Raw genomic sequence first — 72,089 nt, 5'->3', positions numbered from 1 at the left:
CAGGCAGAGGGAGAAACAGGCTCCCTGACAAGCAGAGAGCCTGATGCAGGACTCGATCCCAGGACCCTGGGATCATGACCTGAGCCGAAGGCAGATGCTTAACCGACTAAGCCACCCAGGCGCCCCAATTTTTCTATATTTTTAATGATGAACATATATTACTTGTGTCGTAGAATAGCCAAAAACAATCTGATCAGGAGATTATTTCTTAAAATTTTCTCAGTAATTTTATTGACCAAATCCTTCTTAATTACTCCATCTACTCATTCACTCGGCCTCATCTACCTGGAATACAACTGAGAATGAGAGGGGAGAAAAAACGCCTCTAAACAGCCAAACAGATATGGCAAACCCAGTGTTCATGCACATTCATTACAGAGCGACCTTTTGAGCCCTTCTTATTTCACAGGGAATTCTAATAAACGTACATAGCTGGTTGCCAAATTTCTTACAGAGTCGGGGACATAAAAAAGGTTATGGAGCAGACAACATGGTTATCTCCCCAGCATCTACTCTGTCTGATCTCCAATGTGAAACAGCCATTCTACCTGGGTGGGATTGAGTCCCTCCTCCAGGAACATTCTCTGATAACCAGGGGAATATCAGAGTATCTCCACCTCCTTTTCACACTTATCGCTGCATCATGTTCCAACCAATAAGCAATTCAAATTCCTTGGGGATTGCTTCGGGAGTTTGACCAGTCAGTGCAAAGTTCAGACTTTCTACTAACAATTCTCAGCAAGGATGTGCTTCTATCCTGATGGAAAACCTCAATGCAAATGACAAAATGCAAAACCTTAAAATACTGCAATTATTTTGCACCCTGACACTGGCCAGCCCAAGGATAAACCTTCTACATGGAGCCAGGCTAATGAAGCCAGATCTCTGATCAAGCCACATCAGAGGCCAACTAAAGCCTCTGAGATTTTCAGGCACATGAGCCATTAAACCCCTCTATTGTTGAATTAAATTAGTTTGTACTGGATTTTGTGTTAGCCATAACAATCTTTGTTTTGCCTTGTAGTTTACAGCTATTGTCCTGGTATAACTATTAACAGAGTTCCTTTTCCCTTCCAAAAGTATCCTGGTTTGAAAGGCCAATTATATGGGCATCCAAATCATAACTGATGTGGGATGAGAGGAGAGTGTTAGGCAGTTAGGGGAGGTCAAAACACTCACAGTGACACCTGAAAACAGTAAAAAATAAGAATGCACATAAATGTCTTTTAAGAGAAAACATAAAAATTCAGCAGCGGTCTGGGGCCATTCGATGTAGAGTCAAATAATCCCATATATATTGATGGCCCTACTTACAGGCTATCACACTAAAACAACACTTTTCCCCAAAAGTTCTAAAGATTTTCTTCAGGAACTAAAACAAATGTAACACATAGGAGGTTTTCTGGTCCATTGTAATTGAAAAAAGCTCCATTCTACTACACCCCTTGGAGACTTAAAATACATGAGAAAGTGCTAAGGGCTCTGAGTACTCCTGAAAAAAAAAAAAAAAGAAAATTACTGATTTTGTTTACCCAGTATTTACCCAATTTATCTGATCACAGAGAATTGTTTTTCTAAGATACCTATTAATATGCAGTAAATAACTTTTCTGCTGACACCAATTTGAGAAAGGCTATAGTCAGTTATTAATGACTCCTAAGTCACCCCAAAAAATCATCAAATTACATTTACTGTTTTTGATTTCCAAAGTTGAAAAGTACTTAATATATTCTAGAAAGATTTCCTTCCAAAATGATTAAAATTTTAAGTATGAATAAATAAATAAATAGGAAAACCTCACCTCTCCTCGTGACTAATTAAATAAGAATGGGAAAAACAGAACCTCTAGCGCATTATCAAAATAGCACCTTCTGAGGTGCTAAGACTTTTTGAAGGTTACCGGTCCTATTATCTAGGAGAGACAAAAAAGCTATGAAAACACGCACACATACATCATACATATCAGTAATTATGTCTAACTAGAGAGTTCTACACTGATCAAGAAATGTATAAACTGGTATTCTCCAACATTTTAAGATGTGTATTATCCCACAGGTCATATCAACCACAATGACTTTACAAGGGACTTGAGAAATTGCAATCTTTGCTAAATACTCAGCAAGCTTCGGGGGCTCTTTCAGGCTGAAATATAAATATGTGCTCAGGAGAAATGTACCGGAGCATATTTCACTATCCCCAAGAGAGGTTCTCTTGACTCGAAGTAGAATAAAACAAAAAGCTTCAGAGTTGCCCTAAAATAAATCCTGCTTACAGCAGACATACCAGCTACCAGCATCTTCACAACAACTTGAGCCTGGTGAATTCTTTTTTTTTTTTTTTTTACTTGAGCCTGGGTGAGTTCCTGTAATTCAGGAAGTCCTCAGAGCTTTTGAGAATCACTCTAAAAAGACTTCTGACAGATATTCCATGTTGCACATCTGGAATTGAGAGACTGAAGACAGAGGGAGAATGCATGGCTTGACTGGGGCATCAAACACCCAAAGCTGTACAAGGAAGGAAACACATAATCCTCCATGAATGCTGAGTGTCAACAATCTGGCTTAAGGGCTTCAACCAAGTTGGGATGGTCAGAGAGCAATTTCCCTTTTATTTCTATGGGAGAAGGGATCATAATCTACTCTTCAAGAGAATTCTTAGCAGCTGACAATGCAACCGTTAGCATAAAAACTGGAAAATTCACTGCTGGGCCTCAGAAGCAATATCATCCTCACGTGAGAGGCAACAACAAAGTTCCATTAGGATGGGCATGAAGTAGAAATGACCCTGATTGTTAATTACAATGGGCTCGGGCCCCCAGGAATCCTGGCTGTGGTTCTCCACTGCCCCCACGACCAGCACCACGGCTGTTGTCATCTGCTTCTGCAGGCATCTCAGGAGGCTGGAGTGAGGATTTAAGGGCACACAGCTTCTTACTTCAACCCCGAACCACGTAATTCTGGGTAACCACGAGGTCTAAGGTCCCCCGCCCAACCTGTAACACAGTAGTTTTAACTGTCTGTATGTTTGTTTAAGATACACATGAGACTATCCCTTGAAAGAGAGAGGAAATAACACTGTGCTTCAGTTTGTGTTTGTGTAAATGTAAGAAATTAGGTTAAAATGGTTCCTTTCTCTAAAAAAAGATAGAAGAAATTCCAAACACTTCAGATATTAAAGCATGTAAGACACTCAAAAGTTCCAAATATCTGGTAACTCCAAATTCACAGATACACACATTAGGATGGATGGATGAGTGGATGGGTGGATGGTTGGTTGGTTGGATGGTTGGATGGCTGGATAGATAGATGATAGATAGATAGATAGAGAGACAGACAGACAGATATAGAATGATAGCTAGAGAGCTAAACAGCTAGCTAGAGAGACAGAATGATAGATGATAGATACATCGATACAGAGATAGATACATAGATAATCAAACATAAGGCAGCAAGCCATAAAACAAAGGAGTATTCTGAAACAATCACTAATACTATGATCCTTTACACTTAATTTCAGAAGGATTTAATTTGAGCCTGTCACTATCCCCTTAGACAGAGTAGGTATTATTTCATTTTAAAGATCTGGAAAAGACTCAAAGAAGCTGAGTGACTTGCTCACATGCACAACAGCAGATGGAAATGGCCGGGCTAAGACTTGTATTTGGTTACTCCTGACCTTCACCTTATTTTAACCAGAGTTAAGAATTTTGGGGGGAAAAGAAATTAGTATCTGAACTTCCACTGAAAAGAACAACTTAACAACTGATGAAGAGGTTATCTGGACCACTCAACTGGAAACAAACAAACTGGAATAAGAATACTGCCTTGTATCTACAGAGGCACTTTTACATGGAGTATTTCAAAGTGCTTTTGCATACATCATTTCCTTTGCCTTTACAATACACCCATAAAGTATGTACCACAGGTATAATTTCCCCCATTTCTGAGATGAAGAAATATAGTTACCTAGATATTACATCACTTACCCAGGGTCATATGAAAGGTTAGTGAAAAGGGTAGAATTACCAGAACTTAGAGCTGATGGTGGCTATTCAATTCTGTAAGACATTTTTAGTGACCTAAGAACATCAGTGTTGGTATTTTTCTGTCTTCCACTCTCTTCTTCATTTCACAACCAAGTACTTACTATATGCACAGCACTGTGCCAAATGCTCTGGGGAAGGCAAATAAATAAGAAAGTGAATCCGTGTTCTAGGAATTGACACTTATTTGCACTCAAAATACCAGGAAGAATGAAATGTATCCCATCAGAGATACAAACAAATTCATCAAAAGGGAAAGATCATTCATGAATGGAAAATTCAAGGAGAGGCTCATGAATAGTTATTATAAGTCCCAATTTGCCAGGGACAATCCCAGTTTATGCCTTTTAGCGGCCTCTTCCTCTCAAAGGTTCTCCTTTTAGTGGCCCCTTCCTCTCAAAGGTGCCCCAATTTGCCTGATAGATTATATGATCAGCCTTTTTAAGAAGGTAGTGAAATTTAGATTGGGCCTTAAAGGATGGGGTATGTTTTAATGGGTGGAGATCTAGGAAGAGAATATTAATAGAAAGAAGGGAACAAGAAAGCCAAAGACAGAGGCAGGAGAGGGAAAAATGGCAAATTTAATATCGTGTATAATCTACAGATAGCTGGCTGTTGATTGATTGGTTCTTTTCCCTCCTTACTTGTGCATACTGCTCTACCCATCAAGAGGTGGCCTGTCTCTCCCCTGAATCTCGGCTGCCCCCCTAACTTGCCCTCACCAGAATGCACTGGAAGTCACATGGTGTCCGCTCCAGGTCTAGCCTTTAGGAGGCTGGGCCCCTTCTGCTTTTTTCTCTTAAAAAGAGCAACCAAGAAAGCCAAAGACAGAGGCAGGGGAAAAGCACATGTTCAAACCAGCCTGCAGCAGTTCCAACAACCCCACAGAGGTGTCAGTTTAGGAATGGGGAAGCCATTGTGGCTATTTCAGTGCCAGCAAACCCCACATGGAGCAGAAGAACTGCTCGGATTGTCTGGGTTGCAGAACTTTGAGAGATAATAAATGGCTTCTGTGTTAGGCCGTTACATTCTAAGGTGTTTTTGCTATGCTGTGATAGACACCAGGAGCACTGAATGAGTAAAACATCAGGACTTGAACTTGGCTAAGGCGTGCTTGGTGAGGTAGGTGTTCTCTGTTCTCCTGTGCAACCTCGATCTTAGGAAAGCCTTGTGTCCCTGTGTCTCAGAGGTGGGCTTTCTCAGTGATTCTGATCCTCCTCCAGTGGTGGAAAACCCATCTAAGTCTTTGGCCCAAGACGGTTTCCTCTCCTCCTCCCAGGCTACACCACCAAGAGAGACTTCTCGGGTCTCTTGCCCTCTCTTCAATCTTGTTACCTACCAATTTTACCCACCACAGAATCTTTTTTTAATTGGAGTCATCCTCTCAAACCCTGCCACTGTTTTATCAACTAAATTTATATATATTCTAAATCCTTTGTTGTCATTTCACCAACAATCTTCACAGTATATTCAACAAGAGTAGATTTCATCTCAAGAAACCACCTTCTTGGCTCATCCATAAGAAGTAATTCCTCAACCAAAGTTTTATGACAAGATTGCAGCAATTCAGTCCCAATTTCAGGCTCCACCTCTAATTCTAGTTCTCTTGCTTTTTACACCACATCTGCAGTTACTTCCTCCATTGAAATCTTGAACCCCTCAAAGTCACCCGTGAGGATTGCACTCAACTTCCAGATTCCTGCTAATGTGGATATTTGGACCTCTTGCCATGAATTATGAATGTTAGTAGCATCTAGAGTGGTGAATCTTTTCCAGAAACTTTTTGATTTACTCTGCCCAGATCCACCAGAGGAACTGCTACCTACGGCAGCTACAGCCTTATGGAAGGTATTTCTTAAAACATGAAACTTGAAAGTTGAATTATTCCTTGATCCATGAGCCACAGAATGGAGTTTGTGTGAGCAGGCATGAAAATATTAACCTCATTGTACCTCTCCATCAGAGCTCTTGGGTGACCAGGTGCATTGACACTGAACAGTGATCTTTTGAAAACCATCTTTTTTCTGAGCAATAGGTCTCAAAAGTGGGCTTAAAATATTCAGTAAAACGTGTTGTAAACAGATATACTGTCATCCAGATTTGTTGTCTTATTTATAGAGCACAGGCAGAGTAGATTTGGCATAATTCTTAAGGGCCCTGGGATTTCCAGAATGGTAAATGGGCACTGGCTTCAACTGAAAGTCACCAGCTGTGTTAGCCCCTAAAAAGAGACTCAGCCTGTCCTTGGAAGCATTGAGGCCAGGCATTGACTTCTCCTACCTAGTGAAGGTCCCAGGTGGAATCTCCTTCCAACAGAAGGCTGTTTCATCTACATTGAAAATCTGTTGTTTAGTGAAGCCACCTTCACTGATTATTCTAGCTAGAGCTTCTGGATAACCTGCTGCAGCTTCTACATCAGCCCTTGTGCTTCACCTTGTACTTTTGTGTTGTACATATGGTTTCTTTCCTTAAACCTCATGAACCAACCTCTGCTATCTTCTAACTTTTCTTCTGCGGCTTCCTCACCTTTTTCAGCCTCCACTGAAGTGAGAAGTTAGGGCCTTGGTCTGGATAAGGCTTTGGCTTAAGGAAGTGTTGTGACTGGATTGATCTGCTATTCAGATCACTCAAACTTTCTCCAAACTGTCAATAAGGCTGTTTTGCTTTCTTATCACTCATGTGTCCGCTGGAGTAGCACTTTTAATTTCCTGCAGGATCTTGTCCTTTGCATTCACAACTTGCCTCCCTCTTAGGCACATGAGATGCAGCTTTCGGCCTATCTTGGCTTTCACCATGTCTCCCTCACTAAGCTGAGTCATTTCCAGCTTTTGACTGAAAGTGAGAGACGTGCAACTCTTCCTTTCACTTGAACACTTAGCGGCCATTGTAAGGTGATCACTTGGCCTGCTTTCAATTATGCTGTGTCTCAGGATTGGGAAGCCCCAGGGGAGGGAGAGAGACGGGGGAATGGCCAATCGGTGCTGTAGTCAGAACACATGCAACACATATCAGTTAAGTTTGCCATCTTATATGGGCATGGTATGTGGTGCCCCAAGATGATGACAACAGTAATATCAAAGTTCACTGATCACAGATCACCACAGTAAATGTAATAATAAGGAAGTCTGAAATATTGAGAAAATTACAAAAATGTGACACAGAGACATGAAGTAAGAAATGTTGTTTGAAAAATGGTGCCCATAGCCTTGCTCAATACAGGTTGACACAAACCTTCCATTTATAAAAAAAAAAAAAAAGGCAGTATCTGGGAAGCACAATAAAGTGAAGCACAATAAAACAAGGTATGCCTGTACACATGTTTCAATTTCTCTTGTACAAACACCTAGCAGTAGAATGGCTTGATTTGGTAGGTGAAATTTTAACTTTTTAAGTTACAGTGATTGTACCATTTTGCATTCTCATCAGCAGTGTAGGAGGGTTCCAACTCCTCTACTCCCTTGCCAACACTTGGTATGGTCAGTCTTCTCAATTTTAACAATTCTAATAGGTGTATAAGAATAAATTACTGGGGGTTTAATTTGCATTTCTCTAGTGATTATGTTGAGCATCTTTGTATGTGCTTAACTGCAACCCATATATCTTCTTTGTGTGTCTGTTCAAATCTTTTACCGATTTTTTAAAAAATTTTCCATTTTCAAAGGAATTTTAGAATCAGTTTGTCAATTTCTATTTTAAAAAATGTCTACCAGGATTTTGATTGAAATTGCATTGAATCTACAGCTCAGTCTGGGGAGAAGTAATCTAAAGTGGTGGAATCCTGAACTTCTGCTCTCATCCTTTCCTCCCTCCCTTTCAGCCTCCCATCCATGGGGGACTAGGTGCAGAGGGTGAAAAATGGAGACCCAACCAGAGGTAAGGTGTCTCCTACTAGTATGTCTCCACGGGGACCCAAAGGCTAGTTCCCTCTTCCACCTTTTCTCTCCTTTTCCTTTGCCTTCTTTTCTTTAATTTTTTCTCTTTTTCCCTTCCCTCCCTCCTCCTCCCCCCTTCCTTCCTTCCTTAGATTTGCTCCCCTTCCCATTGTTAACACTAGGACCTTCCTGTCAAGGCTGGAAACAAGCTTCACAACATTTCCCAACTCTCGGGTCCCTGAAGCAAGCAAATGGCCCTTTTGAGAAGGTCCACATTTGGGGATCTTTGGGTCCTTTCTAAATAAATCATCAAAAATAGATTTTCCTCCCATCACTCATCACTGTCCCTTTCTTTACTTTCCACGACTCTAGAACAAGATGAAATACAAAGGATGATGGCCATGATGGCCCAAAGAACTGAGGAGTCATGGAGGAAACTGTCTCAAAGGAGTTCTGGCTGGGGCAACATTGGGTCAAACACGAGAAAGAAGAGAAGGAAGAGGGACAGACCTACAGCCATAGAAACTAGAAGGGAAGAGCAACAAAACCACTGGGAAGGCAAGGAAGAGTATTTTAACCCAGAGCAATGACGGGGAAGTGAAGGAGAAAGGGAGGAAATCCTGGCAGAGGCAATATATCTGAAACAGGACTTACTGGGGCACTGTTCCTAGAGACCCTCTGGCCAATACAGGACTTATCTGTAGGTCAGGGGCTACCTCTATAATAAAACAACCATTAGAGAGAAAATCTCACCACCGTATTTATTTTGTGTTCTAAGTGCAAAATGTAAATTATAAATTGTAGAGAAGAAAAGTATTATAACCCTGATCACATCACATATGGAATTTTTAAAATCTCTGTATCACCTTTATATTTTTATTTAAATTTTAGTTAACATACAGTATAATATTGGTTTCAGGAACAGAATTCAGTGATTCATCACTTACATACAACACCCAGTGCTCATCGCAACAAGTGCCCTCTTTAATACCCATTACTCATCTAGTCCATCCCCTACCCACCTCCCTCCATCAACCCTCAGTCTATTCTGTATCATTAAGAGTCTTTTATGGTTTGTTTCTCTCTCTCCTTTTTTCCCCCTCCCTTCTCATATATTCATCTGTTTTGTTTCTTAAATTTCACACATGAGTGAAATCATACGGTATTTGTCTTTCTCTGACTGCCTTATTTCACTTAGCCTAATACACTCTAGCTCCAACTACATCATTGCAAATGGCAAGATTTCATTCTTTTTGATGGCTGAGTAATATTCCATTGCATATATATATCCCATCTTCTTTATTCATTCATTCGTCATGAACATCTGGGCTCTCTCCACAGTTTGTCTATTGTTGATAGTACTGCTATGAACATCAGGGTGCATGTACCCCTTTGAATCTGCGAAAGCCTCTATATCTCTTAGAAACGTACAGAAGATCAGAAATACAAATGGCTATTCTTTTTTTTTTTTAAAGATTTTATTTATTTATTCATTAGAGACAGAGAGAAAGAGGCAGAGGGAGAAGCAGGCTCCCAAGGAGCAGGGAGCCCGATGCGGGACTCGATCCCAGGACCCTGAGATCATGACCTGAGCCGAAGGCAGACGCTTAACCATCTGAGCCACCCAGGCGCCCCACAAATGGCTATTCTTCCACATTTAATTTGACTTCATTTCTGAGATGATCAAAGAAATAAAATAATTGATTGCTACACATGTATTTTAATCAACAGATCTTTAGAATAATATGTTTGTCATAATTATTTTTAGCTAGTGGTTCTCCTACCAAGACTATTCATAAACTCATTTCAATTTGAAGCAGTTATGACATTTTCCTCACTGCCATTTTTTTATTTTAGTCCAGGGTATTCCTCCAAAAGATGTGGTTGAGAACCTATGCCAATTTCTGATAGAGCCCATCTCTACTTGACTAGTAGAAAGCATAAAATCCCCTCTTTAAGAATAAGCAAAAAGAGCGACCACACGGCCTGTGAAAAAAGTTCTGCAATTCAAAAAACAGAAGACTACTAAGAGAAACTGAGAAAATAAGGAATTCTAAATTCCATATCTATTTGTTATAATTACTTTTTTTTTTAGGCAAGCTTACACTTTAGCCTCCTATTTCCGTAGAAATATGGGACAGAATAAATAAATGTACCTTACAAAGACAGTCCTAGAACTTTCAAATGTTCCTCACCTTTAGGTTCACTTCATGGGTTTGAATTTCTAAGGCTGGACCCCTCCCAGCTTTATTTCTCCCCAGGGCCTTACCTTGCAATTTCTACACCTGCCACCAGGTGGTATCATGGGTCATGACGACAAGGGTCAGTCCAAGAGGTTTATAACCCAGGTGTGGATAAGTGAAGGAACACATCATCCAGGCAATTATGCACATTCTATTTTTAAAAATAAATGAATTATTAAAATTACAGGCATAAATTATTAACCAGCTTCTAATTATCATGTACAGCAGTGCTTTCTCAGCACTCTAATCTGAATTCTCAAAATACTCTTAAGTAGCCAGTGCTGTGCTTTTTCCTTGTTTGTCCAGTTGGGAGAACGAGAGCTCACAGTCACGGTGCCTCCTCAGCAGCATGAAATCTCTCTAGTTTCTTTTCCCAGGTAGGAGGTTTACTTCCTACCTGGGCTGCTTCACTCTTGCCTAACTCCCTCAACACTGCCTCGAATGCAATTTAATTTTCATTGAATTACTTAAGATTATTTATTGAAAGCCTTAGATGCTTTCTGCCAACTCTGCTGTTAAAAGAACAGTGTCTTTTTTAAAGTCTCTGCTAAAAAACATTGAAAAGGAGAAAGAGGAAAAATAAAAACACCCATCCCTAATCTCACCACCCAAAGATAACACCATGAAAAGCGACTACAGATGTGCCCACACTTCTCACGTTCTACATTTCCGTCCCTTCTCCCTTTGGTTTGAAATTTTTTCTCAAGGCTGTTTTCTACCTCACTGCTTGTGATATTCTTCAGTGTCTCATTTTCTACCGATTCCCCTACAACGGTTTTCCAAATGGGCTTAATAACCGTATGTTGCCACTGAGGCTGGCTTTTACATCTTGCAACTGTCTAATCCTGCCTCTTCTTCCTTTACCTGATGGCCTGCTTAGCCGTCATTTCCCACAGGCAGTATCCTCCCAAGTGTTGTTGAAAGCAAAAAATACATATTTTCTAAGACTGTCTCATATCTCATGGTCAATCTGTTACAGAGAAAATAATTCCTCTGAAGCCTTAGGAAAACAGTGAGTACTTTCTTTTGAATAACAGAATCTCTTAAGAGAATCCATGAGAGAGCCTTATTTTCTGACAAAATAATCTTCCAATAGGAGTTCTGGCAAAGTTTGTTGTGGATTCCCACTCATATCTTTCTTAGAGATACATCTTTGTCTGGATTGAAGGAAAATGATCTGGAGCAGGTAAAGGAGGAAGCAGACAGTGTTTTATCAGTAAGGACATTCAGCAGTCCCTGCAAAGGGATAGTAAAGTGAACACCTCTGGACCTCCAATATGGATTTTATTCCTTGGGAAACACCCCATTTTCTAAAACCACTGCCTGATGTGGCAGCCACACCCAGAGCAACCAGTAGGGCTTTCGTATCACCATGCCAGGTCCTTCGCTGTGGCAGCTGTCTGTGTAGGGAGCAAAGGACAGGGGTATCCTAGATAGCTGCTGAAATCCCAATGTTGCCATCTGCAATCCACCCATCCATTCATTCATTCCATAAATATTCGCTGAATAATATGTGCCAAGTGCTGTGCTAAATGTCAGAGATACAATGGTGTAGGAAACCACATACCACCCATGCCCTCACGGAGCTCGTAGTCAAATGGGTCAAATACTACGTGAATGAGCATGAAAATGACTCTACAATTAGAATTGCGAAGTGCCATGAGAGCACAGATCTCTCAGGATCCCTAAGGGAGTAACAATGGAGCAAGGCCTGAAGGATAATTAGGAATTAACTAGGAAAGAGGAGCAAAAAGGATGTCAAAGAAGGGGAACTAGCTAAGGGTTGGTGCAAAGACCCAGGGCCAGTGGTGCCCAAGAGGTCAGTGTGGCTGCGGCAACAAAGCATGGTGGCCATGAGCCTGGGTGGCAGGAGAGATCCATGTTCCGCATGTCTGCCTTGATCCTCAAAACAGTCAAAATACCTGGACCACATGACAGACCTGCCTCTTGAAAGGATCACGTAAGTCTAGTGAGAAGAAGAAATTGGAAGAGGGCAAGATGGCTGAGGGGAGATAAGCAGAGGGAATTTCGATCTCAAGATGCTGTGGCCACCTGTTCACCAGTTGTCCATTAACCTGCCCTCACCTCGGAACACCTGCTCACACAGGTCACCTGGTGCTTTTCTCAACCCAGTGAGGGGAAGGGGCTCTGGGATACCCTTCAATCCAGAGCCACTGAGGAACCACGAACAAAAGTTCTCCTTACTTTCTGCCACAGGGACCGTGTCCTGTACTGGTTTCTCTTGCTAATGCTGATGTCTCCCTATTTCTTGATTTTTTTCAGCCATTCCACTAGAAATTTGGTGAGAACTGGGGTCTGTGCCTACACCAACCACCAAACACAGAGGTTTCAAATATTACCTTCTGAAAACTCAACATTCCATTTAAAGAACTGCATTTGAACAGAACCACTTTTAAATAGATGTATTTTTAGTAGTCTCTTCCCAAGCATATTTTGGATCAAATGGATAGTTGTAATTATATCAGCAATTTTCAGCACTCATATAAGTAGAAATTGTTGGGAAAGATTGCTGAAAAAGGAAACATCACCCATAACCCTATTATCTGCTATCATGCAGAATACAGCTAGAGCGCCTGATAGACATTTGCGAATAATTTTTAAGAACTCTTTTTATTGACTAGTTTCCACTTCTTTCACATCTTTTACCAAGAAGATTAAATGCCATGACTCACTCTTTCTTTTTCTCCATACCATGTTTTTAATGTCAATAATGTAGGAAGCAATATATCCCAAACGTAGAGAGCAAGGAGTACTCGGAGTAATCCCTGGGGTTTACTACAGTCTTAGTAAATGTACTTTTTAAGTTTTACAGTACCAGTACTTTACAAGTCCATTTTTCAAATTAATTAGTCCATGCCATTTGTGGAGAACACTGGTTACAGAATTTCTCAAATTATTGTAATTGTTATTTTCTACAGTCCCTAAGATAGCACTGTAGACTTCATCACTGGGGAGCTCACAATGAGATTCACGGGTATTCTCGTTTCTCAAACATGGAGTCCTGGGCTTACATATTAAATAGGTTTACATGAAATTTAATCAAGGCCTACTAATGAACCCTTAGCAAATCCAGAAGTAAGGCTGATGTATTTTGATTACCAAACCAAAATCCTGGCAACCACATAACATCACTTTGACTTTTCCATCTATTTTTAGAATAAAAGTTCCTCAAGAGCAGTCCCTGCCGTGCGCCGGTCATGCGGACTGAAAGCGTGACTACCTCTACAGCTGGCAGTTTCGAGCAACCATCTTTCCACTCTTGTGCTTTTCTGTAGTTTCGTACTTTAAAACATTCAAGTTCTTCGAATGTGAATTACTTACATTTTTACCCACTTGTTCCCAAGAGAAATAACAGAGAAGAAATCAGACTCTTACCTGAATTTTTACGATAAGCTCTCCTTAAGACATCAGAAGAGTATCGCTGTAGGGAGGAAGAACATGCTGCCTTCGCGAAGGCCACACACACGGCTGTAAACCTGAAGAGAAGATTCAGATTCACCCCTACCCAGCCCAGGTGGAGAAACACCCATGTCTCTGCACTACCTGAAATGACGCTCATGTAGAACAGAAGAAAATTAGCCACGTCACATGTTTTTTTTAATATTCAAATGGCAAAAAGTTCCCCGTTTGGAACTGTACTGTTATTTTCTCTCTCTGATTCATAAAAATCTGTTCGGCTATCTCCTATATCCCCCTCAGTAATAACTACTACAATGAAGCAATCAGGCCTCCATTTTCATCAAGCCTGAGAACAACAGATAAAATCAGTTCAGGTCACTTCTAACTATGAAAAGGCAGACCATGCTGGGGTAAGTTTACCTATTTTATATGCCCCCTGTCCCCCGCTCGCCACCAGCTAATCATTTCAATTTTATCTGAAACGTTCTCCTTAGCCAAAGCTGCAAAGGGCAAGTAGAATTAGACATGATCTCTTATTTAGATTGTCAACTCCGAAGACAGTCAAGAGCTTTGATAGAGAAGAAATATGGACAACTACAAAGTTCTGGGACTTAAGAGCCTAATTAACTAAAAATTTCCTTCTGTCATTTTTCTCAAGCAATGACCTTGTTCGCTCTGTTTTCTTGAGCCCAGAGGTGGAGATTATAGAGATTGTATCTTACTTTTCTTTATGTATACCTATTCCCACTCCCCATGGTAGGTAAAATAATAAATACATGCTCATTGAGTATCTGCTGAAGGCATGAATGACCCAAGAGAAAAAATGTCACAAAACTAGCATGTGCCTTTCTCCCAGCTGAGGCTCTGGGACAGCCTGTGCCCGCAGAAGCAATGAGCCCCCTCCCTCCTTCATTCCATACCTAATCTGCTTCCTGGCCCCCTGCCCCGTTACTGGAAGGCTACCGACAGCCTTCTGACGGTGAAACCCAAGTCCTAAACATGTTCTCAGCTTCATCCTCCATGCTCTGTCAGTACTGTCTAATACTGTGGAACATCCCCATTTGAAACTTCTCTTAACTTCTATGATGTTAAATTACACAAAGGCCTGCTTCTGTGTCTTCTGCCTCATCTTTTATGTCCTCCACTGACTTCTCTTCCTCATTTCATCACTTAAAGACAGTCCCACCTAAGATTGTGTCATGTCCTTTTTATGGACACTACCTTCCTCGAGGACTCTTTTTTTTTTTTTTTAAGATTTTTATTTATTGATTTGACAGAGACACAGCGCGAGAGGGAACACAAGCAGGGGGAGTGGGAGAGGGAGAAGCAGGCTTCCCGCTGAGCAGGGAGCCCGACGCAGGGCTCGATCCCAGGACCCCAGGACCATGACCTGAGCTGAAGGTAGATGCTTAACGCCTGAGCCACCCAGGCGCCCCCTCGAGTAATCTTATCCATCCTCAAAACCTCAGTGATCACTCTACTTGAGATGATTCTAAAATCTCTATTTCTAGTCCTTATTACTCTAGCAGCCTCCAGATCTGATTCTCAGGGGCTTCCTCAACTTCTCCACCATCTGGATTATGTACTATTAACTCAAACTCAACAAGGTGATTCTGAACTCATCATCATTCCATTCTTGATACACCAACCCATTCTCCTGGCCTCTATTCCAACCAAAGTCCCCAGACACCCAACCTTAAAACTCCAGGATCAGCTTTGACTCTTTCCTCTCCTTCACCTACAGCCAGTCAATTGTCTACTCCGATACATTTTGCCTCTATTTGCCTCTCTTATCTGCCTGTTTTTTCACTCCGCCAATCTGTTTACATGACCTCAGTCTCATTTGTGTTTGTTTCTTTTGTTGTGGGTTTCATTTTTTGTCTTATTTCCAACTGCTTCCCCCTGAGATTCCAAGTCAACTTGACAACGAATACTCCCCAAACACACCCCATCTGTCCCTTCCCCCTTTCCATGGACCTGCTGTTCCCTTTATTGTGTATGCCTTTCCACATCTCCATGGGTTGCTATCCTGACCACTGAGGGCACGTTTCAAATAGAACCTTTTCCATGAAGCTTTGCATGACTTCCCCAACCAAACATGGTATATCTTCCTTTGAAACCCATAATTTGTACTGTTGTTGTTCTTCCCATCTCTCTTCTGACATCATATGCTGCCTTGCAAGAGAGTGTACTTCTCATGTCATCCCCTACTAATCTAAAGTCTTTTTATTTTTTTTTAAGATTTTATTTATTTGTCAGAGAGAGAGAGCACAAGCAGGGGGAGCGGCAGGCAGAGGGAGAAGCAGTCTCCCCGCCTAGCAGGGAGCCCGATGCGGGGCTCGATCCCATGACCCTGGGATCATGACCTGAGCCGAAGGCAGGAGCCTAACTGACTGAGCCACCCAGGCATCCCTAATCTAAAGGCTTTTTAAAGGCAGGAATCATAACTTTATTTAACTTCATTTTCTCTGTAGAAGATTTGGATAAAATCAGAATACAATATTTTTATATATGTTTGTATATATGTATTTAATCTTCCCTCATCTTGTTCCCAAAACAGTATGTAGTCACTCAATAAATATTTGTTGAAATAATTAACAAAACCTGTTGCTTTTCTGCTTATACTCTAACCATTTCCAATTCCTTTCCTCTTTCCTACAATAGTAGTCCTTCTTTAATGCTGCTAAGTACTTACTCATTATAATATTTTAAATTAAATTAACCTAAAAGCAGTTTTGGTTCCCAATCTTTTTTCTCTAACTCCTTTCTGAACCATCTATACCAGAAGTTCTTAACCCCAACACTACTGATATTTTTGACCAGATAATCCCTTGTTGGAGAGTGGGAAGAGGGTCTGCCCTATATACCATAGGACATTTAGCTGCATCTCTGGGCACTACTCACTCACTAGGTACAATAGCATGCCCGGTTGTGACAACCAACAGTGTCTCTAAATATTGCTAAACATACCTTGGAGGGGGGTGGGTTTGGGTGGAGGAGGATTCTCTGTGCTTGAGAATCACCAATCTCAACCAGTACTATCATATAGAAATATAATCAAAGCTATAAATGCAAACTATATATGCAATTCCAAATATTCTAGGAGCTACATTTAAAAATGTAAACAAACCGGGCCCCTGGGTGGCTCAGTCGGTTAAGTGTCTCACTCTTGATTTCGGCTCAGGTCATGATCTCAGAGTTGGGAGATGGAGCCCCAAGTTGGGCTCTGCTCTGGGTGTGGAGCCTGCTTAAGATTCTCCCTCTCCCTTCCCCTCCCCCTGCCCACCTCTCTGTCTCTCTCTCTCTCCTGCTCTAAAAAAAATAAATAAAAATCTTTTTAAATGAAAAGAAACAGATTAAATTTGTTTTCATAATACATTTTACTTAACCCAACATATTCAAAATATTATCATTGCAACATGTAATCAATATTAAAAAGTTATTGATAAAACGTTCAATGTTCTTTTTTCTTACTAGACTTCAAGACGCAGCATGTCTTTTATATTTACAGCACATATTAGTTCAGACTAGTCATACTTCATTTACTTCACAGCCGTATGTGGCTAGTGACTACTGTGTTAGCTCAGATCTAGACAGTTTTCTCTACACTGAGAACTCATTTTTCAAGAACAAAGAAATCTTCTCTTTGTTTGCCCCCTAATTATTCATAGCTATAATTGAATATAGCATAGTTCAGGATCAGTCATAAACTCAGAATATTTCAAAGGAGATAGATGATAGGGGACCTGGAATAGGAAAGTAGATGTGAAAAAAGAAAAGGAAAATCAAGAAATGGCTGTAAGAGAATTCTACTCCACAAGTTCAGCATTCGATCATTAGGTCACAGAGAGATGCCAGTTTCTTTGTGCCTTCCACACCCCAAATTCCCAACCCAGAAATAATATCTTTATTATTATAGAATATATAGCTATGTGCCCTACACAAGGTGCTCTCACCGTGCTCGCAAGAACCTGTTCATTGAGTATTGATCTCTCTAGTTTCCCCCAGGTCATACATTACAGAAGTGGGAGAGAAACTTATTCCAAATCTTCTCATCCCAACCCTTTCACCCTACAAATAAAGAAACTGGGGTCTATACAGGCCTAGAAATTGGCTTGCGATCTCAGAGCTCATTAATGGAAGTCTAAGATAGAACCCAAGTTCACAGCCCTGGTTCCAAGCCCTGCCCCAACCCTTTCCTAGATGTGCAATTTTTAATGAGTGACTTCACCTCTTAGACCAGTGGTTTCTTTGTAACTACAAAGGAAACAGTGATACCTACTTTGCATGTTTTTGTGAGCACTGCCTCAAATGAATTAATATATGTGCAAATATCAGGCATAGTGTTCCTGCAATCCTAAATACTTGCTGAATCTGAAAAGGATAGCACATAATAGAATCAGAAGGTAAGAAGCCACTTGGAGATTTATTTTAATCCATTCTTACCCGTCAGGAGTATTATGCCTAATCTATCAAGGCTGATGAAAATTTAAATTGTTATTTAACAGCTTTAAGAAAAGATTTTAAGACCTCTCTCAACAATACATTCCAATGAGGGATAACTCTTACAATCCAAAAGTTTTCCTATAGGCCTACATTTTTCAGTCAACGTTTCAAGAACCAAAAAAGAGCTTAATTATTAGCTTCAATCCACCCGGGCAAACGAAACTTGCCAAAGGACACAAGTCGACCTGAAGGAAGAATTCCCTACTACTTAACGGGGTTAGGGTCATAACCTGCTTCCTGTGCTGAAACGTACCATGGAAGAAGGATTGATCTCTATCTCCTAAACTCTCTGTCTTTACTTGGTTTGGCTAACAGGAAGGTTTACTGTGCCAGTAAGATAAAAACAATATTACCAAATTTCCTCTCTCTCAATACAAACATAAACCCAAGCACTCATAAACCAAGCTTGCCGTGGTTTCTACGGGATAACAGCACGACTCCTTCAAATATCTGAAAAGCGTGATTAAATTGTCCCTCAGGCTTCTTTCCTTGGAAATTTTAAATAGTAACTTTCCGGGTCTGCAGAAAGGTGGGCATGTGAATAACACCTTTATACCGACATTCCGTTGTGTTTTGGTCCAGTTTGAATTTGGTTGCAGGCCTCATCTGGGTAAAAGGAAAGAAAGCCCCTTTTTCCCTACATGCAGTTCCAGAAAGCTCAGGTTTCGTGCAGGCTCTTTTATCTAAGGACATCCCTTTGAATTAGATACCTCCTGCCTAAGCCTTCCCTCAGGAGTGTGTTGCGAAGGAGGGCGCTTGCAGTTTGGAATTCAGGCCCCTCAGTTAGGGAACAAAGTCTGAATGCGCCTGTCCTTCAGGACACAATGGAACAGCCAGCTGTTTGCTTAGACATTTGTCTGAGTAGTATTTTATCAGGCTATTATTAGTTTTAATGTTGTAATTAGATGTGCAAATGTACCCTGAGGTATGTTTGGATGGGAACATCATACAAATCTGAATGGACAATGATGAACACAGCTGCATCGCTGCCAGTGATTAGGCATCTAAATAAGTGCTCATGGGGTGTTTGCTGGAAAATGTGATCCCATGGAGTGGAGAGGTTAGCAATGACGCGAGGCTGCCGAGGGGACATCAAAATATCATAAAAACAAGAGAGAGTAAATAAACTGGATTCCACTTGGAAACTGGAAACTAACTTCTCTAACCACCTGGTCTGAAACAGCTCACTTCTCTCACCCTGACACGTTATATATACAAGTAGGTTGTTTCACTTGCCAGTAGAAGGTAAGTTCTAAGACAGCAGGGACAATGTTAGATCCTCAACAACTAGAACAGGGCCCCCATTTTCCACATAGTAGATCCTCAAAAAATAGTTGCTGAAGTTGCGTGCCAACTATACTTCAATTAAAAAAAAAACTAAATAAATAAAGATGAAGTATTTGCTGAAGAAATAAATGGATAGAAATAAATAAATGACAACATATACTGGCAAAAGCTGGTATAAATGACTTTTCTTCATGTTAAATTTTCATAAAAATCATTTAATATTTAAATATGTATGAATGATATCAAATTCAACTCCAGCACTAGAACTGAACTGGAGGCTTGGGTTGGCCAAGTGACTTGCCCAAAGGCTTATAATTAATTAGCCTGGACTCAGACTAAAAATTGAGAAGCCAACTTTGCACTTAAACTTTACAGTTCTACCACAAGAATAGATGAGTGTTCTCTCCTTATATTCTACTAAATGATTATAATCACAATAATAGAGAATAAAGATGTCAACACTTTTGTACCTTCACAGCACTCAGCTGTGGCAACATAATTAAATCTCTTTCATAAACTGCTGGCCTCTAAACCCATCGCTCCCAATCTAAGGCTCCCAATATCTTTTCTACTTATCATTTCAAGTCCTAAAGCCTTGACTTCTTTCAACAAGATATCCAAGTTATCTCCCTACCACCTCCTGCCCTATTCTTCCTAGCCCCACAAAAATATGAATCCAAAGATATAAACACACAAAATAAACACTATATCTATTTCTGGAGGCATGAAAACCCTGCAGTCTTTGACAAGCGTGTAAGCCAGGATGATTTGGAGGATATGAACACACAGTTAAATACCATACCAATGTTCTATGAATAAGAATAAAATACCCTAATGCTGATGCTATACCAAATAATGTGATCTTCCTTTGGAGATCTGGAAGCCAATTCTTGCAGTGCCTGCAGAGCACTATTTTGAACATCAGTTCTCTCTATACATCGCTGTAGAAAGAAAATATGATTATTTGAGCTCTTTGATGTTGAATAAATGGAACTTTATAGCATTTTGACAAAGAGGAATTATGATGTTCTTCAAACGAAGCAAAAGCAGATACAAAGAAAATGAGCTAGATTTCAAACAAAAACAGTCAAAATAGATATTTATCATTTCTTTACATGTAAAAGACTAAATCTAGGTCCTAAATCATTAAAGTATAATTGTATTTACTATGGGTTATGACCAGAAAATTTTACTCAAACTTTTGTCCTCAAGCAAAATGTTAAAATTATAAATTCTATTTCATATGATATTTCTGCCTGGTGGGTGGGATTTTGACCTACACTCTAGCATATTTGATCTAGATTGCTAAACATTGGGTCATCTACAACTTCAAACAGGTTTTTCTTTAAATAACTTTTAAAGGGGGCACCTGGGTGGCTCAGTCGCTAAGCGTCTGCCTTCGGCTCTGGTCATGATCCCAGGGTCCTGGGATCGAGTCCCGCATCGGGCTCCCTGCTCAGCGGGGAGGCTGCTTCTCCCCCTGCCCCTCACCCCACTGTGCTCTCTCACTCTCACTGTCTCTCTCTCAAATAAATAAATAAAATCTTTTTAAAAAATGATGTATACATTAGTATAAACTTATACAATGTGTTTTCTCAACTAAGGCTTTTCAAATTTAACCTCAAACTATGGTTGTGAAAGGGAAGGTTTGAGGAAGAAATCCCAGAAATACTATCACACAGGCATCTGCCCATTCCATCTCAGCAAAGACAAATTCTGTACAAATCAAAAAGGCATTTCCCCCCTCAGAATTAGTTCAATTACCACAAGCACATATTTTAACTTAGATGATCCACCACTGACTTTTAAAAACATGATCAATCAATACTTTAACATAGCATGACTCTATACTTGCTACAAATCAATACTACACATATATCCTGAAGTCCTGGGCAAGGCCTTAATATGCACAACAGTAATATGATCAAACTCATCCCCAAATCTCTATAAATACGTAACAAGAGAAAACCATAAACCACATACACATACATACGCTCTTGGCATTTATCCCCCAAACAATTTTACAATGAAAAATCGAGGTCTTGAAAACTTCAAGTCATAAACAACCTTACTGAAAATCAAGAGTTAGATAAGATTTACATCTGGGCCAGGTGGGACATTATATATTTAACTGTTTGGGAAGCTCCCCCAAAGCACAACTGGTAAACACCACTGCAATTCAATTACTGCTTAAACACCACGCTTATTCTCAGACGTCTGAGAAACATGTTCAGATAAAAGGAAGCAGGCCCTGGGTCTTTTTTATATGCCAAATTCTACCAGACATGGGCAGAAAAAAAATAAATCCTAAATAGTGACTCTTGTAAGCATATAAAACGAAAATAAATTTGTTTCAGACAGGATAAAAGGCAGTGAGGCTAAACAGTCAGTAGGAATTCTAGTTCTAACACTGGAAAAGAATTCTGCACAGCTGGGCTCTCTAACTCTATTTAAACTACAGCCAACACGGGTATTAGTCAAAAGTCAATTAAGGCCGATAGCTCCATGTCCAAAAAAGCACTGCAATCCTGGTTCTGGACCAGTAGGAGGAATTCAAAGGAGTCTCATAAAAATGATTATCATTTCATAAAGATATCTATCCAGAACCCTAGGAGCATGAAATATTATGGAGAAACTTCTTTCTAGATAATTTTTTTTTAAAGATTTTATTTATTTATTTGAGAGAGAGAGAATGAGAGACAGAGAGCACGAGAGGGAAGAGGGTCAGAGGGAGAAGCAGACTCCCGGCCGAGCAGGGAGCCCGATGCGGGACTCGATCCCGGGACTCCAGGATCATGACCTGAGCCGAAGGCAGTCGCTTAACCAGCTGAGCCACCCAGGCGCCCTTCTTTCTAGATAATTGAAGGCTTGTTCCTTTAAGCACTAAAACATCTTACCAGTTCTCCAAAGGATCCTTCTAGAATGTTCTGCACACCTTGAGGCCTTCTAAACTAGAGTGTTGAAAACCTGATTTGAACTCCTAGCGACTCACTATGAATGACAATATCAATGGCCTCTGGTGTAAAAGGATATTTTAATTTATGCTACCTGGCCCCTGGTTGTGGTATATTTCAGGTTTATGTTCGCTTTCTTTTTTTTTTTAAGATTTATTTTATTTATTTGAGAGAGAGAGCGGTGGTGTGGGGGCGTAAGTAGTGGGAGGTACAGAGGGAGAGAGACAGACTCCAAGCAGACTCCCTGCTGTGCACGGAGCCCAATGTGGGGCTAGATCCCACCACCCTGAGATCATGACCTGAGCCGAAATTAAGAGCCAGACGCCTAACGGGCTGAGCCACCCAAGTGCCCCTATTTGCTTTCATTAAGCTTTTCTCGTCCACTCAGTTTAGTCATCCAGCTATTTGTTTCTTCCTACTCTCAAGCTGTTTGCCCACTGCAAGGCCCCTCCTCCCTCCTTTCTGACAGACAGCCTCTTGCACCGCTCTAACTTTAGAAACCAGTAAGAGAAAACAGGTAAGAGCAAGCAGGCTAACTCGAGGCCCAGGTTACAATTCATGATTTTTAGGGCATCTATGGGCCTTTTTCACATGCTCTCTGGTTATCAGCCAAGTTCCAGATAATTGCAAAGTAATTACAGCCAAGGTGGATTCTAGCCCACACATTGCCCCTCTCCAGCAAGGTGTAATGCATGAGCTCTAACAGTGCATGGCCAGTCCCTACTTCAGCAAGCTGAAATAATCCTTGATTCAATATAACTAAAGAAAGCACCTGCCTCAACCTCAGACATAAAATACACTGTCAAAATACAGCTGTCTAACTTGTGCTCCTTAGTCTGTCAATAACATTTTCAAATGACCTTTCTGGGTTTTGCCCTAGACTCCATTCCACAAAGTCATAAATCCCTATTTCAATCGCTCTTGTGGAAACAAGTCACAATCGCAGTAACTGAACAATTTGAACACAGAGCTCTTCGTACCTCCATTCAGATGTCCCTTCACAGGACCCCCCCCCCCCAAAAGTTCTCAGCCCACCTGTCATTTTCATGTTGAAACTGAGATAAAAACATGGGCTCTAACTCCATCACTACCACCTACATGACCTTGAGCAGGTAATTGACCCACTTCATCCCTAAGGCTATCTCAGCTGTGAAATGGAGACACCAAATTGATAGAGTTAATAAAAGACTTGAATGAGATAATGTTCAGAAAGAGGTGGCACTCAAAATGCGTTCAATAAAGATTAGTTATTGTGATGGTTAATTTTACGTGTCAGCTTGGCTTGGCCATGGTGCCCAGATATGTGGTCAAACATTATTCTGGATGTTTCTATGAAGTTGTTTTTTGACTGAGAAAATAATAAATTGGTGGACTTCGAGTAAAGCAGATTACCCTCCATAATGTGTGTGGGCCTCATCCAATCAGTTGAAGATCATAAGAGAACAAAGACTGACCTCTCCCAAGCAAGAGGAAATTCTGCCAGCAGACTTCCTTTGGACTCGAACTGCAGCTCTTCCCTGTCTCTAGCCTGCCAGACAACACTGGACTCACCACACCTCCAAAATTTCACAACCCAATTCCTTAACGTCTCTCCCTCCCCCACCAATCAATCAATCCCTCTCTCCTTCTCTCTCTCCATACATATATGGAAAACCCTGACTAATACAGTTGCTATTATAATATTTGTAATCACCATCATTATTATGTTATTAAACCAAATACACTGGACATCCTTTAATTTCAACTATAAAGGAGATGGAAAGAAAAGTGTAATGTCCTCAAACGTCTTCAAATCAAAAAAGAATGGGATAATCCTCAGCAAAACCAGACCTCTAAGTGTCCCAAAGTAGTTCACCTAGTATACAAGCATGCCTTGGTATCAAAATAACACTTTAAACCCATTTGCAAATAAATCTAACAACTTTAATATTTCTGTCTCTTTTTTACAAGAAATTTTAAAGAGGAAAAGCCACAGCAAAAGATCTTCAATTAGTAAATTAATTATTTTATGTTTTACTGCTGTATTTATGTTCCACTCTAAGCCACTAAAGAGCACATACAATGCCTGTATCTTTCTAGCAAGACCACAGTAATGTTAACATGACTATTCACTTAGTGCCTACTGATTTTGTAGGCATATGCTTCTATGACCTAGGTTTTGTTCAAGAAACTATCATAAAATGAAACCCCTTTGTCTATGAAAGGTAATAAAATAAACTGGCTTCGTGTCTTTGAAGTATGAAATGTTTCACAATCTCTTTTCATATTTTTTATTTAGCAGAGGGTCAGAGGATATCCCAAAACCCTGTAATTTGATTCTATTTCAACTCACAGGATATAAATATCTTTATTTCTCTGCCAGGCATTTTATTTCTTTACTTGTTCATTTCTCATAGCTGTGTGTCCTAAATTTCTAGTCTCCTACTTGGTTTTTGGCTTTAAATACCTTTACTTCTTTAATCATCAAACACAACTCTGTGAGAGAGCCAGCTGCAAGTGCTCGGGAGTCCAGGACTGAGGCTAAGTTAATGGTCAAAGCAGTTAGGAAGGTACCAGGCTGGAAGGCCGAAGGGACAGTTCTGCTGGGCAGAGGTGTGTCATGACTATGAACCATGGGAATGAGTGAAGTCAGAGCAATGGGAGCTGAGACAGAATGAAGGCAGGGTTAGACTCTAAGTATGAGTGAGAAGGAAAGAGTCAGTGTCCAGGGGACAACCTGGACAAGAAGAGAATACATCTTTCAGGCAAGTTGCAAGGAAAGAGGCAGAGAAGAGCCTCATGTGGGACAAATGGACTTGTCCATATGACAGCACAATTTGGAATGACAAAGGATCCCAGGGCAGAGCCATCTGCCTGCTGTCATGGCTTTAAATGGCCTCACTAGTGTGGGGAGATTAAAGGCTAGCAGGTGTGTGCTGTTCCCCGGACAGAGGCCAAGCCTGCCTCGGCAGGTACCAGCGACTGCGGCTCAGAGGGAGGTCCTCTGGGGAGCCCTTGCAGTTCCATTGCCATCACTGAACTTGATAAAGCATAGATTCTTCCTTTGGTTTTCGTCCTCCTAAAAGCCAAGAATTATGTATTCATTTTTATTACATAGAGTTATTTTCTGGAGCCTGCAGAAAGGAGGAATGGCTCACCTCTGGATAAAGTTCCAAAAGCTGCAAGGAGAACTTGGAAAGAATCTGAAAATCTTCCCACTGTTCCTAAAACCGTTATTGTTCAGTACCCAAAACATCTTCTTTCCTTTCAGAGAACAAGAGACTGGTCCCAAGCTCTTCATCAAAAGCAAATTATATCAGCCCCTCTTAAAGACACAACTAAAAGTACTGAGACATAAAGTTAGAGATTTTCATTTGTTTACTCAAAAATCAAAAAAGAAGGCCTAGCCCAGAGCAAAAGGAGGGAGCAGGTGACATTTGGCTTCCTGTCACCTAACTTTTCTTTTATGTGCCCCATCACCCATTTTCACAGTGGGAGCATCACCCTCTTACTCTCCCACACCTTTGCCCAACAACCAAGAATCATGATGCTCTCTCCCTACTCCCTACTAGTTAAGGCCAAACAAAATCCCCAGAATCCAGAAAAGAGGTTTTTGTTTGTTTGTTTGTTTGTTTTTGTATTGTTTTGGTTTTTTTGACGGGGAGAGGGGAGAGGGACAGAGGGAGAGAAAGAATCTTAAGCAGCCTCCACCCCCGGCACTGAGCGATCTCACAATCCCGAGGATCATGACCTGAGCCAAAATCAAGAGTCACACGCTTCACCACCTGAGCCACCCAAGCACCCCAGAAGTGCCTGAGTGGCTCAGTCGTTAGGCGTCTGCCTTCGGCTCAGGTCATGAGCCCGGGGTCCTGGGATCGAGCCCCGCATCCGGCTCCCTGCTCCGTGAGGAGCCTGCTTCTCCCTCTGCCTGCCGTTGCCCCGCTTGTGCTGTCTGTCTGCCTGTCTCTCTCTCTCTCTGTCAAATAAATAAATAAAATCTTTAAAAAAAAAAGTCTCTAAAGTCATAAGCATGTTACTGTAAGACTGAGCATGTTATTACTTAGATATGCCTGCAATATCTGCATTTCCAGAAGATATAAAATGAAGTTTGAAAAAAAAAAAAAAGCAAAGATAGAAGCATCTCTAATGTGGAATTTCAAACAGTGAATAGATAAGCTATTTGGAGGGAATTCAAAGGCATTTCTCAGCCTGAAATGAAACAACTTATTTCGGGCCCACTCCACCCATGGGTAAGACTGACCCTGCGAGAACCCTTTATAATAGAGCAATGAGTTTTAATCTTAAGGGATTTGCCCATAATTCTGAATATTCAACTCTAAAAGAACTGGAAATTTCCCCAAGAGCTATTTCTGTCCATGCGTTCCTGAGGGGTAGTGGTTTGGGGGTGTGGAGGGGGGTAGAGCATTTCTTCCACCAGTTAAATATCTCTGCTGAAGCAAACCGTGTTACATTCTTTTAAGAAATTCAATCCAAAGAACTCTTCTCCTAAATTTCACATGCAAATTGCTCCCATCTTGAGAGAACTAGGATTTGTAGATACTAAAGAAGTAAATCAGAAATTAAGCTGCTTGGATTTACCCCTGATCGATCTGGTATTATTCCCCAGGGAAACCACTCAACCATTTTCTTGTTTGAATTCACCTTCTATAGAAAATTAAAGTGATTAAAAATTTTTTTCATACACATTTTTCTAAGTGGCTGTACATTTCCCTTGAAAATCTCTGAAATAAAAAGCTACTGTGAAAATCTAGTAAAACTGTTGTCATAATCATAATGACTGTAAAATTCCCGTTGATTCCCAGGATGTGTTATGTATCACGACTGCTTTTTATCTCATTCTGCTGTGTGCAAGCTGACTCTAGCTACTTCTAATTCTCCTCTAGTGACTGTCATAATGTTTCTGTTTTAGAATTTAAACAGATTCCAATCCAGAGTCATGTAATATACTATTCTGCAGAAAATAAAAAAAAAAAAAACCCTCAAAGAATTCAACAACAAAATCTATGCCCTAAGGACATATTTTTAAACACATTTTGCATTGTATTAATCCAGAAGGAGACATTGAGTTGGTCAGCACCATAATAATTCTGGGTACTTACTATGTGCTAAGTGTTTTATGTATGTTAGTTCATTTAGTCCTCATAATAACCAGCTGAGAAAGATATCCTAATTATCTCCATTTTAAACCATTCATAAAACTGAGGCACGGAGGCATTAAAAGACTTGCCTATGATCATCCAGCTAATAAATGGCAGAGCCAGGATTTGGACGGAAGCAGACTGTCTCCAGGGTCCGTGCTCTCAACTCTACCGTAGCTCTGCCAATGGAGAACATCAAACAGCACAGAGGAGACAGAATTTAAAATCTTGTTTCAGGGGGAAAAAAAAATCAAGATTGTGTCTAACTACACTGGCAAGAGTGGGCCATTGCATTCTCAGATTTTTTTTTAATTAGCAAGCAAAATACTGTTGATTCTGTGTCAGGGGACGGAGAGAGGAATATGGATAATAAGGATGGGGAGGAAGAAAGTGAGCGACAGAGAAAGACAGAAAACCTACATCAACTTTTGCACGGTTTTGAGGAAGCAGGAAAACCCGATCACTCTCCTGTTTAGATCCCAAATAAGACACGCGGAAAGGCTATCTTCCTTGAGAACATTTTCTTTCAGCTGTGCTGCCCTTCCAACCGCACAGCAAGTCTGTGGCAGGCTGCAGCTTTCCAGTACGGGCCAGTCTGAATGGCATCCTTTTATTGTAGTTCCCTGAAGGGTAAGGGAGGCACCTGCGCCCGTCTGGGTCTGGGACGGCAAACCCCACACTTCAAGTGGGCAGCTGAGGAAACCAATGTGAGACCTACCAGGATTCTGAGCACAGTAAGCAATCAGTCTCACATTTCAAGGCAGAGTTGTAGCTACATTAAGAAAAAGGGTAAGAGGATGTCTCTAGGGCCGGTGGGGTTGGTCTCGACCACTGTGTTTGGAGGCTGGGCTCGCACATGTGAACCTCACACTAGGTGAGAGTTTGACCGTGGTCACCGGCACCGTCAAAGGCTGGTAGCTGTCAACACTTCAATCACAGCCAAGACAGCCATCAGACCTGCACCAATGAGCAGAGTGACTGTGCTCACACTGGCCAGGCGTGAGTAGGTGGACATTAACCCAAAACACAGACAGCAAACTTTCCAATTCTAGGACACACATCTCCATGTCTGAAGCGCAGCCCTGTGGGGTGGCTGTCTTTACATGCCCTTCAGGGAGAAAAGCGGTGCACAGAGAAGACATGGAGGTGGGGGCAGCTGCCATTTTATTTTCTGATAAGACTGGGGGAAAAAAAACAACTTGAGCCCTCTCTAGTTGACCTCCCCCTCCCAAATGAGGTCAGCCTCATAGTCAAAGCCAGGAACTGTTCACCTCTGTCGCACGAGAAGGGGATACGAAGGTGATCAGGATGGTGGTGTGAAGAGCAGGGGCTGTGGAGAGGGGCTGTCTCCTCCAGGGCCACATGACCTTCCGAAAATCCAAGGATGGAATCTCCATGATGGAATCTCATGTGAAGAAACCATGTTGTTATACCCAATTCATAGGACTCTCGTCTACCCCAGATTCTGAATACTGCTTAACCCTCTAGCAAGGGCTTTTGCTTTACCACTCACTCTTACCCGACTGAAGTTCATGCTAATTTTAATAATTTTGAGCCCTGAATTTTATTTTTTAATTAATTTTTACTTAAATTCAATTTAATTAACATATAGCATATTATTAGCTTCAGAGGTAGAATTTAGTGATTCATCAGTTGCATACAATACCCAGTGCTCATTACATCATGTGCTCTCCTTAATGACCATCACCCAGTGACCCCATCGCCCCCCCTCCCCTCCAGCAGCCCTGTTTGTTCCCTAGAGTCAAGAGTCCCTTACGGTTTGTCTCCCTCTCTGTTTTCATCTTATTTTTCCTGTCCCTCCCCTATGTTCATCTGTTTTGTTTCTTAAATTCCACATAGGAGTGAAATCATATGGTGTTTGTCTTTCTCTGACTGACTTATTTCGCTTGGCGTAATACCCTCTAGTTCCATCCATGTCGTTGCAAATGTGAGCCCTGAATTTTAAATCTCACTGTACATTTATATAAGACATAACAAATTCTGATACAACCGAAATACAGAGTTTTCTGACCTATGTTCAACATCTTACACTGTTAGGAAATTCTTTTATCACTTTAAATTAAATTTAAAATATCTTTATTTTTAATTCAAAGCAATTTTCTTTTTTTTTTTTTTAAAGATTTTATTTATTTATTTGAGAGAGAGAATGAGAGACAGAGAGCATGAGAGGGAGGACGGTCAGAGGGAGAAGCAGACTCCCTGCCGAGCAGGGAGCCCGATGCGGGACTCGATCCCGGGACTCCAGGATCACGACCTGAGCCAAAGGCAGTCGCTTAACCAACTGAGCCACCCAGGCGCCCCATCAAAGCAATTTTCAAACACAAAATATAAAAACAATTCCTAAACCTAAGGGAATCTATCTAAAGCATTTCAAAACACAAACCAATTACACAAAATAAATTTACACATAAGTATGGAATATAATTAAAGTTTACTTAGAACCACAGTAACGGGATCCTTCACTATAGGAAATAATGCTTGAGTGGAAATGTAAATTCCCTCATCTTACTTTAAAAGAGGAAAAGGGGAAAACACACCATTATCCTAAACAGCCATTTTCAGAATTTTAATTATATTATCCCACTCTTCATGGCATGTAAGATAAGAAGAGTAAAGAATTACTAGGCTGTTAAATTTGCATTTACCTAATCAAATTGACATTGCGTTGGACTTTTTGATCTGTTGAATATAAGTTTTTATCTATTCAATACACAATTACCGTTTACTACAGAAGTGTTTTAATGAAAGTAGCATCTTAAAGGCTTTAAACATATCAGTAAAACCAAAGATGTTTTAGGAGCTCAATAAAATCACAAGTTCTGGTAGTTTTAATTAGATCTATTAAATTCCCATCATTGCTCAGATACAAGTTCCTATTTCCCTATTTAAAAAGGATATTACAACCATATAATAAATAACGGCAATTAAGTTTTATGTTTATTTTGTTAACTTAAAAAATATGTTTTTATTGTAGAAATATTGGGACATGCGGAAAAATGTTTTTAAAAAATATTCATCCACAATCCAATTACAAAATAACTGTAAATATTTTCAAGCACCTCCTTTCAGACCTTTTTTTCTGTTTGTTTTTCACACCATTGAGGTCAATACAGTTACAGTTTAATCTTATTTTTTATACCTCACATTAAAAAATGATATGGAAAACCTCTTTTTTAAAGATTATTTGGGGGTGAGATTTTGTTCATGGCTGTGTCCTTGGCATATTGTGTCTTGGAGACAGTGCCTATACTGTGTCTTGGCACAGTATAGGCAATCAACAGTTATTTGTTGAACAAATTAATCAATAAACTATTTAGCCTATCCTTTATTACCCCCTGACCATAGTGCTACACACTTGTTGTTTCCCACTTTTCCCTATTCTGGGTAATGCCATGTATCTTGGTGCACAAAGATTTCTCAGTATTTAGGATTATTTACTTAAGACCAAATTCCAAGAGTTGATCACTGACTGGGTCAAGATTTGTATAAACAATTTTAAGACTTCTTCTTTCATCAGATTGCTTTCTCCAACGCGGTACCTTTAGAGTAGCTGTTTAGGCACTCTTTGAAAAAGCTGTCCTGCTCTCACAGTGAAAATAGTGAGCTCATGATGGTTTTACTTGTAGGTCTTTAATTACTAATACTGACAATTTCTCCAAATACGTAGCAGACATTTGTGTTTCCTATTCTCTGAGTTGTTTCATCATACATTTATCAATTTACTCATTCACACTCTGTATGCACAAAGAGCACATACTCCTCCATTCCCTGGGTATGCTTTCTCTTTATTCTAATTTTGGGGAAAAAATTGGGTCTGTTAACTCTTATAAACTTCAAAAATATATTGTCATGTTCACACACACACACACACACACACACACACAAATTTGGTAAGGCTTTTAAAATATTGTTGCTTATAACAATATATACACATGGTAGAAAAATTAGAAAGTATAAGCAAAAAGAAAATAAAAGTCACAGATAAGCACTATTCACATTTTAGTATATACCTTTCCAAATTTTGCTTCATGCTATACCATTTTTAAAAGAACATTTGTGGGATCATAGGTACAAACTGTTTTATAATTATTTTTTTACTTAACTCTTTCATAAACAACTTTCTACATCATCAAATACCCTTGATGATATTATTAATGCTAACAGAATGCTATGGTAAATAAGAGCATGGACTTTAGACACATACAGGAATGAGTTCAAATGTTGCTTCCAAAATCCTAACTATACTACAAGATTTAACTTCTTTAAGCCCTTCACTCACTGGTACAATGAGGATAACAATACCTATTTCAGATGAACTGTTGTTTAAATCAAATGAAATCACACAACTTACAAAGCAATTTAACAGTATGGTAATAACAGGTGCTTAATAAGCATTTATCAAATTAATTAGAGAGAGATTAAAAGGTTACTTTGTTTTACATTTCTTTATTTTTGCTATTTGGATTTGTACTTCTGTGTGTGTATATGCATGTGTGCCTTATGAGTGTGCGTGTGTGTGTGTGTGTGTGTCTGTGTGTGAACATGACAGAGAGAAAGACGTGCTATGACAACCCTTCCCAACTTTTTCCTATTTCTATTAGGGTGATTTTTTTTTTCCTTACTGCTTTGAATTCATTCATTCACTCAGTCATTCATTCCTTCATTCAACAATGACTTTTTAAAAGGTATTATGTGCTCATTTTATTAAGTATAGTAAACTTTTGTCTTTTATGTTGCAAATGTCTTCCTAGTTTACTCTTTGCCTCTTAACTTTGTTTATGGTAGGTTCTGACCTATAGAAATACTAAATTTTCATGCAACTTATTCTCCTTTCCATTTTTTGTAACATGCTCAGAAACTCCTTTCCTGCCCTAAGGGGATCCTTTATCATCTGGAGTAGAAAGAGAATAAAGCCCTGTTAAATAAGTCTTAGGCCTGAAAGAAAGAAAAATAAAATAACTGGCTTAATGTAGAACCAGCTTTACAAAATGTTCATTTTACCCTATAATTTGTTTTTTGAGGGCAGACCTAACTTAATATATTTGTGTTTCCGGCAACTAGCACAACATATGACACAGAGTAGGTTCTCAACAAATGCTGAACTTGCTCAATTAGAGAGAAAAGAGCAATCAGTAAGAGCAGACTCAGTAACCAAACATTAAAATTGAGAAGAAAGCTTTTAATCAGAGCGACACTGCAGTACTGCACAGAAAACATCAAGAAAGTTCAAAATCAAATATTCTACAGCACTGATATTCTTCTGGTGTTGAGGGAATAACACCTGCTCTTAACATGTTTTTCAAGCCCCAGATATCTCTAACTACTGTGTCTGGCAGACTTTTTCTAAGTGTGTTCGGAACTATATCCACCAAGATGCTCCAACAGCAAGTGTCCCACAGTCAAACAAATTCGGCAACCACTGCACACAGTTTTACCCCTTCTCCTCAACTCACCCCCACACCAGAAGCACAATGACTTTTGCAGAAATAAGCACTCTGAGAAATTCTGCAGGTACTAGTTTTCAAAGGATACAAAGAGGAAACTACGTTCAGACTTAGACTGGGGTGCTCAAACAGAAAGGAGGGAACTAGGGAAACACTGGGTCCTACTTAGTAAAAAGCTAAATTCTGGGATTCGGGAAGATCCTGGACAAAGCACAAATTGGGACCCAGGAAAAGACCGATGACTGGAGGAGATACAGACCAGGCAGGAGTCGTTCAGGGATATTGGCAGGACTCAGGTCATGTGGTGGTGTGGGCAAGAAGGAAGCATCATGCAACAGGGACCCTGGCAGAGCTTGAAGATGGAATGAAGGGATTTGGCAGTAACGTCAAGCCCAACCACCAAGAGCTGGGCTGGACCACAACATGCGGTGGGATTCCTACGGACGCCAATCATTTGCTTCCCAGGCAGGCCGGTTATTCAAAATCCATTTACTAGGGGCAAGGCCAATGCCCTCTACAGAGAGATTTTTAAAAATTTCCACTCTAGGGTCTGTCTACTATGGTAGGAGTTATGTGTGAAGGCTTGAGCTAACTTGCACCATGCTCCTGATTTATTTCAGTGATGTCCAGCACCCATTTAGACTGGTACCCCTGCAGCAGATGCCTTACACCTCGTGTCCCTGGGACTGAGTACCAAGTGGGAGGAGCCATTAGCACTGATTTCAATAACAAACCAAGTTCCCCAGGCAGGGGTTCCCCTGGAAGACTTGAACTGAGCTAGACAATGAACAAGGCTGAGTCAGAGGTCTATCTAGTCATCAGTGGGAAGCCAGGCAGCTCTGAGTAGCTACAAATAATGCATGGTTCCATGGGCAGAAGAGGCCTGAGCTGGCAAAAGGAATCCCTCAGTTCCCAGGTTAGGCTTGACACAACCTCAAGTCAGAGGGCATCTCTGCAGGGGTTTTTTGCTTGGTTTTGTCCTGTATTTATCTGTAAGTCATTAACTGAAGTGTTGAAACAAAATCCAAATCATCATATCTTTGTAGGTTCCCTACACTGAAAGATAATAGTTTGGTTGGTATGTTTTTTATCATCTTGGTTTAACATATACTGAAAGCCTTATATTGAACAAAGCTACTGTTCAAATGAAGTCACTGACAGGAAGAGAACTGAAAAATTGTGATTCAAGAGCTTGATGTCTCTGAACCACATAGCAGCCACAGAATAAATGGAGGCAGGTGGTTTTATAATCAATCCTTTTATCCAGATATGTATAATTCCACAATGACTCTGGGGCCCTTAAATCTGATGCAAATTAGCCTAGGTAAGTTTCTAGGCTATGTTGATAATTACTTTTTTCAAATATTTGTAACCAATTGTTAACATTACCAAATATTTATTTATTTATTTATTTATTTTGATTTTATTTATTTATTTGTCAGAGAGCAAGCACAAGCAGGGGGAGATGCAGGCAGAGGGAGAAGCAGGTTCCCTGTCAATCAAGGAGCCTGATGTGGGACTCAATCCCAGGACCCTAGGATCATGACCTGAGCCGAAGGTAGACGCTTAACCGACTGAGCCACCCAGGCATCCCACCAAATATTTATTTTTAGCATGAGAAATTTGTTAACATCCCCTCTTCTCATGAGATACAGGGATCTCCAAACATCCTAGAACTCACCTCAGGTAACTGCATCTCCCACAATACCCTGAAGAGCTCAACTTCTCTTGTATGTGATCTTGTAATTAGTACACTCATCTAGATTTCACAGTTCTAAATATAGCTGCCATCACAGTTCTATATATAGCTGACAGTTACTTTTATAGATACTCTTAAAATCTACTATCACCATGCCAAGTAGGTGTTATTATGGGTCCTTTTACAAAGGAAGAAACTGAGAGGTCAAATAGTTTGCCTATAGCCAAAGAGCCAGTTAAGGTGGGAGTTAGCATTTAAATCCATTTCTGATTCTAAAAGCTCACATCTCTAATTATCCTGCAGTAAAATCAAGTTGCCCAAATCGCTTTTCCATAATAGAAAGTATTATTTTGATCACCGAGTATTTTTCCCACACCTACTGCACACATTCCAAACCTAACTGACAAGATAAGGAATCCACGGGAGGCGGCGGGGGGGGGGGGGGGGGCTTTGATTCATTCAGAGTCTTACTTAGGTTAAACTCCAGGAGGAGTAGGGGTTTAGATCAATCAATCAACAAGTGTTTATTGAACGTCCGAGATTTTTCATGCCAGGCATTACAAAAAAAAACATACTGGAGTATCAGAATTTATTGTTATTCTGATATTCCAACCTTGGGGGAGAAGGGAGGAAACCAAGCAGATACCTTGGGAATTTAGGAAGAAATAGAGAATGGATCTTAGGAGGACAGAGAAGCACTGATAAACAGTCAAATGACAGTTTACATGAAATAGGATCCTGGGAAAATTAGTTGTTAAAGAGATGCTTTCGGGGGGAAAAACTACTGCATTAAACCAATGGCCTTAATCTAAGTATGATTAATGATTATGCTGAAATTTGAGATTATCTACCATGCAATCAACCATATCTAAAGAAAAAAATGATGTAGTTAAGAATGCATGTATATATGAAATCCAGCCTTAGAACAAAGAACAATGCTATATAATAACATTATAAATGTTTTCCTAAAAAATATATAAGCATTCCCTAATAGGCTTGCCATCTAACTCTGCAGCCCTTTGGTTTCAGTAATAAGCGGGGAAATTGATTAAGTACTACTTCCTGTATTTGGTATTAAGAAAAAACAAATGGCATAATAAATTATTCAATTAAAGGCCATTTTTTATTTCATTCCATTAGAGTGCAATGAATTGGCTTAGAAAGAAAAATAGGGCAAAATATAGTAATCTTCGTTTTACTGGCATGTTATTACACACTAGTAAAACCAATTGGACTCATCTAGGACCAGAAAGAGGCTGTTTAAAGGATGTTGCCTTCAGTACTTTTTGAAGACTCAAGAATGAAAAGAAAAAAAAAACAGTACAGATAATGAAGTGCGTAAACTATTCATATTTATTTTTTAAAAAAACACCTTGTCTTTGGCACAACTTCTTCAAATGCCGTAAGTAACAAAAACAAAAGTTTTTGTTTTGTTTCGTTTTGTTTACTTAAAGCAATTATATTAAAGCAATGTAATTTGGTGGTATGTCCTGGTACTAAGTGCTAATACACTCTACCCTTGACTTTGAATAGCTTTAGCCTCTAGATAGAGGGGAGGAGATAGGCCCATCTCTTTCCCACCATGGTTCTTCATAATGCCAACCCACCTGTTCCCTTTATTCATTTAGCAAACAGTAAGTATCCGCCCAGTGCCTGGCACCATTGGTAGGCAGCGTGAACACAAACAAGAAGGCTGTCACACAGGTGATGATAAAACAACCATCATATTTCAAAATATCAAGAAAAAGGTTTTCACTGTAAAACATTCCTCTATCATCTCTGCTTTAAAACCATCTGACATATCATCAACAGAGGTATATTTTAGTAGAAAGTATTTGTAGCCTTAGACATGAAAGAGCACTTTTCAAGGGCCAGTCCACAGATTGCCAATGATAGAAGAGAAACTCCCTGGTCACCTGCCAGTTACCTTTCTCAGGGTGGGAGGAGTCTATTAGGTCCCCAATTCTTCTTTAACCCCATAGGGGAGACCAGGAATGATATGGTATCAAAATGATTCCTGGTTCTTCTTCCCTAGAATCAAAATCCTTAAATTCAAACATAAGCCCCAAAAAGCAATGGAAAACCTGCATGTGAACATAACTACTCTATCATCTGAAAATCATTTCTCTTGCTCTCTTAGTAACATTGCCTCAGAACCTCAATTCATGAGAACCTACTATGAGCCAAGCACTCTTCTGTGTGTTAGAGGTACAGCAGTAACCAAACAGACAAAAATCTTTGCCCTCTGGGAGCTTCCATTAATAATAAACAATAGGAATATACAGTATACAAATAAATAAGTAAATAGTATGTCATATCATCCTATGGAAAAAATTAAAGCAAGAAAAAGAAGGAGTGTTGAGGGGCACCTGGGTGGCTCAGTCGTTAAGCGTCTGCCTTCGGCTCAGGTCATGATCCCAGGGTCTTGGGATCGAGCCCCACATCGGGCTCCCTGCTCCGCGGGGAAGCCTGCTTCTCCCCTCCTTCTCCCCCTGCTTGTGTTCCCTCTCTCGCTGTGTCTCTCTCTGTCAATAAATAAATAAAAATCTTCTTTAAAAAAAAAAAAAAGAAGAAGGAGTGTTGAGAAGGTTGCAATTTCAAATAAGGTAGTAAGGGAAGGCCTCACTAGGGAACTGACATTATGCAAAGACTTGAAGAAGGTGAGAGAGGAAGTCGTACAAGCAGAGGGAGGAGCAGGTACAAAGAAAGACCCTGAAACAGGAACAAATTGGGTGTTTCTAAGGCCAACGTGACTGCAGTAGATTAAAGGAGGGAGCTGGGGCGCCTGGGTGGCTCAGTCATTAAGCGTCTGCCTTCGGCTCAGGTCATGGTCCCCGGGTCCTGGGATCAAGCCCCGCATCGGGCTCCCCGCTATGCAGGAACCCTGCTTCTCCCTCTCCCACTCCCCCTGCTTGTGTTCCCTCTCTCGCTGTGTCTCTCTCTGTCATATAAATAAATAAGATCTTAACAAAAAAAAAAGATTAAAGGAGGGGGCTAGGACAGGAAAATAAGGATAAGTGGGTAACAGAGACTATGTAGGGCCTGGATATGTAGGGCCTTCTACTTTGGTTTTCACTCTGGGTGAGATGGGGCACCATTAAAGTGTTTTGAGCAGATCTGACATATTTTTAAAGTATCACTCTGGCTGTTCTGCAGTGACTTGTTATGAGAACAAAGGACACGGGGACAAATAGAAATCCAGTTAGGAGGAAAATGCAATAATCCAGGTAAATACAAATGATGGTGGCTAACGGAGTTGGACATGGTAGAGGTAGGTGATGATGATCAGATTCTAGATACATTTTGAAGGTGAAATCAACAGGATTTTCTCACACTAGATGTGAAGTATGAAGAAGTAGAGGAATCCAGGGAGATACCAGATGCTTTGCCATAAGCAAGCCGTAAGATGGATGTGCCACTTACAAAGTGAGCAAAACCAGAGAGGAGCAGGTTTGAAGAAGAGAGTAGGAGCTTGATTTTGGATATTTTAGGTGTAAGATGTCTGCCTGTTAGACATTCAAATGGAGACACTGAAAGTCAGGGACTTTGGGAGCCAGGGGTTAAGACAAAGGAGTAGGTTGAAGATACACATTGGTACAGAGTATCAATGAGACTAGATGAAAGCACAAAAGAACAGGAGGAACAAGGACCAAATGCTGATGCACTCCAATATTTAGACATCAAGGACCTGAGGAAAATAACACCAAAAGAGACCAAGAAGGAGTAGCTAATGAGGGAAGAGGAAAAGTAGGACAATGTGAAAGCCCAACAGCCCCATGAATGAAGTGTTTCCAGAATGGGGGTGGTTAATTATCTCCGATTCTGCCTACCGGTCAAGTCATATGTGATTGAGAACTGGCTACTAGATTTAACAATATGGAGGTCATTGGTTATCTTGGTAGAAGAAGATAGACTAGGGCACAAAAACCGGATTGGACTCGGTTCAAGAGAGAATAAAGAACTATTACAGAGTGAAAATAGGGACATCTCTCAAGGGATTTTGCTACTAAGGGGAGGAGAAAATTTTAGTGGCAACTGGAGGGATTGAGAGTGAAAAGAGGTGAAAAAGTAGGTGAAATAACATCACGGATGTATGTGGAATGGCAATAATTCAGTAGAGAGGGACACTGATAATGCTGGAGAGAGGGGAGAATATGCTGGAGCCATGTCCTCGAGTGGGCAAGAGGGAATGGGATCCTGTGCACAAGGTGAGTGCTGGTCTTGCATCGGAGCACAGAGTTCAGCCATAGTAACAGGAGTGAAGACAGAATATATGGGCAGAGACACAGACAGAAATTCTCTTCTAACTGCTTCTATTTTCTAAGTAAAATAGGAGTAGGAAGCAAAGTTGTCAGCTGAGGTGAGAATGGAAGAGGAGGTGTTGAAGACTCGAGGAAACAGGGAAGATGAGGAGGCGGGCAGAGGCATGAATGAACTGACCAAGAAAATGCAGCCTGATAAACTGGCAGCACGAAAGGCCCACTAGGGATTAGTGATCCCAAATTAAAGTGAAACCAGTCAGCCTGACGGAGTGTTTTTCTCCAACCACATTAAACGGCACAGGAAGAAACCAGAGTGGCAGCGAGTGGAGCTGAACCAGGTTTTCCAGATGAGCTCTACAAAATGAGAGAGGGATGTGGATCCACCTAAGAGACTGGTTATATGATGTAAGAGGAATTTAAGTTGGGAAGAAGGGAAATGAGGACATGAGAGGGGCGTGGCTAGTACGCATAAAGAGGGAAGAGTCAACGGATTTTAGGTCCTCCTGGGATTGACAGTAGGGGAAAGACAGGTGCCATGTGGAGAGCAGGATGCCTGAAAATGAGGTAACGGGTGGCTGGGTGGCAGTCATGGTTAATGACGTGTTTTAGGGCAGCTAGTCTCAAACATGTTGGTCTCTGGAGGGTTTTACATTCCGAGAAACGAGTGAGTGTCCCAAAAAGGTTTTGGTTATGCGAGTTATGTCCACTAGTATTTACCTATCAATATTAGAACAGGGAATTTTTAAGCACAAGAATATGCAAGCATGCATTCCATCAGCCGCCAAAATGAAGATGTTCATCGCATCGTGCAGCTTCTGGAAAATGACACTGTGCACCCCCAAGACAAGGAAATTAAAAGGCAAATAATGTCTTCGTGTTATCGTGGACCTAGTTTTGGCCTCACAGACTCTCTGGAAGTGCAACCCCAGAGGCCACTGGACCTCACTTTGAGAAGTGCCGGTCGAAGATATGGCCCCAGAAGCGAGCAGCGGTGGATATGACCACTGAAAGAGGAAAGACACAGGACAGAGAAACCAAGAAACTGCAGGGACAACGTATACGAATGCTGAACTCAGAAGAATCGGGACAGAAATGGTACGGGGCAAGTGGCAGAGAGCCAGCAGTGAAAATGGTCACCCGCCGCAGACAAGTGCTGAGAGCAGGGAGAGGTGGCTTGTAGACTGCAATGGCATGAGATTCAAAATGAGGCATTTTTAGAAAGGAGGGAAGGACAACAGATGGGAAATAGCAAAGAAGAACAAAAAAGACCTACCCCTCCTCCAGGAGAATGTGAAAGACTACAAAGGAAGAAATGCCCTGACGGAGGCCACGCATCAGTCAGACCAAGAAAGGGAAGGGGAAGTTCACGGAGGAGGCTGAGGATATAAAGGATTTTGCTGATGATAAACAATGAGTTCCAGGGAGTGCAACAGAACAGGAGGTCAGGGATCCAAAAAGGGGCCATACAGCACCTGTTCCACTTACTATTGCCAGGTCACAAACTACCCTGAAACTTAGCTGCTTTTTAAGAACCATTTAATTATGTTGATAGTGTCTGTAGGTCAGGAATTCAGACATGACACAGAGAAAATGGCTTGCATCGATTCCATGCTGCTCTGGGGCCCCAGCTAGGAATACGGGGAGGCCAGAGCACTCAACGACTGAGGGCTGAAATTACCTAAAGGCTCATTTACACACATGTCTGGCACCTAGGCTGGGAAGACTGAGACCAGGACTGCCAACCAGAGCACCTACATGTGTCCTCTCCAACGGAACTCACATCCCCTTTAGAAGCAGGAGAGCCAGGTGGTGGCTCAGAGCTCCAAACACAAGTGTTGCATCCAACAAGGGGGAAGCTGTCTCGTCTGTTGAACCCCAGCCTCAGAAGGCACACGGCATCAGGTCCAGCAGACCCTACTGGCTAAAGCAGCCACACACCTGCCCAGGGGACACAGGGGACACAGACACTCAATGGGAAAACTGTCAGAAACTTTGGAGGCTGCATTTTAAAACCATCTTCTAAGTACATCACCTTCTGTTCCAAAGGAGCAGTTTCCAGATGCTGAAAGATGAAATGTATAGGAACGTGATATAAACCATTGACTAATTTTCCATTCCTGCCTGTTATGGACTGAACGTCTATGTCCCTGTGTTGAAGCCCTTCCCCCCCCCAGCATGGCTGTACCTGGAGATGGGGCCTCTAAGGAAGTAAGGTTAAATGACATCATAAGAGTGGGGCCCCGATCACACAGGATTAGTGTCCTTATATGAAGAGACAGTAGAGAGTTCTCTCCACCCCCTCTACCTCCACCCAGTCTGTGGTATTTTATGAAATCCCAAGAAGGCTAAGACACTGTCCTCCTTCCTTTTTCAATATGATGAGTAGAGACTGAAAGGGTGGGGTTTTGAGTAAATGAAGTCATTGAATGGAGAGCCCAGATGACACCCAATAATACTATATACTGTTGAGAAAACAAGACTACTCTTTATTGGTAGGGCTTTCATACACACACACACACACACACACACACACACACAAGCATTATATATCAGTTCAAGTTCACGAACAAAGCCTGATGAGGTGCTTTCTCAGCAGATGCAGCAACTCTACAGGTGTCTGATTCTAGCCTGGCAAATTTTCATCCTCCTAACTAAAATTATAGGGGGAAAAAAGTGAAACAGTAACAAAAAAAACTAAATTTATATTGCCTTGTTCAAGGTTTTCATTTAATGAAAATGTGCTCTGCACATACTAGAAAATTATACATTTAAAAAGAAACACTTGAATTCGTCTGAAAAATCTAATTTTAGATGCCATTCGCTTTTAGTCAACAATCTTGACACTTCTGGAAAGGGCAATGTAGAAATCCATCTGACTGTCGAAGGGTGACTTCACGAGCATGTTAGCGTACTCTGCTCAATCTTTGTCACAGAATTTACGAGTATCAGTAACAGGAGATATAAATACTTGACGTCAGAAGATATCAACAAGGAAAACTATTCACAGATTATATATCAGAATAAACAAACAAATAAATACATTATTATCTGAATATTCACCTGTTATCTTCTACTGTTTTGTTGTTGTTTAATGTACTAAAAGGCAAAATCTATATACCTTAACTTTTCCTCAAATGATTAACTGTACCTAAAAAACAGACAAACTACTAATTTTATGCTGTCAAACTCTGTATCGAATTTTCATATTGTCTGCTATATTCAACAACTGTGAAAACAAACACTTAGTAAAATAATAATTCTAACATCAGTTCATACAAGAAGTCTTAAGTATATAGTGATCTCTTCCAAACATCTTTATTCAAAATACAAAATAACCTCTAAAACACATCAATATCTAATAGCTAATGCACATTGCCATTACACTCCCAGTCGTGAGAAGAAATATGTCAGTTCTCGTGTTCACACATTTGCTGATGCAATATAAAGGGCAGATTTCTAGTAAAGCTATTAAGTGAGAGAGGTGTGCATACCAGGGAGACCAACAGAAGGTACTGGTCAAAATTACTCAGCAGCTTCAAGCTACATCATCTCTGGGCTGTTTGTTTCTTTCTTCTCTGACATTCAGATCTTAGGGAAAGATGCCCATCTAAAATAGGAACAGGACTCTTCCCTGTGATCCTTCACTCACCCTTCTGACTCTTGTCCCTTCCGGTTTTAAGTTTTCAAGGCACTGAAGCCACTGCCGATAGCTGGCACAGCAGAGAATGGAAAAAAAGAGGAAGGGGCAGGGGGACAAATGATCAGACACAAGGGTCCAGTACTCTGCAAGGATTCAACACTCCTTGACAAGTGCAAAAGGAGAGAAAAACTACCACCCAGATAGCTTTGCGGGCACTGGTGCACACTTTGGCCAATGACCCTCATCACCCAGCATGATGGTTATTTGGCGCAGGCAGCATCCAACACGGTATTGGAGCAATACAATGGTGGTATCTGCCAGGCTAGAATCAGACACCTGTAGAGTTGCTGCATCTGCTGAGAAAGCACCTCATCAGGCTTTGTTCGTGAACTTGAACTGATATATAATGCTTGTGTGTGTGTGTGTGTGTGTGTGTGTGTGTACGGTATTGGAGCAATACAATGGTGGTATCTGCAGAAGGTGCTGTAGGACAGGTCCGGATGAGGGCGCCTCCCAAGATCCCACAAACTCCATCATGATTCAAAGGAAGAGTGAAGCGCTTGCTGGCTCCCAGGAGGGATGCAGAAATCCTGACAGGACTGGTACCTAGGAAAAGGCCTCGTTCTGACAAGAAGGGCACAGGCTACAAGGATCTCACAAGTAGGCACAATGGCGAGGTCCAGGAAATCCAAATCAGCTGCCAGGATGACATTCAAAGACCAAACGGGAACAGTCTCATTTCAGTGGGGACCAGGGCACAACGCCCAGTCACCAAGCATGCCAAGTCCAGAGCACTGGACGCAGTGAGGGTCAGACAATGAATAAAATGCCCTTCACCCAGTGCCATGAGGATACTAAGCTGTCCCCTTCAGAGAATGAGAGAAGAGAAAACCCCTGAGAAATGAGAGCAATGACCAAAGAGCTTTTAAACTAAAGACTAATATGCTCTTAATTAATAAGACCAGATGTTTTCCAACTTCAATATGAATGGGATCTCAAAGGCAAGGTGCGAGCAGCTACAGAAAATAAATCGTGTCATTTGTATACCTTAAAACTAGCGTGTACATTTTTACACACACACCTTTCTTCCATCCTTCTGAACCCTCCTCCCTCACCCCAGCTACATAAACATATTCAAAACCAGTACTATTCGAAGTGTGGTCTGTTGTCAGTGTCAATCAGGAAACTGTTTATTACTCGTCCATGGTTATATAAATACTGAAGATGAAGATAGGTGTTCAGAAATTCATATAGCAATCTGGCACTGCCCCAACATCCAAGTCTGGGATTAATGACCTCATCTCACTGAACGGGGTATAGACAAATACTGGTGTGGTCAGACTCAGATGACTCAGGTGAGACACAGTACACTCACGGTGCTATACTGGACCATATATCAGACTGGGATAAAAAGAGCCCTTCCTGGGCACCTGGGTGGCTCAGTTGGTTAAGCGACTGCCTTCGGCTCAGGTCATGATCCTGGAGTCCTGGGATCAAGTCCCGCATCGGGCTCCCTGCTCAGCGGGGGGTCTGCTTCTCCCTCTGACCCTCTTCCCTCTTGTGCTGTCTCTCATTCTCTCTCTCAAATAAATAAAATCTTTAAAAAAAAAAAAAAGAGCCCTTCACCAGGAATAGTGTAAGAAGCACTAATGTAGGGGGTGCCTGGATGGCTCAGGTGGTTAAGTATATGATTCTTGGCTTCGGCTCAGGTCATGATCTCAGGGTCATGAGATTAGCACTCTCTCTCTCTCTCCCTCCACCCTTCCACCCACTTGTGCGCAGGCACTGTCTCCCTCAAATAAATAAGTCTTTAAACTTATTTTTTTTTTTTAAGATTTTATTTATTTATTTGAGAGAGAGAATGAGAGAGAGAGAGCATGAGAGGGAGGAGGGTCAGAGGGAGAAGCAGACTCCCCGCCAAGCAGGGAGCCCGACGTGGGACTCGATCCCGGGACTCCAGGATCATGACCTGAGCCGAAGGCAGTCGCTTAACCAACTGAGCCACCCAGGCGCCCAATAAATAAGTCTTTAAAAAAAAAAAAAAGAAGCACTAAAGTAGATCAGCATGCAGCCTAACACTGCTACCAACTGCAATGCCAACACTGGGTTTTGTATTTAGGATCACTTTGATGCAAAACAGACCAATAAGAATGGAGGACTTCACATGTAAATGATGTGTTCATGCCTAGGAAAGACCAAGTGACAACAGATTGTTAAAACCAAGGTTCCAAAGGAGTTCAGCCAGGGGAAAAAAAAAAAAAAAAGTGATGCTATAACTTTCCAAAGCAGCATGTGACAGTTTACTTTCCACAGCAGCAAGCACCATATCCACACTCCAAGAGCGAATTTAGTTTCAGGCAAACAATATCAAGTCACATGAAATGTATGTCGTTACTTTGGAAGTTATTGATTTTTTAGTAGTTTTGTTTGTATTTCATCTGTAAAATTCATTTTGGTTCTGTGGTTGTACCAGAGCTATAAGCATCAGGAGTTTACACCTAGTTTTAGGTTAGTACATATTTAAGTAGCATAATAAAAATGAGGTCAGCAGTAGAGATTTGCAAGACATTTTTTCTCCCGTAAAAAGGTTCCATACATGATTTCAATTTGAGAAGTAATGGTCCCTTGAATACTGGGTTGAGATCAGAAGCCCGGACTGGAGAGAGGCAGAAACCCAACAACAGGGCACAGGTGGCCAGGTCTACTTGGCATCTGAGCTGGACTTTTCCAAGGGCAGTCAGGGAAGAGGTTGTCTTGACTGTGCAGCTTTGTATGTGTTGTCATTTAGTTGCATCATTTGAGTTGTTTTGAAACAAATGGGAGCCTAATGGAGAAACCTCAAAACACAGCCGAACTTCATTTTGGAAGACTGAGAATTAAAATTTTTTTAAAGATATTTTTTATTTTTAAGTAATCTCAATACCCAACTGGGGGCTCGAACTTACAAGCCTAAGATCAAGAGTCACATGCTTTACCAACCAAGCCAACAAGGTGCCCTCAGAATTGAGATTTTTACTTTTTACTTCTCCCCTTTGTAATATAACAGCTTTTACCCCCATAACTTAACCCCAGGACATGTGTATGCCAAGAACCATCCTACCTTCAGAGATGAGAAAAGGGAGGTTCAGAGGGGAGTCTGTGTCTAGGCCAAACAATCAGGAATATGGCTAAGAGAGGACCTGAACCCCAGTTTTCTAATTTTGAGTCCCATATAAGAAGCATTTTTTTCTTTTATTATGTTATGTTAATCACCATACATTACATCATTAGTTTTTGATGTAGTGTTCCATGATTCATTGTTTGCGTATAACACCCAGTGCTCCATTCAGTACGTGCCCTCCTCAATACCCATCACCAGGCTAACCCATCCCCCCACCCACCTCCCCTCTAAAACTCTCAGTTTGTTTCTCAGAGTCCATAGTCTCTCATGGTTCATCTCCCCCTCTGATTTCACCATTTTTAAACTTTATTCACAGAGCATTTAGCTGTTTTCAGAAAACAATAATATTAAAAACCCCACCCAATTCTATTACTAGGAAAGACATTTCCACAACATAGTAACTACCACTTTTCTCTTTCAATTAAAAAAAAATCACTTAAAATTCCATATTAGTTATAGAGGATTAATGCACAGAATAATAATTATTTTTCCTTTAGGATTAGACAGTATGTGAATTTTACATAATTTAAATAAAAAAAAAAAACTAGTGCGCATTAAGCTATCACCATGATCCAATCACTTTGGTAGTCCTCTATTTTCACATTGTTCTATCAGATCACGTTTACATTTTTTCCCTACTTAAACTTGGTGAAGAGGAAATAAAGGCAATATGAGGTAGAAAGAATACCAGTATCAAGGCACTGGGTTTTAAGACACGACTCGGAGTCTAATCACGATCTAAACCAGAGACCTACACCGCCCCCCACCTTGCCCCCACGGTGTTTCCCACATTTACTTGCATACCAAATCCTCCTCGGAGTATCTCTGCATGGCCTGAAACAGGGCATAGCCTCCTAGTGACCCCACCCCTTCCAGTCCCTCCCTTTTCCAGTATTTTCTCCTTGCCTCCAGGGTGATCTTTCCAAGATATAAATCTGATCCCTTCACTTCTCTATCAGAAATCCTTTACTTAACCCACACCTGATGGAGACAATCTGAACTCTTCAATCTGACATACAAAGTCCTTCCAAATCTGGCCCTCTCTAGTCTCATCTTCTCCACCCAGCTCCCCTACCTCATGGGGTAATGCATTTCATATCCTACACTCCATATGTATGGTCATATTCTACACTTAAGCCCCTTATGAAACCAATAGGGGTTCCTGGCATATTTTATTCTACAATGCTTTGGATCATGCCATGCCCGTTGCCTGAAATTTCTACCCTCACATCCCTGCCCAACCTTCTAAGTTCCACTCCTTCCTTCAAGTCTTTTAACACTTCCTCTGTACCACCTCCTCAGCACAGTCAATCCCTCTTCTCTGCTCCCTCGGCACTAATCTTTACAGAAGAGAGGCTGTACTGAGTTATTTGTCAAATCCATGACTCCCTAACTATATATAATAATCTCCTTGAACATGGAAACCATGATTTTCTCATCCCCAGTACCCATCATGGCAGTTAGTGGTTAATAAAAGTTTGCTGAATGTATGAAAAGAGTGGCCTTAAGAGTTTCTTCATCTTCATGTCAGCCAGACTAGAATATATCAACAATCTCACCTTCATAACATTCTGTGTTTTAGTGCAGATTTTCACATCACAATATGCTGGACTTTTTTTTACTAGTTTATGAAGTTTTTAGAGAATAAAAATTCATCATTTCATCAGCAGGACACCTTTAGGTGTTAAGTTTACAGATTTATATCAAGATATCATAAAAATAATGAGTTGCTCTTACGGAGCCCAGAACTACATGAAAGGTACTGTCATAAATTCCACATTTGTTAATTTCATTTAATCCTCCCATGAGGTAGATGTTATTTGTCCTCATCTTCAAGAAGAGAATACAAGGGCTTAGAGAACTTTTAAGTTTTAACTTTAAGACCACAGAGCTAGGAAGTGCTGAAGGGATTGAAACCCACTCTTGTTTGACTTCAAGTACCTTGCTGTCCACCACATTGCTGGGCAGAGCTAAGGAATCCAGCTAGGATACTAACCCTGTCTTCACATTCTTTTCAACACCTGATTTGCTGCTTAAAGTTTAATTACTGTTGAAATGAAAGGCAGTAAGAAATTCAATCAGGTGCATTTTAATTGGCAGAAATATTTAAAGAACATTAACTTTCCCATAAAACTGACAGTACCCTTTGGTCACTGACATGCCTAAACAAGTAGGTTTCTTGAATAAGGAAATTTGTATTGATAGGTTTTTATATTTATGTTTAAGCAACCTTGGAATTTATAAAGGAATACACTTTAATAAAAGATAAAACAAGAGATTCAAACCCAGGGTTTGTTTTTGCATTTGAATATCGTTCTCTTAGACATGTTACTTTGTATTACTATACTTTTGTATTTTGTATTACTAAACTGCCATTATAATTTAAGTGAAAATAAGTTGATCAGATCCTAAACGCCTTAAACCATCAGCCATCATGCAACATTTACTCTAACAGCTATAATTCAATTCTCAGTATTCAGTTCTCAATATGATATTCAATTCTCAATATCCTTTACCAGCTTCAGTTGATACTTCTTTTTCTTGGTGGAAAAAAACAGTCAGGTTACTGCAGAAGAAAGCATTATCTGAAGTCCCTTTGTTTGGCTACTGGGCCTTCTGATAGATAGCTAGGCTGAGAGTTCAGATGGATAGCGTTAATTAAATAAAATGTTGGCAAAAGAGCAAATGCACAATGGCTATTAACGATACAGTAGTTTCCCAGTTCATAGCAGTGAGGAAAAATACCTAATTCTTGTTCATTCTTGCCTTCATGGCAAATACTCTTTGAAAAGAAGGAAAACTATGGAATTATATATATCAAATCTTTGGTGGAAAAGCCATTCTCTTAAATGACTATCTTTAAGTGTAGTCAAATAATTCTCCTTAAAAATATGTTGACATTTTAATCCTTATTGTTAGAGTTAATAAACCCATCCGGTCAGTTTGTCAAAAGCCCAAAATATACTTCGGAAGCTTTGTCTCACTATATATAACTAAAACTCTTCTGATGAATTCTTGATGAAAGAATTAGTGTCAGTTTATTAGGTCCAAAAAAATCCATGTTTTATCTATGTGTGTGTGTGTGTGTGTGTATGTGTACATATATAATGCTAAAAATTTCATCTCAAGAAATGTAACTTAACTTCTTTTTTTGCATTATCTCTTTAGAAACTGGTACCCTAAGGCTTGGCTTTTTAACTTTAGGCATTTTTTTTCATCCCGTGAGCATCAGTTTCTTCATCTGTCAGGGGAAATAATAATACCTACCTTACAAGCATGTGGTAAGGCTTATACCAAATAATGCATGTGAAGTGTCCAACACCATGCCCAACGCTTAGCAGACTCTCCATGCATTTTGATTTCTTCTCTTTTCCCCACAGCACTCCCCAGTCAAAAGTCAAATTTCAAACTGGAATTTTTGATAAGTAGGTTGTGTAGAATAGGGTCACCAAATCTCATTGAGGTGTGGAAAATGAAACGGATCAAAGATATAATAAAGGCACGCTACTTAAGCCCATGTGCTTTCTCATAGGTATTTTATAAAACCTAAATTCTCTGTATCTAAAGAGATCCAAATACTCAGTCAACAAAACAGAAGCAAAACCCCAGATATGATAATTTCTACAGAAGTCCAAAGGGAAGTTCTCAAGTTTACTTGTGTACCTCCAAAACTTAAGAACAGAAACACAAGGAGAAAGGGAGCTATACAAAATGCATACATTTTCCCCTGTTGAATACACACACACATACACACACGAACATTTACTAACCAGAGCCACGGAAATCAGAAGGAAAGCTACAAGGCAAAGGAAGCATCATTAATTACTGAGATTTTCCTTAACAGCTATATTTCTATTACACATGATAAACTAATAAGCAGATTAAAACAACTAATACATTACTTAATTTAATTCGAGTGGGATAGTAAACAGTTTACAGAATAATTTCTCTTCTCCTAAAACATTTACCCAAAAGTGCATTAGGTGACTTCTAAATGGATTGGGTTTATCAGCTCAAGCAGAAAATCGGGGGAGGGGGAAGACAGAGAAATGTGTCCTGAATTTTAATAGTATGTCATTGTATGTGGGTGAATCTTAACATGTCTTTTGGAAGTGACTGCATTAACTGCAACAACCCATATGTTACAGTTTCTCTGCTCAGCACTGCATGCAGTAGCAATAGTTCACTCAATATCATCTTGACAGAAGCCTTCAAGATGAACCCAAGTTATGAATGGTGTGTAGGTATGGCATGAAATTATACAGATTGGCCAACTCTCTCTTTGTATGTGATAATACTAAGAAGGCAGTTTCCCTAAATCTTTGAGTTGAGATTAGCATTTTTTTTAAAAGAATAATGTTAAGAAATGCTTGTTCAAATATGTGGTCCTTAATGAAACAGCAGTCTGTATTAATTTGCATTAAGTTTCAGGAAGAGATTTCCCTAAACAAAATCTACATGAAAAAATGTTATGCTAGAGTGGTCTCCATAATGGGTTTTAGAATGTTTAAATGTAAATTGTAGTGGGGGGGGGAGGGGAATGTGGAAAAAGCAATGGTTATACAAGCACAACCAACCTTAGAATTTAATGATAAGACATTAGAAATTGGAATTTTAGCCAATCTTATCCCTAGACAAAATTTAAAATGTATTTATTCCCTCTATGTTCATTATTTTCCTGACCAACCTGATAGTTCAATATTTTTGTTTATATTTAACAAGAACTAATTCAAAACTATTTGAATCATTTAAAGTTATAAATTCCAAGGGGAAAAAAAACTAAATACAAGCTGATTACAAATGCAAATAGAAAACACTGCTCATTACAATAATATTCACCAAAAAAAATAAGCCAATTACAAGCAGTGCCCTTTGACCTACGCATTAAAAATCATGCAGCAACTCAGTTAATTTAAATATGTATGCTTACATGTGCACACATACACACAACTGAAACACAAACACCAGGTAGGAGATTTTAAAAGAAAGAAACCACAGGGCGCCTGGGTGGCTCAGATGGTTGAGCGTCTGCCTTCGACTCAGGTCATGATCCCAGCATCCTGGGATGGAGTCCCGCATCGGGCTCCCTGCTCCTTGGGAGCCTGCTTCTCCCTCTGCCTCTCTCTCTGTCTCTCATGAATAAATTAAAAAAAAAAAAATCTTTAAAAAATAGAAAGAAACCACATATATTTCCCCAATGAATCAGGACCTCAAAAAGAAATGTGACAATCAAATCGGAAACAATACTAATTAGAAAGCATCACATAATATAAGCAAGAAGAAATCCTTAAGGTGTAAAAAGACACTAAGTGACAAACATCCCTGTTTCTCCTATTGGAAAAGATAAAGTAGAATACCCAATTTCTGACTCAGATTTTTATATTCTGGAGGAAATTCAGTCTTATCTCCACCAAGCAGATTAGGTGATCATCTTTCAAAGTTACCGTATATTTCTAAAAGACACAGAAGTACATTTTGTCACAATCCAAAAATCTACCCATTTCAGCATTCAGATAAAACTTGTTGGCAGTACTGCAATGTTTTTCTTAGCAAACAGATCCATTTAGTACCAAGTTCATCGTGACATTTAGTTGATAGGACAGATACTCCATGCTTGACAGAATGCTTTCATTTAGTGCTTTTACCTGGTTATAAATTATTGGTACCACTATTTGCAACTTTTAAGATATGATTTACTAAAGGGAAAAGCAGGGGCATTTCTAAAGCAGGGGTGCCTTTTGAGTGGGTAAACATAAGGTCCCCTGCCAAAAAGAGTGCTGGAAAATGAATGCACATATCTAATAAGGAAGTGGTTTAAAAGGGATGAATTCCCTGAGTCATTAAACAGGATATAAACCAAAGACAGGTTGTGCCACCTAGAGAAAAACTGGAAATCGTACATTGGCTCTTCAGTAATAAGCATTATTTCAAAAGCCTGAAACTTTTGGTATGCCCAATAACCAAACCACCCTCCATACCAACCCATCAAGCTGCTGAAATTTAAGCTCCCCTGACAACTCTGCCTTCTCCACACACCAGATTTGCCGCCTCCTCCTTTCCTCACTCACCCACCCACACAGCACCGTTTAACCTCAGCACCGACTGTTGCTACAGCCCAGGCGGACCCAGCATCCTGAAACACATCCAATTCTAAAGCGTTTTCCTCGAAGCCAGGGCCGGCAGGGGTGGGAGGAGCAGGGGAATAAACCCTGGGGGCCCTTGCTAGCCAGGGTCCTTCTGGATGCTAGTACAGCCACGGCGCACACCTCTTTAGCCCCGGGGGGCCTGTATAGGAAATTCTGGTGCACTCAGTACATCATATCCAGGTTACCGAGCTGAACTCCCTGGCCAACCTCAGCACAATCCAAACAGCATGGCATGACCTCAACAGAACCAAGCCTTTGAGGTGCAAAGGGCCTTCAACTTTCCTCTCCTCGAGTCACTTAGAAGCAACGTGCCCAGCACACTTTGTCAGGCAGAAGCACAAAAGGTCTACAAGCAACCTGGCATGGACAGCCGCCTTTACAAAAGAAAATAGACAGTAATTATGAAAAGCCCGCAGTCCTGCGGTATTAACTTGACAGCGGGAACTGCGCTAGGGCATAACTCATCTCCCAGGCATCACTCCCAGCCCCAGACCCTCAGCCTAGGGACAGCATTCCCCCTCCTCCCCTCCCCCTCCGGAGACCTGCGGCAGCGCTCACATCCCGCCCCCAAGCTCTTCCTCCTCCTGCTCCTCCTCCTCACTGAATCTCCAGCAACTTCGGGCACCGTAGCACCATCGAAGCCCAGTCAGAGGCGGGGACACCGCGAAGGCGGCCGCGGGAGAAGGAAAGTTTGAAAAGTCACTTAAAACACTGCAGGACCCCCCACCAGCACCCACCCCATAGAAAGGCGCGCGGGGCTCCACGTGCGAGCGGGCCCTGGTGAAGCTAGAGTACCCCCTACGTAACCCCCCCCCCCAAAAACCTTTCCCCAACCGAAAAGTTCCCTGCTGCTGCACCCTCCCCCTTTCCCCTTCTTCCCGTCCCCCCACCCCCCCCCGCAAAGAAATCTCTTCCAGTTCGCACGGCGCCGCCTCTATCCGCCCGCGGCCCCGGAGGGCGCGGCGCCCCTCCCCCGTCGGCCGGTGGACAGGTCGGGGGGAGCTGGGGGAGAGGGAGGCACCGGGGGCGGCCCCTGGCCCGGACCCCCCTTCCCTGCCTTCCCCCGCCCCGTCGCCTCACTCACCTCTCTCCTGCTCTTCCGCCTGCAAGCAGATGGGGATATTCTTCTTCCAGCCCGGCATGGTGTCCGCTCCCTGCGCTCGCTCTCGGGCTCGCTCTTCCTCGCTCGCTCGCCCCCTCTCTTCGGGACTCGCCGCGCCTTCTCGCTCGCCCTCTCGGGCCGGCCGCTGCGCGCTCGGGGCTGCTCAGCGGGGTTGGGGCGCCGAGGCGGCTCCCGGGCACATCGAGGCGGCGCCGCGCGCCCCGCGCTCGCCTCAAACTCGCCGGCGGCTCCGGGTGGCGGCGGCCGGGCCGGCCGGGCCGGGCCGGGCTGCCTGGGCTGCAGCAGCGGCCGCCGCGGCGTGGACGGGAAGCCGGGCCGGGCCGGGGGCGGGGAACGCGTGCAGGCCGGGAGCTGGGGACTGCGGAGCCCCCGGGAGGTGGGCGCCGGCGGGAGGGGTGGGCTCGCGCCACCGCCTCCTGCCCCTCCTCCTCCTTCTTCTTCTTCCCCTTCCTTGTCTCTCCGCCACCAGCAGGTGGGACTCGGAGCCGCCGCCGCCGCCGCACAAAGCTCCGCCGGCGGCAGGACTGAGGCTGCGGGCTCCCCGGGCGCCTCTCGGCGGAGCCTCCCCTGAGACGCGCACGAGGCTGAGCGGGCACGGAGGGGGCGCGCGCGCTCACACCCTCCGCGCCCCGGGCGGCCGGCCTGCGAGGCGCGCCCGGCCCGCCAGGTACCGAACTGGCACTGAGCCGCGGGTGCGGAGCCCAGGCCGCTCCGCCGCGGCCGCCACTTCCTCCCTCCCCAAACCCAACCCGGCGACTCCAGCGGCTTAGGCAACGACCTAGATGAAGTAGGGGGCAGTGTCCTTCCCTCTAGTCCCTCCTCCTCCTCGCCGCTCTCCCCCGCCCTGGCCGTCGCCCCCTCCCCCGAGTTGAGACTTCGCAGCCAGGGATTCGCTAACTTCGCCCTCAACTAAGGGAAATAGCAACTTTCGGGATGGCCAGCGCTGGTTCCAGAAATACGTCTTCTGGTGGAGTGGGAAGGGCGTGAGTGGAGAACCTCTTTTGTTTTAAATGAAGCAGGGAGACCTTGGCTAAGTGAATACTTAATCGCTGTCTTCAAGTATAAGAAGGGTTTTATGATCAGGTTTTATGATTAGTTTCTTTCCCTGTTATAAGCTCATAGAATATCAGTGGAAGAATGGATATGGGGAGGGGGACAGCTTTTCTGTAGCCTGGAAGATTCTGCCCAGACATTGGGGGGCGGGGGGGCGCTTGCTTGTGATTTCAAAAGGATAATGCTAGGAAGGGCTCCTGACAGTCTTCCAGATGACACTTGGCAACTGTCTGCCCTGTGGGGTTATGACATCCATCTGCCTCAAAGATGGGGGCCTGGCTAGATTATACCTATGTCTTCACCTGCTGAGCGTCTGTGTGGACTGAAGAATTTCGCCCCTGAGGCTGTAACTACTGGTTCCGAGGTGTTGGGGACCGACCACTGCACTACTACGACTCTCTCTGTCCTGCAGTTTATTTTGGCCTCTGAAGGAATTGCAGTTTCTCTCCCAAACTGAGGACATTGGTTCTTGCCAGCTTCTCCCGCTCTTCTCTTGGAAACATAATCACACAGCCAGAGAAATACAGTAATTACAAAAAAACAGAAAGATAGGATTTTTTTTTCCTTGCCACTGCATAATCAGTCTTATCAGGCTGGGATGTTTGCTCCTGCCACTGTCCCTTGGCTGGGTGGCCAGCTGTCATTCCAGAACTGTCCAGCTGCCAAAGACAAGTGGCAGTCTCTCCTAAGGCAAGGAGAGGCCCAGGCCCAGGATCTTCAAAGGTAAAGGAATTGAGGGCTGAAGGGAGGGCAGTGTCAAGTCATCCCAGGGGGTTATCAACAGAAATCCAGTCTGAGCTGCTCAAATCTTCTTTCCAGACTCTTTGAGAAGTAAAATCCAGAAAATCAATATCGTTGTCACACCTGTTACTCTTAAATGGTTCACCCTCCATCCTGAAATAAAGAAGACTGCTTGATACTTTCCTCTTGTCTTAATCTTATTTCAGGATCTGGTCCCACCAACCTTATGTAGAGAAAGACATTTGTCATTGATTTGATTCCCCCAAAGGAACAGGGCAAACGCAGCTATAACCAGGATAGCTGGTATATGTATATAGGAAAAGACCTAGGTTGTGACAACATAGAAATGACCACAACATTGGCTATACTTGCTTTTTGTTTTAATGGCATCTTATATAGCATTTTATATGTATGTGGTTTTTCTAACAAGCATAACCTAGAAGACCTGTACACTAGGGTGTGGATTGAATCGTACTCATATAATTACATTACAGTTAGTGGTGCAATTATCCTCCTAAGATGAGTGCAGATTATAGTTGATAAGAAATTCCAGCTCACAACTGTTAAAATGATAGTATTTTAACTCAGGGAGACAAAATTCCTACTATGTGTTAGACTCTGGGCTAAGGCTAGAGATACAAGAAGAAAATTATAGTTTAGTAGTGGAAGATCAATTTAATACATAGGGTCAGATATTATTTACAGATTCTACAACTGAGACTGGTAAAAAAAAAAAAAAACTCTTAAGGTTGGATTCATATCTATCCCACCTCAAAGTACTTACTGTCCAAACATTTGTTCATCAATATTCAGTGTCTGGTATCATTTCTATATGTACATGTAAGTCATCAGTTAGGCTCTAAGCTCTGTCAGGGATAAGTATGGGTTATCTCTTGCATCCCCAGATCCAGGGACAGTAAGCGCTTGTCCGTGAAGGTTGATGATGATGGTATTTAACCTCACTTGGGCCATGTCTAGCACATCACCCCACACCCCCTAATGAATCCTTTTCATGACACTATGAGATCACTTGCTAATATCTAACCAGAAAAAAAAAAAAAAAACTAAATCATTTAAAACTTAGTTCCATTGCCTGAAGTCACCTCATATTCCAAGCGTTATATATAAAAATCTATTCCAAGGAAATTGTAGTGCTATTGGGACCTTTATGAGGAAGATATCTACCAGCCAGTAGGATATGAGCTATAGTATTTTTCTCCTTCATTAAATTTGAAAATCAATGCCTCTTAAAGACTCCAACTACAATGCAATGTCTGTTTCTAGACATCAGTTCACTTACATTAAGAATTTGTGGGAATGCCTGGCTGGCTCAGTCGGTAGAGCATGTGACTCTTAATCTCAGAGTCTTGAGTTCAAGCCCCACGTTGAGTGTGGAGCCTACTTTTAAAAAAGAATTTGTGCTCTTTTGTTGAACATAAATTTGTCCAACCAAGTTATCTGTGCAGTTTGAATGGTTTTACAGTCTGGGTTTACAGAATTCAGTTTATTTTTTTCAAAGATTTTATCTGTTTATTTATTGAGAGAGAGAGAGTGCACGCATGCACAAGCAGAGGGGGTGGGCAAAGGGAGAGAGAGAATCCCCAGCAGACTCCACACTGAGGGGGGAGCCTGATGCCGGGCTTGATCTCCCAAACCCCGAGATCATGACGTGAGCTGAAACCAAGAGCCAGATGCTTAAGCGACCGAGCCACCTAGGCTCCCCCAGAATTCAGTTTAATTTAATTGTTTAACTTTAACTAGTTAGTGTGCATAGTTGATTATAGAGGCTATAGGACCCATTTCTAAACGTGGTCTCACTTTATCTACTCTTCTATTTACCATCTTCAAAATAAAATGAAGAAAAGACATGTTCACTTACTACTAGTACCTCCTTCCCCTGATAGAAAAGGAGCAAAAAACCTGGAAACCCAAAGCTTTAATTTTAGTGTTTGATCACCTTTTCAAGCTTACATGGATCCACCCAGGCTGTTAAAGAATTGAAAGTGTGTGTGATAGTGAGAGCAGCTTCCCTTTCATTTCCTTTGTGCTCTGACAAGTGAGCTACCAGTCTCCTGGGCCTTCATTCCAACAGAGTGTTATGACTTCTTGGGACTGAATTTCATGAGTTTGAGGAGTCCCCTGGGAGATACAAAATCCCAGCTGTTACTTTGGATTTGCTCCAGGGCCTAAAAACATCCACAATATATTTTTTTTAATCGTGCATTGACTTTTATGAACACACACCCTGCATATTAAGCAGCCACCTGAAAGTTTCAACCCCGCTACCAAAAACCAGCACTTCTTTTCTATTGCATGCAGTGAATTCAAAAACTCTTTTCACACCTGATAGGCACTTCTAGTGGGTACCCATGGAGTCTTTTAGATGTTAACTCACTTTTAGCTGCAAAACCTTTTTTAAACCTTTAATATGAAAGAAGAAGCTTCCTTGGATAGTTTATCTTCTTGGGGGAAGAAAAGAGCAGAAAGCAAACAGAATGAATCCAAGTGTTTTTACTTTAAAATCTTCAGTTAGGGGAATGTAACTACGGAAAGGGAAAACATGGAAGAAGAAACTCTAACATGAATAATTTAAGGCATGTGTGAAAGCAAAAAAAAAAAAAAGAAAAGGGGGGGAGAGTTCATCTAAGAAAAACAGAGTATGGGGGCGCCTGGGTGGCTCAGTCGGTTAAACGGCTGACTTCGGCTCGGGTCATGATCCGGGGGTCCTGGGATCGAGCCCCGCATCGGGCTCCTTGCTCGGCAGGGAGCCTGCTTCTCCCCTGCCTGCCGTTCCCCCTGCTTGTGCTTGCTCTCTGTCTCTCTCTCTGTGTCAAATAAATAAATAAATAAAAATCTAAAAAAAAAAAAAAGAAAAAGAAAAACAGAGTTGTTTTAAAATGACAAAATAGTTGGAGTCAGAGAGACAACAATGGTTTTTATGTTTCAATTTGACTGGGCTACTGAGTGCCCAGATACTTTAGTCAAACATTACTCTAGGCATTTCTGGGAGGGTGTTTTTGGATGAGACTAACATTTAAATCAGTAGACCGAGTAAAGCAGATTGCTCTCCCTAATGTGGGTGGCCCTCATCCAACCAGTTGAAGGTCTGAATAGAACAAAAAGGCTGACTCTTCTGGGAGTGAGAAAGAATTCCTCCTGCCTGGCTGCCTTTGAACCAGGACATCAGCTTTCTCCTGCCTTTGGACTTACACTGAAACATCACCTCCCCCTGTGTCTCAAGGCTGCCAGCCTTTGAACGGGAACCACACCACTGGATCCCCTGGGTCTCAGGCCTTGGGACTCAGACTGGAACTGAAACAGTAGCTCTCCTGGGTGACCAGCCTGCTGACTGCAAATCGTGGGACTTGTCAGCCTCCATAATCACATAAGCCACATCAGCAGAACAAAGCTCTGGATACACACGTGCCCTATCAGTTCTGTTTCTCCTAGAAACCTGACTAATATAGAGACCTATCCAAACCCTGCCTTCACCACACACTAACTTTATAACTCTGGGCAATTTATTTGACCTATTCTGTGTTCCCCCTTATTTAAAATATAATACCTATATGGAGATATATGAGCTGATATAGATAAGGCCCTTAGCACAATACCGGACTTGTGGTTAATTATAGTTTGAAAATATATGAATGCATTGGTAAAAAAATATATATATATATATATATATTTTATATATATGTGTGTATATATATATTTTATATATATGTGTGTATATATATATATATATATATATATACACACACACACACATACAGCAGCCTCTTGGGTTTCTTGGACCAGGCCTCAAAAAATACAAGAACTCCCTAAAACTGTATGCAAAACTGTGTATGTATGTTTATGACTCTCCACTCCCCGGCCCCCACACACAAGCATATACACACTTGGGGATACAAGAAAGTCTATAGTCTTCATTAAGTTCTCAAAGGAATGCCTCATCCAAAAAGAGAATAAAAGTACCTGATAAGAATGAAAAGAAGACTCCATAATATATAATTAAGTTTTGGTTTTGCTAAATAAAAGTATTAATCCAAAAGAGATTTACCTTCCTAAATTAGCTTTAAGATCACTAGCGCTCAAAGTTCCAACTTCCTCCGTCCCTTTGCGTTCAAACTCTGCAAAGTCATCTATACCTGCTGACACCCAAGTTTTCAATGCTGGTTCATTCCTAAACTCACTGCAATTTCTCTCTGTAAAAGGCATTATCATCATTTCAGGCCCCTGGGGCGAAAATCTGAGGAACATTTTGACTCAATCCCAAATCCCCAGTTGGTTACCAAGTTCCTTCAAATCTACGTTTAAAATTATTCTGGAATCTCTCTCCTTCCTTTCCATGAAATTTGCCCTGATTCGTGCCTTTATGATCTCTCCCCCAGGCAATACCAATAGCCTCCTTTGGATTCACTTCTTCAGCTTCTCCTTACTCCAAACCTCACCACCATCAACCTTGTTATGTTTCTGTCTTAGTAAAATGATGACAAGTTATCTTTCTTCTGTCTCAAATCTTCCAACAGCTCCTCATACCTACTTCATTTGTCTTCAGCTACAACTGCTCCCCACAAATGCCTACCCTTCCTTCCCTCCCTCACTCATTGAACTGCCCCAAGACCCCCTTGAACTCTCTCTACCTTTTACTATTTTCATGCCCTAAACATATCATACGCTTCCAAATATATAACTTTGCTCATTAAAGCCAAAACAGGTTGAGTGCCTGAGGCTAAGAGAAGTTGTCTCAAATCTAATAGGTACTGCAGTCAGAATTTGAACCCAGGGGTGTTGGGTTCTAGAGTATATCGTTCCACTTCATGCTAACCCATCCGCTTTTATTTCTATCACAGACCATACTGTTTTCATCTTTCAAGGCCAATTCATATCCTCCCTCTTCTTTGCATGTTGATTTCTCTCATCTCCCCAACCCCCAGCACTACCATATCTTCTTGTTTATAGTATTTTCTTGCAACTTATGTGTAAGTCTGATCTATTCTATTATACTCTAAGTTTTTATAGGAAAGCATGTGCTAAATGAGCCAATACTGAAGTAAAATATCTTAGGTTCAAATCCATCTGTATGATCCTGGGCAATCAAATGCTTCTTCCTGCTTTGTTTCCTCAGCTATAAAATACAGATATTAATAAGACCGATCTCATATCATTGTTGAGTGGATCATATGTATTAATGCACATTAAGCACTAAGACTAGTGCCTGGCACACAGGAAGAATCTAATAGATTTTACATATTATTATCACAGGGCCAGGAAGGGGTCGTATGCTTCTTGGCATTGCCACAGGCATCGAGCATACTGCACGTTACAGTGTGTGCTCAGTGGAGGATTGCTGAAAGGGTGAATATTAAGAACGGTTTTCATTTTTCTGAATAAATATCCAATGACCATGAAGACATGGCCCATAAATACGTTAGTGATGGATGATTCTACCTAGCTTATTTCAACAAGGCTTGACAATACTTCATAAAGAAAACTTTTATATCAGGATAGAGAGCAGTGATTTTTATCAGTAGTGTTAATATTAATATTATGAACAAGAACAAAAATGACTAATTGAGTAGAGTTGTAGACATAAATAAGTATTTCATCAAGAAAATTAAAATAGATGGTTCCTACCTTCATAAAAAAAGTTTCTAATAATGAATTCAGGTTTAGCCCCTTGAGTATCTAAAAAATTAGAGCAGTGAAGTGATTAAGGAAGCTGACTTCAGAGGGAAAATTAAGGTAGCTAGCTACCTTTAGTATAGATTGGCTAAGCAATGACTAAGAGCTTTCTGGTTGAGATTCATAGGATCAGTAAAAGTATACATACTAAAAAGGGAAAGGAATTATTTATCATGTTGGCAGGTGATAAATAAAAATAAAGGAAGAAATGAAAGGAAAGAGTAGGTTGGTCAAGAGGCAAGATTTAACCTGCATGTACTGTCGGTGAATAGTGAATACCATTGGTTAGGTAACACTGGGTGCCCACATACACCACTGGTTAGCATATAGATTGATACAACCATTTTTGAAAGCAATTTGGCAATATATAGGAAGTGCCACCTGCATATCATTTTACCTAGTTATGCTATTTTTAGAACTCTCAAGGAAATTATCAAAGATGTAGGCAAAGGTTTATACTCGAAGATGTTTGGCACATCTTTATTTATGATGGCAAAAAATTGAAAAGGTCCTAAATGTCCAATAATAGGGAATTGTTTACATAAATTATACCAACTACTGTAAAGCCCTTAAATATCATGAATTTAAAAGACAACAGTAAATTCTCATGATATAAAGTTCAGGAGAAAAAAAAAGTTCATATGCGATATTTCATAGATTCTAAGATGCATAGTTTTTCATATTTTTACATATCTAAATCATATTTCTTATAGTTTCACATGTATTAAAACTTGCAGATAGGGGAAATCAGCTTCAAGGCAAGTTCTGGAGACAATAGCAGAATACTTTCAAGAAATGCTGCATCACCAACACCTTAGTGAAGACAGAAGATAACTGTAGTAAAACACACACATTGAAAAATCTGAATCACAGAGTGAATCATAAGAGTTGAAGTTTGAATATGAAAAAATTTTAGGAATACCTCACCAATTAGTGTCACTTAATTTTTATTTATATAAACAAGTATAAGATAATAATTCTAAATGGTTAGGCATTGTGTCACAGTATTGGCAGTTTTTTTTTCTTGTTTCCTAATGGTACATAACATAATGGTAGGTGTTAATATAGATGACCTACTAGATTAATGAAAAGCAATATATATATAGTATGAACCCAATTTTTTTAGAAGGGAAGAGATACGTCAAAATATGTTCCGTCTGGGTATTAACATTATCTATGAACTTTATTCTCTTTTTTTCATACATTTTTATATTTTTCAGTTTTTCTAAAAAGCAGTATTATATTTTTGATTGGAAAATCTTAGTAAATATTGTTTTTAAAAACAATAGTGAAAACAAATGTTTGAAGACTTGAGATTTTTTTTTTCCCCAAACTACTCTGGAGTTAGAATATCTATCAGCAATTGTGAAGTAAAAGGCTAAGAAATTGAATTTGAGAAGTTTGAGTTTCATTCTTGCTTCTGCCAGCCTAGCTATTTGTGAGTGATTTGAGTTTTCAAGAATTTTCTTCGTATTCCCATGTGTGAAAAATACACAATAATGCTCACTCGCCTACTTCAAAGTAACGGTAAGTGAACATCTGGGATGAAATAAATAAATTATATCATAATTGCAGGGAGTCCCAGGAAAGAGCATGAACAAAACATTTTGTGAAGACAAATCTATCTCCCCTTTAACTTATCACTAAGCAGCATTCATTTCTACATAGCTGTGGGGCCCAGCCCAGCCAACCTATTGAAATCCCAGGAACACCAACCTCAGAGCAGTTTCTGTCTGATGTACCAAAAGATTTAAAAAAAAAAAGTCCCTTCAGGATTTGTAAGCTTATTTATTTTTACAGCCTGAAACAGCATTGAACACAAAGTGCCTGACACATACGTATTATGCATGTATGAGCATTTGTTTATATTCTCTTTGACTTTAAAAAATCTGTTCAATGAGCCTTTTTATTCCACACTTATTATATATGATGTTTCATTAAGATCCATGGGTAGAGTCACTCCTGGTTTATATTTACATTATTTAAGCACTACAGTGATATTTGCTACTGGTTATGTAAATAGAAAATAACTTACGAGATTTATGATGTGATTTTCCTTCTTGCACTCGGTGACTGGGTTGCCTCCTGATTTTTATTTATGACCTGAATGATAATCAGCACCTTCCATTTGCCCACCCACATAGTAGCTTAAGCTTTAAGAAACTATGTGGCTGGAAATGAACGTGCGGGAGAAATAACTGCACTAATTTCAGAATGACAATAGCTTGCTCCCCCCCAAAGCCCTGAGGCAGGTCAGATTCCAAGAAGAAATACCAACCCACCTTTCTGTAAACGGGAAACAGGAAGTGCTTCCTAGAAGCTACCCTCGCACTAGGAAACCAGAAAAGACCTGTACTCCTGAAATGCCGAGGGATGATTAACAGGTGGACCAAGGAATTACTTCAAAGTTTTAATAAACAATGGACAAGATGAGCAACGAGAACTGTGACCATCCACAGCCACCCTGAAATCTAACCGGAAGTAGGCCAAATCGCAAATTAGTCTGTTTAATGGTTGTGTGTGAGAGAAAGTGCCTCCTCCTTGTGAAGGAACTGTAACAGATCCGGTCTCGTGAAAAGAGGAAACTGTAAACCAGTTAGACGCCTCAAAACAACTTTCCTAAATTCACCAAGGTATCAAATGAGATTTACATTATAACCCAAGTGAAAAAGGAAATAAATAACGAAGAAGAACAAAAAAGCCTGCACAGCCCCCAGGTGAAACACTGTCATGGCATTGTCTTGGGATCACAGAAAATGTCCTCAGGCCCAAAACAAAGTGAATTTTGTCAAGCAATCAACATCACTGCACTGTTACTCCAGCAAAGTACGGTCCATATTCTTGTAATGAAATGGGCTTGGATGTCCTATCAGCCTGTAATTTAGTCCTATTTTTAACTCATTTCACAATTCCAATGACTGTTTTATCTTCTTAGTCATATTCAGAGCAGTCTGAAAGAGATTGGACTTTGAGGGTGGCCCACAGCCTTTTCAAATCCTGACCCTTCTTAGCATCATCCTCTTTTCCATCATTGCTCCTGGTTCTCATTCTCCAGGGAGCTGTCCACGTTGTCCCTTCCAGACAGAGACCTGCCCACCTCCTCTCCACCATCCCCACTCTGCACCTGTCTCCATCCCTGTAATCTCTGCTTTCTCAGTGACATAACTAATCTGATAAACGAATCCAGGCTAATGTCCTGTTGGTCACTATTGTGCAAATGAAAGCATGGTAGCTCCCTAACCTCTTTGCCTTCCAGGAATTTTTACTGTGGCCTTTAAAAAAATGCCTTGTGTCATAGAGGTGGTGTTAGCAGTGGGAATTTGAGGTAAGATATGGACCTGTGGGAAAAAGTAGGACAGCCCTTTTTGTAATTCTTCAAATCACAACACAGAGGAATGGTGTCCCAGGGGTAGTAGCTGATGCATTTGATTATTGTATTATGAATGATTCTGCAACAGTTCTGGTTGGAGCTGCTGTGGACTCAGTATTCGGTTAAACCCTAGAAAAATGCTATGTAAAGCGACTTGCATTTTCATGTCTATAATAAAGGTTAAAACATATGAACTCTCTATTTAATTGGTATATATTTAAACTTTTCTTGCCATGGTAAAAGAAAGCCTTTTTGGCATTAAACTGCTACTGTGTAGATCCTAAATGTCTGAAAAATTCATTAAAATAGCACTTAAATTTTGACAGAGTTGAACTACTGGGAAAATTAATTGATTGTTTCTCACTTGAGCTTTGGAGAAGCCATTAAGGTTTTTATGGTTTATGGAAAATTGAGAATTGAAGTACACTAAAATCAATATGCTATCTGATGTACAGAGAAAATGGTACTTCAGATGAAAGAAAGCAATAACAACTCCTTGGAGCCTTTTCTTTCTTTCTCCTGATTTGACAAGCGTATTTACATAGAGCTTCTATATTTACTTGTATTCAAAGTCCTTAGTCAGTCATTTCATTGTGATGCACATTGTGAGGACAGAATAATGAGGTCTGAGAGATGAACCACTGCGTTTTAGAATCTGTTCTCTCCTGGTAATTTCAAAAAAAATATTAAGGACATAAAACACCAAACATATTCATCTAGGTCTGCGTGTTTCATAATAACTTTTAACAAGAAATTAGTAATTGGGCTTACATGTTAGGGGCAATGGAAAATACTTCTGTGTTCTGTATTGTGCTTACGTGTATCCTAGAGAAAACCATCACGCCTTGAGGAAATAATGGACAATGAATTGGGTCCTGGCCGATGCCACCAGCAAGATTTAGGAGCTCATCCTGTCAGATTAAACGAGGCTAAGGAGTGGGGAAAGAAAAGAAAGGACTGGTAAGAGAAAAGATCACTGTGCAATTTGTCTTTAACCTTCTATATCCCCTCTGATATACACACCAATAATCCTGGGGAGATTTGGCCTTGTTCAGTTTTTGCAAACACTGAATGGATTGGGGATTTTAAGAATAGCCACTTCTGCATTTATTTACTCCCACCACCTCTATTCCAGAAAGAGATATTTTCCTTTTTGAGCATTCATTCATTGCTGCTTCTAAACTCCTTCAGCCTCAGACTGACCCTTTCCTTCCTCGGGTGGTTAAAATCACTTCCAATCACCATCCTCCTACACAGTTACATCCATGAAGCATGCAATATGGGGAGACCAGTAGGAGTGGGTTAGCGATAAAATATTTGCTAGCATAAGCCTTATCTTAGAAACACCAAGTAAATAAAGCAGCCTTATATAGGTAGCAGATTGGTCATCTTGGGTATCATTAGATTCTTGAAAACCGGGATGGTTGTCCAGTAAAAATTTACTCTAGACCAGGTATTTGGGGCAATTAAGTGGTTGCATAAGGAAACAAGGGTGTGCCCATTTAGTTTGCATTTGATACTTGATATGGTCACTAGTCACTCTCTGTAGTTATTCAAAGGAGTTAATAATTGTTTCCTTCACTTGGGAAATTAATAATCCCTAAGGAATATGCCATGAATAGAGAAACTCTTTAAAGTCTCCCTTTTAAACTTCTTTCTTCCGCAGCTTCGGTAACAAAGTCTATGGAAAACTTACTAATTCATTAAGAAATAAGTGCCCACCCAAACCAGGGTGAGATGCCAGTTCACCTCCCGATTGTCAGGTTGGTGTGCAGTTCTTTACCTGGTCTTTACGCTGCCAACTTGTGAGTGACTAATCCCTGCCTTCTTCTTCGCCCACAGTCAATTTATCCTATTATATGTTCCCATGATAGGCATCTCTGAACGTGTTCTAACAACTTGTTCAGAGGAAGGCTTTCAGTTGGAATGGAAGACTAGCAATTTTTCCTACTTCAAGGCACTCATAAGAATATAATTTATTAAGCTATATCTACTAAACCAAGAGTAAGAGTTTCTTGTTCATGATTATACTATACCTATAGATTTATTGAGATACCAAAAGGGAAAAAAATTTTTTTCAAAAGACTCACTATAGCATACATTTTCTTAAAGGGGTAAAATTGTTAAAGAAAGTATAGTTGGGGTCAGGAGATTTAAGTGTTATTACTGCTTTTCCACCTGTTATGTTCAAGATCCCAATCATTTGACATATGTATCCCACAGTGCACTTCTCTGAGCAATAATTCTTTTTTTCTTCCTCTAAATTTAATCCTACAGGCTGTGAGACCTGCAGTGTTATTCTTTTTTCTACTACTGAGATTACACTTCCCACTACTAGAAAGAGAATCTTTGGGTCAAGTCATGGTCTCATGAAGTCCACATTGAAACATACCTGGGGTGTGCCACACATTAACTTATTAGTATCAATCATGACATAATCCGGGATTGATTTATTGCATTTTTCACCAACCAGCAACCAGCTCAGCAGGTAAAAATTGCCAGGAGACTAGAGAGACAGCAGAAACCAGACCTGGAGCTGTTCTTCAGTAGGCAAACTTACAATGAAGGGCTGGAGGAGGTTCCTGAAGACGCAGCAGGAGGATGCCGCCCAACAGGGGAGTGCAAGATCAGCTAATATTGAAAGGGCCCTATAGCAACTAACCCCATTCCTCACAATTCTTCTGAGGCTACTGTTTTCCAATCAGTTCTTTAAATAAAATATTCAAAGTCTGTGGCAAAAAGGACAAAATATTATCAGCTACAACTTTACAACATTTTTGTGCTTTTTTTAAAGCTCTATTTACAAGTTTGGAATTGCATTATGTTCTTTTTTTAAAATTTTATTTTATTATGTTAATCACCATACATTACATCATTGGTTTTTGAGGTAGTGTTCCATGATTCATTGTTTGCGTATAACACCCAGTGCTCCATTCAGTACTTGCCCTCTTTAATACCCATCACCAGGCTAACACATCCCCCAACCCCCTCCCCTCTAGAACCCTCAGTTTGTTCCTCAGAGTCCATAGTCTCTCATGATTCATCTCCCCCTCCGATTCCCCCCCCTTCATTTTTCCCTTCCTACTATCTTCTTTTTTTTTAACATATAATGTATTATTTGTTTCAGAGATACAGGTCTGTGATTCATCAGTCTTACGCAATTCACAGCGCTCACCATAGGACATACCCTCCCCAATGTCCATCACCCAGCCACCCCATCCCTCCCACCCCCCACCACTCCAGCAACCCTCAGTTTGTTTGCTGGTATACACACACACACACACACACACACACACACACACACACACACAAAATGGAATATTATGCAGCCATCAAAAAACAAGGAATCTTTCCATTTGCAACGACGTGGATGGAACTAGTGGGTATTATGCTAAGCGGAATAAGTCAATCAGAGAAAGACATGTATCATATGATCTCACTGGTACGAGGAATTCTTAATCTCCGGAATTGCATTGAATTCTGTTATCAATTTATCAGTAGACTGCCCGACTTTTAATCTGATAAAAATCATCAGTATTTACAAGGCCCCACATCGTGCTGAAAAATCTGCAACCTGATCTTTCTTGGTACGCTCTGATGTCACTGATGAGTAGGCTTTATATTCATGGGCTCCTTTAAAGTGCAGACAGTCACAAAGACGGGAAATACTTCAAACATGATCAGGTAAATTTAAGGGATCAAGGACAACTGATAGCCACTTCACTCCTTTGCCATATGAAATCCTTTCCCACAACAGTTCATCCTTAATTTTTTTTTAATTGGAAAAACTTAAAGTTGAAAAACAGAACCATGTTGAATGTGTAAACCTGGAGGAAAGAATAGCATAGCGGTTAACAGCATAGAATCCAACAGAACTGCATTGGAGTTCCAGCTCCCTTACTTACTATCTGTGTGAACTTGAGCAACTCTGTTGAGCCTCAGTTTCTCTGTCTGTAAAATGGGAATAATAATAGTACTTCATGGAACATTATAAGTTCTGCATAAGTTAGCTGCTACTCACTTTTTAAAATTAAATACTGTTCTACCAGAAGTTACTTCTGTGATATAAAGATTTGATACATTATAGATACAGTTACCACTAAAATTTCTAAACAAATAAATTGTAATCAAGGAAACGTAATCAAGGTATTTAGTGCTGGGACAGGAGCTTTATGAATACAAAAGATATATAAACCCTAGTCTTTTCCCTGAAGTCATATACCTCAAAGTTAGGGAGACAAGACCAACTTAGGACTATGTAATCACTAGCAAACATGCAGTATTAGTAAATAAGACATTACAGTATTTATTTACAAGCTCAGTGTAGGTGCAGATTATTATGATATCACATACAACATAGTCCTTAGTCTTCCAGTGCCTCAAGACAATGATATATAGTGATAAAGTAGAGTACTAACCAGCGAAATAAATTCAGAAGTTGCAGTGAAAGAGTAACCCATTCACTTTTCCATTTCCTGAATTTACCTTCATTGCAAGGGCCAGTACCGTTCTAATCTCTGCAGTGGGTATTATACAGCACTCTCCCTATAGTGCTGTGAATACAGACTGAAAGGGGTGGGCTCATTTCCATGCTTTGTGTATCAGCTAAATCCTCATTGCTGGATGGAGACCCAAGAAGCATGGCCAGGATAGGGAAAGGTGATTCTGCTAGCCAATCAGGGTTCAAATGTGCAACTGGAGCAAACGTCATGCTCTACTCCTACAAAGTAGGCAGCAGAAAAATATTTCCAATACCCCTCTTCCTTACACATTCTTCAGACTAAACATTGCTACACAATGATACTCAGTATCTATTTAGCAGTGATTATGACTGCAGTAAAACAACAATAGACATTGGGAAAGGGGTCTTCTAGGCTTTACTGGCATCTAGAACTACCTGGGGGTGTCACACTATTTCTAAAGTGAAGAGGGAAAGGAGGTGATAGAACTGAGATGCGGACACAGGCTTGCTTTGATGTGAACATTTTCTTTTTTCCAAAATGAAGGCTAAAATTGCCTGACTCTAGGAGGCATCGCCTGGGAGTTATTTGTTTCATGGTTCAAAAGTTTGTTTATTGAGCTTTTTTCTGATAATGATCTGAAAGTCAGTTTTACTTTAGAATGAATGGCAAGTCTAACTTGAATTTTTTATTATTTGAGCTGTGCTGCAAGAGGTCAAAAATGACCATATTACTGATCCATGGAAAAACACAGAGCTGTTTTCTATAAAATCGCTAACCTTATCTCCAGTTTAAAGTAAACTTTCAGGAACACACACACACACACACACACCCCTACACATTTCGATTTTCTCCACAAAAGTAAAGAAGATGGGCAGTTTAAAACAATCAATTCTTATCTAAATTGGGTCAGTCAATTTTTACACACCTTTTTTTTTTACTTTAACCAAGAGTGTGACAATCATTCCCAAGAGCAAACAATTTCTAATGAGTGCTAGCTCCTTTGGTTAGAACAGTGTTGGGAGGTGGGTAGTGGTTACAGAGTAACTCGGGTCTTCGGAAGAAGTGCCACTAGAATAATAAGACATGTTTTCAAGCCTGGCTGGAGTTTATGTAACTATTTTGTAATCATATCTTCTACAGATATGTCATATCTTCTTTAAGAGATTTCGTATCCAAATACGAATTTAGATGTGAAAACTACTTCTAAATTATTGGCTATTGGCGTTTAATATCCCCATGATGTAGGTAAAATATATTATGATTTCTGTTAAAATAAGAACAGTGAGGCATTCAGAATCTGTCTTATTTCTATTTGTTGGTGGTTTTTTTGAGATTTATTTATTTATTTGAGAGAGCGTGTGCTAGCATGGGGGGAGGGGCAAAGGGGGAGAATCTTGAAACAGACTCCCCACTGAGCGGGAAGCCCAATGTGAAGGCAGGGCTTGATCCCACGACTCATGAGATCATGACCTGAGCTGAAACCACCAGTTGGTCATTCAACCGCTTAACCCAGGCACCCTTGTTTTATTTCTATTTGTTTTTTTTTTTTTTTTAAGATTTTATTTATTTGACAGAGAGCGCACAAGCAGAAGGAGAGAGAGGGAGAAGCAGGCTCACTGCTGAGCAAGGAGCCTGATGTGGGACTCGATCCCAGGACCCTGGGATCATGACCTGGGCCGAAGGCAGCCACTTAACCGACTGAGCCACCCAGGCGTCCCATGTTTTATTTCTATTTGAATAGAACATTCAATATTTGTGGCTTAGTCTGACACACATGCAAGAGCAACATTTGGTTCATTTAAGCTCACAAGTGTCTGCACAGCATAATTAAAATTATATTTTAAAACTATTGTAGGGGAGAATTTTGTTGAGGCTAGCTATAGAATTCTTCATTTATATTCTCAAAACAATACCCCATAATATTGTAATGGTTATTCTGGTATCATCTGAGGACACACACACATACACACACACATATATAAAATATGAAGAGGTAATATTGCCCTAGGAGATATCCATTAAAATGGTTGTCCCAAATACATTGTTTTGATTCATACGTGTTATGTTTAAATGCATATTTTCAGATTTAGGTATGCATTTATTGATGTTCCTCTAGCCTTACTCTAACAATAGATCGCATATATAGGGAGGAATGTTGGTGAAGAGTGAGCTGTGACTTCATGTGTGAACTTGTCCTGAAATACTCAATATGAATAATGAGGATTTGCCTCTTTAAGAAAGTGAAAGTACTTTCAAAAGTAAAGTTATGCTTTTTTTTAACCATTAAGTGTGGTTTATTTGGAGGCAATTTTGAAAAAGTTGCTTCCTTTAGCAGCTACAAAGTGGAAAAACAGGCCGAAGTTAAGGGTATGACCATTCTGTCATGATACATGTTACAAATGATCACATTTATGTGAAAATACACTATGTCTGGTAAGCTTTTTTTCTCAGTGAACTTAATATTGTATATCAAATAAAAAAAAAAAACGGATAAAAATGGCCAAAAAATAAACATCTTTTAAAAACATAAAATTTCTCATGGGACGCCTGGGTGGCTCAGTCGGTTAAGTGTCTGCCTTGGGCTTAACCGAAGGGTTAAGGCTTAACCAGGGTCCTGGGATCGAGTCCCGAGTCAGGCTCCCTGCTCCGCAGGGAATCTGCTTCTCCCTCTGCTTGTGCTCTCTCTCTCTCAAATAAATAAAATCTTTTTAAAAAATGGGGTGCCTGGGTGGCTCAGTCGTTTAAGCGACTGCCTTTGGCTCAGGTCATGATCCCAGGATTCTGGGATCGAGCCCCTCATCGGGCTCCCTGCTCAGCAGGAAGCCTGCTTCTCCCTCTCCCACTCCCCCTGCTTGTGTTCCCTCTCTCGCTGTGTCTCTGTCAAATAAATAAATAAATCTTTAAGAAAAATAAAAAATAAAAACATAAAATTTCTCAAAAAAACCCCAAAAAGCCGGGGGTTGGGGCCCGTCTGGCTGGCTCAGTCAGTAGAACATGCAACTCTCGATCTCAGGGTAGTGACGTCAAACCCCGCATTGGTTGTGGAGCCTACTTAAAAAATAATAGTAATAAAAATAAATAAAAAATAAAAACATAACATTTCTCTCTTCTAGTTAAAGGTAGATTATTGAAGCTACGTTTAATAAAAAGAAAAATATCAAGTAGCTATGACCTTACCCAAATTCATGTTTGATTTTCTATTTCAGTTCAGAATACTTCTGTATTCATGCTAAATCCTGGACTCAATATTAATACTTTGCAGGTTGGCTTGAAACTGATTCTAAAAGGGAAATCAAATAGGCAATCTGCAATTTCATAAAATATGAGAATACCTCTTGCAAAAAAAAATGTACAATAGTTGCGAGTTGTGCTTGTTTTTCCTGTTACTTTTTATTATTAAAACTCTTTCATAAAGCTGTTATTTCTTCTATGCCCAGAAGGCAAGAGCTTGGCCCTCTGTTGAATTAGTTCATCTAAATGTCAACTGTTTTTTTAATAGAATGAGAATTTTGTCTTAATATTCTCATTTAGGACTACAACTATCTGACCTTTAAGATCCTTCCCTACACTATGATTTCTGATGATTTTATTATAAATTTCCTTAAAATTAATGGTAAAAATTTTTATCATAATTGTTAAGTAAAATTCACTGTTATATTAGCCTAAGGCAGAAGATGAAAATATTTATGTCAACTATGGCTTTCTGTTGGGATTAATATAGATGCTAAGCAACCTCTAAAGAATTTTCCTGGTGTCTTTGGGCTGCTGCCTGAGAAAAAGGAAGCATTGAAAATTTTCTCTTCCAAAGATTATATTA

Source organism: Neomonachus schauinslandi, chromosome 5 (genome assembly GCF_002201575.2).
Source record: "Neomonachus schauinslandi chromosome 5, ASM220157v2, whole genome shotgun sequence".
Lineage (NCBI taxonomy): Eukaryota > Metazoa > Chordata > Mammalia > Carnivora > Phocidae > Neomonachus > Neomonachus schauinslandi.
The sequence above is the reverse complement of the archived record's forward strand: the minus strand, read 5'-3'. Positions refer to the sequence as shown.